Below are 72,089 nucleotides of genomic sequence, written 5' to 3' on the forward strand. Positions count from 1 at the left end.
CATTCCTATATTCAATATTACTAAACATTCCATTATTTCTTCACATTTCTTTAGAGGTATCTCATGAAATTTAATATTTTGAACAAAACGCTTAAGTAGCGATTCTATCTCAGCTTATCGCATTGTGGATCTGAATAAATTAAAGTAAATTGCATTGGAGACACTGTGAAAACTTTTTAAATATGTAAGATACAATAATAGTCAACTATTGAAAATCTATATTGAGTTTTAAATTAAAATAAATGACAGGTAATAATGTCGGTGTGAAATTAGTTATATGTATACATACGTTTCTACGGTAGAGTTACTTATGTGTACGTTATATTTTTTCTTTTATTCGTATGGCCATTGGTTACTCGATTTTCTAGGTTCATTTAACTGAATATATTTAAAAAAAAATAATGTAGCGTTTGGTTTATTTGTGGAATTTTCATACTAAGTAGCCCATAACAACAACAAGTAACAAGTTACGTAAAACTAATTGGATTTCTTATTTATTATGTTTATATAATATAGATATATTTACGTAAATTTTATATGTATCATTTTATATATATCATTGTACATTTCAAACTAATCCAAGCGTGGCGATTATAGTATATCCCAATAGATATTTTAAGGGGAGACCTATGCCTTGCAGTGGGCTTCTATGGACTGAAACAAATGAACATGTCATCATCATCATCATCATCATTTCATCCATAGGATATACACTGACAATCTTGGGCTTGGAAAATAATGATTACATATATTATGTATATTTCACTCGTATACACACGTATACACACTCATTTATTTCACCTACCTTCATTTTTTTCTTTTCACCATCGCACCGTGCAAATAGAATAAAAAAGAACTTCGGCATTAGGTTAATCGCTGTACTTTTGTATAAGAAATGTATATTAAATAAATAGAATAGGGGATGAGAAAACCCGTCTTTGGTTATAAAGGATCGAAGTAAAAGTGTGGGTATAATAACTTCATATTAAGTATGTAATCTATATACGTCTGCTATTCTTTATTACACATTTGGTTAACTGTCGATGTCAGCGTGGCCAGTGAATTCTAAACAAATTGTTTCAATACAAACACATGTCAATAACGTAACTAAAGGTTATGAATAATAATAAATAAAACACGTCAAGCTGTTTACAAAACATTGAAAATATTAGGCAAAAATAAGAATCTATATTAAAAAGTTTTTATAAGACTTTTTAAAAGAAATTATAAATGATAAAAAGTTTCGTTATATTATTGCGTAGTTGTTATATAATATTTAGGAAAAAAACATTCAATAGACATAAGCGTTAAAGATATTGAATATCGAATATATTTTATTAAAAATATACACTTTAATACTTACAATATACTATATGTTTAATAAATATGTGTTGACTGATTCAAGTAAATGTATAAAACGCTTAAAATTTAATGAATGATAATCGAATATATACTCAAAATTAGGCAGACCGTATTCATAACGAATCGTGGGACATAGTAAAGTTTTATATGATGCCTTTCCCTAACACCTGCTTCTTCAATGAGACCTTTCTTTCACAACACCATTCTTACTTAATTACCATTTACATAATGACATATTTCGTATTAAACAGCTCTTAGACGTGGGAAAGTATTCTTTAGATATTCTGTGGCAGATGCATAGAATTAACATATATTATAGGGAGCGATGTCTTGCCATGCGGTGTTAGGTGATAATTTTCATTTTAGTGTTATCGTGGTACCTTTGAAGTAGTAAAACGGATTCTTTAGTACCGTAATGCCAAGCGTACAATATCGTTCCCATAAATAAACTGAAAAATTGTACTTTAATATATTGTGGAAAAATATAAATTAATAAAAAGTTTTCTAACGTACACTTCACAGAGTAAAATATTTTTATAGTATTCACTTTTGACTTTAATGAAACGGTATTACCAATTTTCGTTGTAAAAATTGTAACAATATTTAATATATAACAAACTGTCTCGACATAATTTGAATTGTCTATCACATTCCCATAAAAAAAATAATAATAATCATAACATGCTTTAGTATGATCATATATTTATCCATTTAATTTCAATTAAATTAATTCTTTTTTGACCGATAAAAACTGACTGATGGCGCTGTTATTGCGCAACATAAATGTGGAGCGCGTGGACTGCCAAACGCGCTAGGTTCCTAGCGAATTGGCAAAAGCAAAAATTTTCATTAGTCACTAGTCAGTTTTCTGAAGTTCTGTGCAATTTTACATTTTTACCTATATAACGTTCTACATGGTACATGTCACTCGTGCAACCGATGGCTGTTTGGGCCAAAAAGTTCTTGAATTGCCATCACGAGCCGGTGGACTCAGCGTGGGCAGGCCTTCCACTAAGTGGACCGATGACATGGTTACGATCGCTGAAAGTTGTAGTGCAAGATCGTCGTGGCGATCTTCGAGCAAAGCAATTGTTCTGTGGTGGGTGTCTATCAGATGAAAAGAAGAACCTTCTATATAGCATTACTAAACATATTAAAATGACGAATTCAATCAGTAAAGTTCTTAAGTTATGGAGTGATCAAGGGATAAAATAAATATAAATGCAATAATATAAATATAAATACAAATGCAAAAGAATGTTATATGTAGTTCACAAAAATAGAAGCAATTGTGTGTAATTTAAAAATGGTTAATTTTTTTTATTGTTAACTCTAATTACGAAATGAGTAGGTACAAGTCTAATCAACCCAACATTTTCAAATCGGGAGAAAAATACTCACTAACGGCTAACGGGAAAGTAGCAAGTTATAATAGCTTATAGTTTATGACAAATAAATAAATTGGCGCCTTTGTTTTGGCTTCATTGTACGTATACAAGCATTATCTCGGAGTAAACAGGGATCGTAATAAAAAAATAAGGGACCTATGGAATTCGGTAGATGATTCTTATATTTTCAAATTCTAAAATATTTTTGATACGTATACAGAGATCTATTTAGTTCTAGTTTTAAAGAATATGTTTAAATTTACGTCAAAAACAGAAACGTTACATATTATACATCAAAGGTAATATACGGTAGAATACGGTGATATTTGAAAATCATATATAGTAAGTAATCGTGTCCGTTACGTCTTTCTATATATTGATTAAAATACTTTACGATAATGCAACCAAAACTTTTACTGAAAACGAATTTAGTAACATAGATAAAATTTTGTAGCATTGAAAATGCAAAATGTGCCAGTGATAATAAAACAGCTCTCCTGATCTTAGCCGGGAGATTCTCAATCTTGCCCAGTGATTGATGACCGAAACGTCAAATGGGCGAGCGAATGAAATCGATTTAGTGAGCAATAGCACACATTAGCATGTCTATGGAAAACGATATAAGTCAAAGCGATTGAGGGTACGCTCGATTATCCTAGTTTACATTCAGAATATACACTTAGAATTTACTTTTTAAATACATGATATATAAATATTGATAAATAATTTGTGTCTGGGTAATTTTACAAAAACTGCTAAAACCTAACTTAAGGAGACAATTACTATAAACTAACAAGAAAATACGGAATTCACTTTATTATTAATGATAGTTTATATTCAAGCAAAGTATAAATCAGACAAAATATAAAATAAAGTTTGTAAATGAATTCATTTATTTTATTTATTTATTATCATTATTAGCATAGGAACAGTGGCCACTCGTGTACGTTACGAAAGAATGCCAGAAGTGGTCTCATGTGACAGAAGCTGGAGTCCAATTGAGCTCTTTTATAATGTCATCCTTCAATTTGAAACTACGAGGCTTCCAAACAGGCTTTATTTGAGAAGAGCCCACAACATACTCAGGCGGTTTTTTTTTACAATATCCTCAATACTATAGTAGAAGGCTACATTTCCAAGTTGTATTAGCTTAATAAATCTGTCACAATATAATAAGATTTTTTTAACAAGTTTTTATGCAAAGTATTCTTTAATTTATTTCATGATAATTAAAAGACATTACTTGGTATACCGTACACAGTTGCCCACGAGAGAGTGTGTTAATTTTATTATTACAAGCTTCCATCGGTAAAAAGTATAATTTTGAAATAAATAACCCACTAAAGTATGTCGTCGTTGATCGTCAACTTGTCACATAAAGTATGCTTTGCTAGTCGATCACTCACAGTTCCCTTTGTACATCGACCGCCTCCTACGACGATTTTCTACAAATTAAAAAATTCACATTTTTTCTCTTGTGTTTTAGTAGTAGTCAGGTTCATTATTGTTCATTTTTATTACTATTGCGTAATGGATGAACTTACAATTGATCATTTAATTGTTTCATTTCTTCTGCTTTCTTGTTTGCTTGCTAGCTTAAAAATGAGACGTACTTTTTGTATGAAATTTTATAATTTACTTGTTATAAAAATATGTTTCTAATTAATTGAATAAATATAAAATTAACGTTTTCTGCTAAACGTTTTATAGTAAATACCATTAAATTATTAAGATTTTGTTTATTTTTGTGTGACGATATATCTGTGCGTAACTATACTTTTCTATAAACACACATGATTTTTGTGTTATTAATTTTTAACGGTTTTGCAGTCGAGATACTCTTATATTGAATATCATTTTAGTCCTTAACATACGATCTGCGGTCGTAAGCACAGTTATAATACACTTATTTACTATAAAGAGGTCAAGAGATTCGTATCATTATTATTAAATCATTATTATTTTGACTTTGAAAAAATAATATTTTTTTAATGTATCAGACATTGGATAAGGAAATCTTACATATATATTATTTATTCATTATGAATTATTACTATAAATTTGGAATTCGAAGTGATATATCTTTATCGAAATAAAAATTATCATTACACTATTGTATACAGTACAAAAAAAATTTCTTTAACTTACTTTTATTGCATTTCACTTACATAAATAATATGTTGGGTAATATTTACGTTTGTTGCAAATTTTCTCCTACACAAGAATTGACAAACAAGCTTTTCTAGTCACAATGCATTTCAATTATACTGCGATTGCAGAACCACATTGTATTCAATGTTTCAATTGAATAAAGCGTCGGTTTTGAAGCGAAACCTTTATCTAACAAAAGATCGTCTATACATAATAATAGAACCTGAATATATTAGGACAGGTAAAATAAACATTTTCATATTTAAATAAAAATTAAGTAAAATTATTAATTTAACAGGTACTGTATTATAGATTAATTTTAACTAATAACCCAAATAATACACAGAAGAGAGAAATTAATATTTAGTATTTATTTATTATTCAAGAACTAGCTGCATTGACACTCTTGGTACATTCAAAAGTTGGTCTCTAATGATTTAATGTCTTAATAATACAAGTATGTTTGATTAACAAAATTTGTTTTATTTATCCTAAATTGACTTTAGTGATCAAAATCATTTCTGCCGAAGGACGTCAAATGCTGGACATAAGCTCATAGATTTCCAATAGGGTTGATAGTAAGTTGTCTGCATTCAGCGTCTTCGGAAAACCTTAAAAATATCGTCTGACACTTTCGGGATGGGACCTCCGTCGCCACAATTGCCAGTTCGTGGTCCCACTCCATAACCTTGAGGCGCCAGCGGCCATTTGCTTTACGTGCTAAGTGATCTGCCTACTGCAAGTTCAACTTGACAATGCAACTTGATTAATGAATTCACTATTTTTTCTTCTTAATTTGTTTACGTATCGAATATATCATTTTCCTTTAATCTTCGTCCGTCAACCTTTTTAATCTGCGGTTTCTGCAGAAAACAATTGCCATTTATAATTTTCATAAATATTTTTTAATTTATATCTCTATACAAACCTTCCAAGTGCCTTCAGAAAAATATGAAAAAATAAATTAGTCGCATTGGACGACCTGTTGTCTAGTTTTTTTTTCAATAAATTTTCATTTATTGATTTAGTAATGTAGGTAAACCGGTCCGCCCTTTTTTTAATTTTTTCGTTGTAAATTATTTCGAACGTATAATTAAAATAAACATCAAAATCATCAAGTAAAACATCTTCTTCGTGTACCAACATCGATACGCCAAAAGTTTGTAACCCCTGTAAACAACGATTACTTGTGCAAACGTTCAATTTTCGAGCACCGTAACGTCGGGTGCGGTAGCCTCTATCACCGGTAATCAACTCAGGAAAGCAATAGTTTTGTAGATGACTAGCTTTTTGCTGGTTTGCCTTGGGTTATACATGGATCGACTCAGATTTAGGTTCATTATTGTTATAGCTTAATTAAATATTTCGATTGTTTTTATTAGTATTTTCCTAGCTTTTATATATCACGCATAACGTTATTGTTTTTTTTTCTTATTTATTTATTTACGTTAAATTAAATTCTAGCATAATTATTGCCAGAGCTGTGTACGTCTATAATAGGCAATTTTATTTAAATTTGTATTTTATTGTATACAATTTATGTAAAACTTTACTATGTTTTTCTGACGGTGTACCTAATAATTGAATAAATATATATTGAATTAATTAAAATTGATTTCGCTTACGCAAAAGGAGTAATAATATATTTTACTTTCTTAATCTACATAAAAATGTATACCACAAAATATCGAAACGCTGTTATATCCGATGAACTTTATAGAGCGGTTCATAGATTGAGATCACACCTCAATCATAAAACAATAATTCTTTCTTTCTTTCAATGAGTAGTGTAGATTTACTGATTTATTGCGCATTTATAACACCTACACAGTTGTTATTTAAACGTTGAATTGTAAAAATGCTCCAGTTGAAAATTGACACAAATAATCTAAACATTATCTGTGATATTCAGAACTCTTTGGAATAATATTTTATTTAATTTTTTTTCGATCATGTTTTATACTGTCGCTTTATTAGTATTTTCATATTTCACGGGTTTGAAAAGATGGAGCGTAAAAGCTTAAACCTCGTCTACGTAACTTAGCTCGAAGACTTCTTTCTTTTTTCTGCTCTGGCTGATACATGCAATATTATTTTATTTGCGTTCCATTGAGTGACCTAGCGCAAGGGCCCCTAAGAAAGCTCCTCGGCTTGGACTGTCACTCAATAAGCGACTAGCATTCCTAATCAAGTACATAAGAAGAATTCTATTTAATAATGTAATGTAATAAATATTATATATAAAATTAATGGTGTAATTTATTAACAGTTTCTAGTTACGTTGTTGCTTGAACTTTAGTTAAAATTTCCTAAAATAACTCGCTATAAAAGTTTTAAATTAACTTCGTAATTTTGTAGAAATCTCATACGTTGATCACGGTTAGGAAAACAGTGCTAGCGTGAAGAATGGGCCATCCGTTTTAAAATGCAGCAATGTATGGTCATTTAAGCAACTGTACTCGTACGTTGTTAGGGAAGATCCTATATCTTATATTTCCAGCTCAGAGGACGTTCATACAAATTTTAAGATAACGCAACATTGATAAGATAAAGTATGGGCCACATTGTTTTCCCCTCGAAAGGTAGATTAACCACGTTAAAAAATAGTCACTCGTCGTCTTTCATTCAGCTTAGCTATGTTCATTAACAATAGTAAATACGGGCATCATTGGTGTTGGCGCAGAGAGATATCCTCGAGATTGAGATATTTGAAGTTTTAAAACAATGCCGGCATATCCACAATTATCTTTCGCCGCTTATTCGATTCGTGCGTAATTCAGTCGCGTACACCTGAGTCCGGAGCAACCGTCCAATTTCCTCACAATGGCTGCACACGCACGTACAATGGCTGCTTACTGCGCTGTCAGGCACGTCCGGCCATCATCTTAAGCGTTATTGAGATTTACTACGGTTCCTGCATCCTGTGTGGCCTGCGGCACATGTACGTAACTTAATTTAGGATTAGCATTTCCAAATGAATCTTTTAAGAAGCAGAAACCAAGACAGAGCAAAAATTAATATGTATTTTTATTATTCACTTGGTCACTGGTCACTACTGATCCGTGTGACACAAGTGTTAATTTTTTAATGCCATGGATAATACAAAAGTAATTTTTATTGAAAAAAAATTCAAGTTAAAAATATAAGAATGATTACTCCTATACAGAATGTTTGATAGTTAATCACAGTGTAACAGTCTCGATTTTACTCTTTGTGCATGTAGTGTTCACTTTCAGAATGTCGTACATCTGGTTTATTTTTATCTACACTTTATTTCTAGATTGTATCATATGTCATCGACTAGTTTAACATTACCTAATAAAAATATCAAAGGTAATGTTTCCTTTATGAAATTTTTTTTCTTTATATTGACGTCCAAAACTTCACATTGAAGAAGTTTTAACAAAATTAATTTAAAAAGCCATTGTGATTTCCTTAAATTTTCGACGTATATGTATTATCGGTTTGTTTATTGGTTCATGATATATTCTTGAACGTACGTACATATTAGGAATTATTTAAAATACAGTCGCTGACAACTGTTCTTGGATTATAATATATGTTTGTTATCTATTTAATAGTCATCGTCTACAAAAGTCAACAGCATATTTATCGATAGTATATCCATTCATGTGCCTATAAAAGATAAATGATTATACGTACGTAGGTTATACGTACGTCATAAAGGCTTACAGTCAAGCGATTTACAGTAAAAATATATTACTCTGCCTAGGCTTTAAAAATTAATGTGTTTTGGTGTTAAAATGAAGACCTTCGACCAGTTACCAATAATACTTGCAAATAACAACGTAATGTTAGAGACAAAATCTAGTGCAGAATTGCGATGTAACTAAATATTTATAACCATAGAAAGTTCGTTTTGTTTATTTGGTTGAAGACTATGACCTACCATGAAGTAGAATGTATAGTACAAAGCTATTTTTATATTGTATAAATAACTATTTAAGCTTAATGATCGATTCGTAGAAAGTTTAACGGACGAGCGGTCTCCTAATACAAGAAAAATATTTTGTTAAAAAGGAGTCTTCACACATATAAGTTAAATGTAACGCAAACTGAAATCGAAAAGTATTTTTTTCATTTTCATTAATGTAAGACTTATAGCATATATTATCTACAGTTCATTTACATTGCAACATAATATTTTTTTAATTCCGCCTACCATTAATATTATATTGTACAATTTTTTTTGGTACAGTATCACGAAAATATGTTAACATTTTAGTAAAATAACCTCAAAAAAACCTGTATCTCAAATTTTAAGGACAAATATTATTATTGATTGACTTACAACACAAATATATCTAAGATGTATAAATTATTTTTAACAAATATCAGCACTGGTAGTACCGGCGCACAGAATACTGATGACCCTCTTCTCCCCTTGTTGCCGTAAGAGCTAAGAGAGAAATATTTTCTTACTACGAGCAGCATCTTCCAAATACATTTGAATGAAAAACTTCCCTTAAACCTACATGCATGAAAATTAACCCATACCTCATACAGGTGGTATATAGAAAAAAAGACGTGGTCTCCAGTTCAAGCAGGAACAGCTCCGCTATTCCTGAAAGAGGGCAGCGTCCATGATAATGACTAACGGGGTTGCTTTCCGAGGCCTTAAGATGCTGGAGCATTGACCCGCAGACGCAACGTAGAAGATCCACCTACAAGGCGGGCAGACGATCTTGTCAGTGTCAGTTCCATTGCCTAAAATTATAATAATGACTAGATTTGATGACAATTAAACTAAAACATCTGCGAATGTAGCATTAACGAAAAGATTCTTAAAGGTAATGTCAATGTACAAGGATCTTAACATGACGAATGTTTAAATATTTCTGCCATTATTCATTTAGATCTATTTTCCTTATGATGAAGTAAAAGCGTTATTCATCTTAGTTCAACGACCCGGTATACCGAAGAAAGTATAAATACTAGAAAACTCGTTGATAATTATTGGATACGTACCTATGGTTGTTTATTGCGGTAACCGGCTTTTCTAAACCACAGCATCGCAACGAACGAGTCCCCACGACACTTGTCCATTGACAATCTAATTGCAGTCACTTGTTTATTTCTACAGAGTTAACACTATAGACATATTAAACTTTATTAAATATTTATGCGATTTTATATTATGTTTCTGAAATTAGAAGTTACTTTTATTTATCAATGAAAGTAGAATAGCTCCAATGATGTGCCCAGTGTTTATTTTAATCAAAAGGGACTGGTATTTCTTCAATTTAATCTTATCTTAAATGGTATTGCAGTCTTTGTTGGAAAAAATGTTTAAAAGACCGTATATTATAATCCATATTTTCTAGTAATGACAAGCTTTTACTTTTAAATGCCACACTGAGTTCGTATAAAAGGAATATTTTTTTACGGAGCATCCACTAAACGCTTTAAGATTTTGGCGGCCTGCCAGTCTGGTAAAATTGCAACTGTCCGAGTCGAGGCTCCCCATGAAGCCCCCATGGTTCGTCTTAAAAGAGGTTTGAGTGTGTCTCCTGTGCCATACTCCCTTGCACCCGTGGGTTCCGTAAATGTCACTTGGACAGCAGTGTAAGCTGACTTAATAAAAAAATTTATTATTTTGTATAAGCTTCGCAAAGTTCATTATACTGAATTTTTTAATAGAAATTGTAAATGCATTATATTTCTTTCATATATGATAAATACAATTACAAAGCTCGTTAAACACTTCATCTTTTATTTTAGTATGTGTCTCTTTTGTGAGAATACTAGAAGTGAGATTGCAATGATCACGTTTACAACAATGGTAAGTATTAAAAAAAGAAATACGGGTACAAACATATTAACACCGTACTTTTTTAATGTATATTATTCTATTATTTTTATTATTATATCATCATATGCATAGAACACTGTAACTTCGGATTGCGCCGACAGATGGAGCTAGTAGTAGATAGTCTCACAATGACTTCATTGGTCGTGGATATTAGCACAGAACGGCGCCATTCGGTTGAGCCCACTACCAATTAGACCAAGACCATCAGGAGCTTTGCTTTCTAAAACGAGGTTTTGGCTAAGCGCTCTCCACAATCTTCGCCGCCGTAAATACTCTATTCGGCTATGGTCGCGACCTTTAAGAGCAAGAGAATCTGGAAGGTTTCCCTGATTCGTTCATCAAGCTTCAGCTTGGAATCATTTAAGCTTGGCCTGCCAAGACACAATCGACGAATGGAATATGAGGTACGTGGAAGATTGGACGGGCCTCGTAACGCGGATGATTTTTCCGGAGGCTGAGTCGGGCTATAGCGTGCTCAACAAATCTGTTCCAAATGTTTACGTAGCACGGAAGTACCTCGAAGTACTTAAATAGGTTAAAACTCAAGCGGAGTCCCTTATCATCTCAGGACAGTAAACGATTACGAGCACCACGGTCTGGTATACATGATCGCTTGCGGTCTCGAATTTTGCAATATCCGAGTCCATTGTGAGATGAATCTGAGCAAGAACATAGCGGCAGAATTGACTTTTTAATGAGGGTCGAAATTATGAAAAGGTTATAGTGGAGGTTATAGGCACCAATAAAACTTAAGTTTACTCCAAATTGTGATGTAATAAAAAGGAAATATGTTTCAAACAAGCTTTAATAAAGTTAAAAGTAAAAGCGACATATATCAATAAAATTTTAAAAATGAATCAATTGTAAAAAGGAAGAAATAAAATACTAGAATGTAAATGTGATATTGTAAGAAATGTGGCGAAGGAAGAGAAGCAATGCATGGATGGAATGTAAATGAATGCTATGAGAGTGAAACACAATTTTAAATATGAACGAAAAACAATGGTAGAAATTGAAAAGGAAGAAGAAGGAGTAAGCCAAGAAAATAAAAAAAGAAATCAAAAAATCCCTTTGTTAAAAATGATCATTGGAACAGGGGCCCGCAAAAAACACCGTGCAAATTAAACAAAGAATACATGCAGATATATCGAGCCGGTGGTAGCTTACTACATATAATTTTAAAATAATGGATTGTTTCAAAAGTGCGTGTTAATGCTCTAAAATATTTTGAATTTTAATTGATAATAATAAACGAAGTCCCGGCGTACATAAAAAATGCTCTGTTGTGTCAACTCTGTAGATATTCCCGGGGGCTATAGTCTCACGCAAGTAGCAGTTATTGTGCGGCTGGCAGTACAACTGACAAATAAACACAACCTGTTGTTACATCATCTCTTACGCGCCGCAGTTCCTTGATAACTTGCATTGCCCACTCAGTACAATGATATCCGTGGTTAATAACAAAACCTGCAGGTCACCATTATAGTTTTCTATTCTAAAAGCTGCACCAATTCTTATTGTTTTAATTTATTTATGTATATGTTTGTTTGCTGTAACCAATGCTACTAAAAAGTTTAAAAATAAAGTTTAACTTCAGCTTTAAAATCCTTCGTCCTTATTTGGTTGAGTTAGGGACTATATTTCATTACGATTTTCTTTTCAAACAGCCCAGTAATTAATTCATTAAATTATACCTTTTCTATACGCTATATCTATAATAATCCGCAATTATCTTAATGAAGTACATAAATTTGTTGCCCGTGAACGTATATAGTCATAAAACTCCGAGTAACAGTAAAATTATCAATAACGTTCATTTTATGTTTCAGAAGCTGACGTAATGAAAATAGAAGCAAAAAGGTCCGTGGGAATCCAATATCAATAACTATTAGTTCTGATAACATCGTTAATAAAAGAGCTTTCCATGGGTTATTTTAGTTGTAGTTTTATTGCAAATTAACTTAATATAGCATTAAGTCTGAGCAGGAGCTATTTATGGGTGCAAAACAAAAATTACAGTCATTAAATTGTAATAATGGTCCTGATATCAATAATTTGTATGTAAATTTTCTACACACTGTTTATTAGAATTCCGTGTCCAGGAAGCGGAGACGAACTAGGGTTGTCGCACAATATTTTTATATTTTTTTGCCTACGAAAGTATTTAGTTTACTTGCTATTATTTGATGACAGTTACATTTTTTTCAAATATATGTCTAAGTTAATAATACCAGTGACCTGCAGTTAATAAAATGTAAGATAAGGTCTATAAACGGAGGAAAGTAACGGACATAACCCAGCGGATTGGCTAGTTGAAATGCAATAGGCAGGCTACTTATACACACATTATTGCACATAATACGGATGCCTGCTTGGGCCTTAAGATTCTGGAGTGAAGACCATCGACCGGCAAGCGCAGTGCAGGACGTCAACCCACTAGATGGATAACCACCTTGACCTTGACTATCAGAAGAGGCTGTATGCGAGTTGCTACCAAACAGTTTTAAAGGCCAACGGGTTGCCAATATAAAATCAAGAAATAATAGGGTTCCAATAGCTTTCGACAGTTTAAAAATATTGATAACAGACACTGACAAATGAATATTATTTCGATTGTTATGTACTGTACATAACAAACTTTGTAAAGTGTTAATAAAATTAACTTTATTTTGTCGTATAACAGAGTATCGAAGTTGTTTTATTTAGTATTATAAAGCAAATAATTGTCGATGATTACTTTGTAAATTACTTGTGTACGTTAGGTTACACTGTCATGAGCAGGAAATCATGATGGGTTGGATAGGGTTGCCACACATCTAACATTTATATGTAATCTGACATTTTAGACCTGTATTTCCATTTCAGGATCGTTATCCCAAAATGGGTATTGTGTTGCGTCGATACTGTCGTTTGTTTGATGTACATCAGTCAATTATTAATTGAATTTATTACATCGTTAGTTGCATGATATATATTTTTGTGTGATTATACTTTGATTTAAAAATCTTTTTTTAGTTGAACTTCGAATAAAACTGGAATTTTTTCATAGTTTACCTCTAGAAAGTTTAAATAATTACGAGTTTCGTAAGCATTTTGGCGTATAATATATTGCAAGATGCCTAAATAGCTTATCAAAAAACAATACACGAGTATTTTGATCTACAGTCTGTAATTACTATGACTATAAAAGTGGTTCCTTCTGGACTATAGTTCATCCGCGTTAAAAAGTGAATCACTGTCCACCACTCTAGACACATCACGTTATTATTTTTAATTAAAAACAGTGATCAGGTGAAGGCATATTTTCAATGCAACGGCTAATTAGTAACAATTCGATTTGTTACGGGAATGGTTTAGAGGGCATAGAATGATGATCATTGCGATTTTAACACGAACGAGATAGGTAGGTAGTTAAAGGAATTGCAAACATTTTAGAATTTAAAACCTGACTTTCGAAATACTACCCAGGATGATCTCTTTGCTGGTTTATCCTCTATTCTCTATCTATACACAGTCTAGAAAACATTGACAAAATTTCCTCTGGACCGATAAGTTTTGGAAAAAGTGAATAAAAAAGTACATTATACATTATATAATAGATCATTGTATAAGATTGTCAGGACTTCCAACCGGTTCAATTGTAAATCTCTGGGTTGAAAAGATGATGATAAAGATTTGTTAAACCAAGACGTAATTGAAAAAAACATAACACATTTTATGAATTGTGAATGTTATCTTTTGAGTAATTTGTGCACCAGTGTATGTTACATTACACAAGACCTTAAAATAAATTAATAAATAAAATAACTAAACGCTCAACAATTTATACAATTCTGTCGTCAACAGACATATTACAAAATTACGAAAATAATACGAGATAACTTACTCCTATCGTATTTATTATCAAAAATATGATACATTGATCTACATTAACGGTACAGAGTAATCATCAATCGTGTACCTTCAGTTACATGATAGATATCTCATACAATATAAATACAAACAGTAACATTAGATCCGTGGTTGCAATTTATAAGTTCATTTCGCCGCTACAATCATTATTCTCGTATATTTTCTTATGATAGTATCAGAAAAGCTGGAACGCGGCTACTGGTCTGTCCATTGCAAATTGATTGTCTGTCTCCTGAGTTATATAATAACTTCTAATGTTCTATTGTTTTAGCGCTCTTTATATCACGCTGGTGTTTCATATTTAATAGAGCTTTTGAGATTTTTTTCTCTTGTGTGGCGACATCTTTTAACTTTAACCGGAAACGATTTTTTAGACTTAATATTGTTAAAAATCTTTTTTTTTTTATATTGTAACGGTCCAAGCCGGTGATCGGAGGTAGGTTTCAATATATGTGGCGTAAAGCAGGTGTAGCTTAAGCATCTACCGTGCTGTGCACCGTCATTTTCATATAATCCTCAACACTTTCACCGCCAGGCAAAGGTCCCTTCCGAAGGTCGTCACGATGATCAGTCTTGTCCACCTTATAATATCGATGGTCTGTCTAATGGAGGGCCTATATTCGCCGGGTCTACCGGCTCATCCACCCTCTTAAGCTTGTGGAACTTGTAAATATCAATAAAGCAACAGTATAAATGCATACTGAAAATAATTACATGATAGCATTCAAGGCCTTTTTAAAATGTTAAAAAGGTTTATTAAATTTATTTTATTTATTGTCATATGTTGTATGGTTACAAAATTATAAATACGGCTTCTAGTCATTAATAAATTAATTAACAAAACAAACCCTTTTCGTAGTTTCTTCTCGCCCTAAAAGGAATTGTAGTTTTTTGCCTCACACACAGAAACAAGTATTCATACTTAATAAAATATAGTTACAATACAATAATACTTTTGATAATAATCCATGGCTTCAAGTTAAAGTTCTCTATTGGTCATTTGGATTACATTTATTATTACAGATATAAATTAATTTTTTTTTATTAAATGATTATGTTAATATTTTCGAACAAAGGCTTAGGACATTTGTCAGAGCCATTATTTACAATCAATAATGTTGGTATTCGTGTTATCTATTGGAAAGAATTACACGAGTGAACCATAAAGATAAATTCCATTTTTAAAAAGCTTAAAGATAAATTTCAAATACCGAACGAAAGTTCCATTTACCGTTTGCCGTACAACGAGTATCATCAAGTGCATACTAGGCGCATTATCATCGCGGCTCTCCTGTAAGTTGTCGCTGCCGGTCCCACTGGTACTGGTAAACAGTAGCTGTTATTATTATTACCCACCACATACACACAGTCGAGTGCGTTGACTCCTTTTAATAGTATATTGCGTACACTCTGCAAATAAGGGTTGGTTTACATACAGCAAGGAAGATTTGGTTTTATTTTAGTAACTTGAGTTAGTTTTCATAATATTTATTACATTACATAATTGTTATTATTTCTTATAGTAATAATGATATACATGAAAATAGGTGCGGTTATTGGTACCTGTTTTTAGTATGAGTAGTTAGCATCGTGTCACAGTGGAACGTTCATCAGTGCTCAACTATTTATACATATAGAAGTGTACAATATTTATAAACACAGTGAAAATATTGTAGAGTAACAGAAAAATAATAATCTTAAAAAATGTTATACATTTTTAAGTTAATTATTTTTAATTATAAAATAAAATTAATACTAAAAAGAATTTTAATACTAACACAAAAATTATATAATGTTTATGATAAAATGTTAATATTTTTTAGTTATTTGCATTAAAATATAACAATTGACCGTTACTTTTTTAAGCCCATTTTAATACATGATACTCTGTAGTAATAAACACATGTAGTGTAAATATTTTTCAACCATAACCATATGTCAATAAAAACTATTGCTGAAACGTAACTTCATAAATATAGTTAGTTTTAAATGTATTTACGAATTTTAATATATGTTCAATGAATTTAATGATACGTGATCTAAAACATCAAAAAGATCAGAAAATTACCATAAAATAATTTTGAAATATTTTATGATTCTTCCTTCAAAAGTAATTTTTAAAGCTTGCTGCATGTTAGCCGGGCCTGAACGAGGAAAAGATTGGCACATCTCGGCTACCGTTGCTCCAGGCGCCCGTCTTAGCTAATCACACTTATTATGTATGTATTAACTTACGGCATACAAGGACTCGATTAGCACATAAGTGCCCTAACACATACCTCGTTATACCTTTAGTTTTTCTCAATTTTGTATCTATTATTATGAACGATATTTGTTTCATTTTATTTCACTTGATCATAAGAAAGATTTCAGGTATACAATAATTTTAATTAATTCTTTTGATTGATTTTTAACTAAGGTTTATTTACAAAAAAAACCTTTACTTAATTATTAAAAAATAAGAAATAAATAAACAGGTATTATAATACGGAATGTAAGTTTTTGTTAACTGGGTGTTCATATTGTCTAATACGTTATTCAATGTGGACTATTTTTAAAAATTTCATATCGACAAAATATGCATTTTTAAATGTTTAGAACATGAGAATGTGACTACGAGTGTGATGACCTAAAAGGGTTCTGTTTAAACTTGAAATTGTATGATTACGGTTTTGCAAATAATGATTTCTGCAGTACTTATTATTAAACCTAACATTATGCAAATACAGACCTTTGAAACACAATGTTAATGCAATCTGAAATACTGTTATATGGAATTTACATGACAGACTTAATTGGATATCGACGCTGTGGTTTAGCCTTCTGAACTTGACTGGCACTGCTAAGCGCATATTGGACGACAACCTAAGTCGAAGTCTTCTCTTGATGCCCTAAGGTCAGGTCACTTCGTGATACGCCCGTTTAAATGATATAAGAGCTTTGAGGCCTTTTATCCGGTGATATTGCATGTGATGTAAAAGGCCCGTGACGATGCTACCGAGATAGCCCACGAGCTAAGTTATCTAAACGAGGTTTAGACTAAATACTTTACCAGCTCTATCTTTGCGAGCACGAGAAATCTAGAATCTAAATGATAATAAGACAACTGAAAAAATACAGACCGAACAACCTTTTGGGTACTGTTTGCAACAAACAAATAGCATTGGAAAGATGGATGTTTAAATAAGTAGTGAAGCGATTTTAATATTAATTTTAAAGACTATTTGGACACAATAGCTTTACATAAAGATTAATCTTTTTACGAGAATTTTAATAGATTGTTGCTAAACTCGAAAAAAGTCTGTAAGATTGTGCACTGAAAAGCATCTTCGTACTTTCTTCGCATCTTATTTGATCGTACAAAGTGTCTTAGAATTGTAAAGAAAGAGCTTTACATTTCTTTCACTTCAGCAAGCTGCAGGTTTTCATATAAGAAACTGTGGTTTTATATGTACTTTCTACTTAACTACTTGTTTCTTTTTGCTTTCTTTACGTACGTTATACTTGTATAATATTAATTAACATTCTTGAAATACTTACATATTAAAGTTTTTGTTATCAAAAACGATGTTATAAACATGTATAATACATACGCAGACACGCGTATACTAACCTAATTATTCAATACTTAGATAATAAAATATACAGGTTATATTACTATTTTACAGATTGCAGAGCAGAGCGATAGCGGTAGAGGACTGAGACTAGCGTGCGTAGGTCGTGGGTGCGATTCCTGCGATCGCCAATCCACCTACCAAGCGTGGCGATTACGGTGTATGTCTATCGGCAATGGCTGTCTGTCGGCGGAAAAGAGACGAAGATAATGCTATGTTAAGAGACTTCATTTTCTTTTATTTAATACAGATCTAACTTTAATACAAAACGGAACTAGACAAATTTTGTATTACATAAATAAAAATAATAGAAAAATATATTATGTAAATTATTGTTATATGTAAATTATTATGAATATAAATAATTATAATTATGTAGTATAAAGAAAATTTTGAAACCAAAAGATATGGCGAATAGTTCTAAAAGATTCCATTTTATTTCGAAATAATACAAGTACAATAAAAATAGTAATAGAACATACTGTTACTACTAATTTATGATAAATTAACAGTCTGTTAATATCTTGTAAATGTGTTTAACTCCCAATACAGCCCACGGGTTTACTCTTTACAGATAAATAATAGAGTTTATGATTTATCGTTTCAAAGTGAACACGCAACGTTCTTTGGTCCACTTCTGAAGTCCAATAGAATTATCTCTCTCTTGAATTTCAAGTTACACCTTTGTATTTTGTTTGTCAATGTCTATTATACAATAGGGCTATTGCTGAGTTGTAGATGAAGAATAATTTGTAACGGTTATAAAGTCCGATTTCTGGTTGGAGTTGTCTGTTGTTTATTTTAATAAATCGTACCACAAGCTTAGCTATACTTGTATTTATTTTTAAATATTTACTACATAACTACTTCAAGTAATATAAAAATAGACAAAATATTAATTTTGTTTGTCTTTTTAACCAAGAACAGATAATATTACATGCATTTAATGTAGTCTCATCAAAGAATTGAAAAATTTATTTAGGAGTTAAATCTTCGACATACTGCAAATTGTGACGTAAAAGAAATTTACCCAAGATGTAGCAAAAGCCTCAAGGGTGAGGCTTATAAATCTTTGAGATTCATCTACGTACTATTAATTTGATATAATAAATTAAATTAACATTGTGATGAAAACTTTTGAATCAACATCAATTAATAACATATAGAAATTTAACGTTTACAGCTGTACGTAAAAATGGGAACGGAAATTACAAAAAATATATGCAATCAAAAATTGCCCAACGGAATAATTACGGTCAACAGCCTCGTCGTAAATTATAGTAAGTTGGTCACCACAATGCTGAATTGTCGCAATTTCCTCGTTAGACACTAAAATAAAATCTAATAAGCGCTCTGCTATGCAAATCAATCTGTTGCATAAACCTGCCGCTTTGTCAGCTCGCAGACACAATGCAGGAAACAACATTGGCACTTTGTAGGGTTGATAGTAAGGTAGGTTAACTAAGACATATCTTAAGGTAGTAAATATCTTTTTTTTATTTGATTGTAAATGTCATGTTTTAATTTTTTTAATCTCTGCCTTTGCAGATATTGTCTTGTCTTCGTCATCTTCCTTATTATAGCCGAAGTAAGTCCACTGTTGGACATTGGTGTCCCCCAAAGATTTCCATCAGGATCGGTTGAAAGCAGGATGTATTCAACTTTTGCTCACACGTATTATCTACGAATAATTAATTCGTCGTTATTTCAAAAACTTAAATTGATTGTAATACGTATTGATACATATCATTGTTAGTTATATTTTTTGGTGCATAAATAAAAACAGGATATATGTCATATTGGCTATATAAAAGAACCTGAATTTACAAGATTGGTGCCACAAACACACAACAAATGCATATGTGGCTTATTTATCGACATTTGCAAGCCGCACTCGGTAATAGGAAATTAATTAAAATAGTTATATCGTGACCAAGGGAAATTAGGATTCATTTTAATTTACATTCTCGAAGATAGAAACGGTCGAATTGATGATTTTAAGTTTTAGAAATACGCAGTGAATAAATAATTAAAAACGGTAATTATTTTGAAAAGATATATTACAGTTAATTTGTTTAGATATGTTGTCATTAATTAAACTGGTCTTTTAACGTGGTGAAACTATTAGACTTATAAGAAAATTCTGTAAAAAAATTAGTGAAGGTTGTTCACTTACTAAACCGGATCATGTATTATTTACAATTTAATCGAAGTTTTTTAATGATTACAAATATTTAACTATTAATAAAACAGTTAATGAAACAAGAAACATAAATATTTAATAAGCCTTGGGCAATTGGTTATAATTTTATCAAACAATAAGATAAGCCTGCACAGAAAATGTCACAGAAATCAGTTACGGTAACGAAATACGATACGCATAAACCAAAACTCATTAAAGAATCGATTTCTTGAATCAAAGAAGCAGCCCTGATTGTAAAGTATGTCAGAATCGAACCAGATGGAAAGATAGTGAGTGATTCTGAGCAAGTAACGCTACCAGGCAATAACTTAACCACTATTCTCCTCGGGGCCTAGAAACCATTTCGTGCTGATTCCATTGTAGGCATAAATTCTTAACTAACGTACCGTGTGAAGGCTGTCTTGGTAGCACTGAAACAAAAGGAAGGCCAACAGGCGATTGAGGAAATTTGAGCCTTATTTAACACTAACGCTGATAGAAATTTAATTGAGTTTAGCTTAAATAATAAAAGCGTAGATCAGGTCGTTGACGTGTTTAAAATTGACTCAAAAGAGGAAGCAACAAGTCTTAATTTACAATTTGAGAACGCATTCTTGGATGGCTACTGGACGGAGCATGTAAATGCTATATTGTGGCCTAAGGCTACGTCATTTAGTGCGGGTGAGTCTCAACAGATTTATGTTGCCTTTCGCTTCACACTTAAACATTACGCTTTGTTTTGACTTGGCATTTGCTTTAACGAGTTGTTGTTCTAGTTTGCAGGTACTCCAACAATTTGTGGATATTGAAATATATTATCCCAGTCTCTCTCTCACCCAATAATATCTATTACAATAATATGTATTATTTACGCGAGGTGTTGTGACAATTAACTATGATTTGAAATATATTTAATACATTTGTAGTGGTTAATATTTAATAAATTGTAATGATTTGATAATACATTATTCTAACGTCTAATGTAAATAGGATTATTCAAACTAATGACAGAACTATTTATTTTAAGGTAAATTATTTTGTTTTAAGCAATGAAATATTGTAACATTTATTAAGATCTCTGACACGAAATATTGCTTTCATAGTGTAGATAATTTTTATATTTTAATATAGATAATATGTAAAGTATGTTTTCAGAATTCAGTATGAATAAAAATATGCATATCATATTTGTAAAGTGATGCAATTTTATTCAATATTCGAAATAGCACGACTTGAAACGTTGGTTCTTTTTTATTAAAATGTAGTAAGATAAACGGACAACAAAATAACCTCAATTGGAACACGTAATTGTGTGATGACTCTTTTGTTCTCTGGTAACGAGTGATTGCCGAAAATCGAATTTAAAACGATGTTATTTTCGAAACGTTCACAAATAATTATTTAGTGGTTAAATTGGTTGCCTGGATTTTATTACTGTGGTAATTAGCGCTATTCGTAAATGATGATATATAAAGTTTTTTGTTGATATACGTAGTTGGGTAGTAAGGTGGGTTTGTAAGATTGAAATGTATATAAACGCAGTGCAAAAGTTTTTGTATCTTGTTTATATTCTTGTGATATTCGGTGTTGTGTTCAATAATCATCATAGTCGTCATTATAATCATCAACATCATCATATCAAGCGACAAACGCTTATTGCAATGCTATATCTATCCCAAAGATTGCCACAATGATCGCTCTTGCGCTGCCCAGTGATATCTCCCGAACTGTCTATATCGTATGTTGTTGTTTACGAGTGCAAAGCTCGTGGATCGGGAATCTTTAGTTTCAGAAGCGTTATAATTTAATATCAAGTTAATAGGGATCACTAGTCGTCAATTTAACAAAAATAAATGCTCCAATTTATTTTTAGAAAAACACTTAAGTAAAATAATATAACATTGATTTCGATGACAATATTTTTAAATGTCGTTACGTGGTAAATGCTTTAAATAAAGTTTCTTCCAACATAAGTATTTCTACACTGAAAAACTAAAACCAAAACCTGTAGATATTTATGATATATTTAATTGGTCAAATAAATATTTTTGAATTTAGAGTAATAAAAGCATTATTTATATATAAGTTGTTAAATAAAATAGGTCAAAAACTCTGCGGAGTTTGAATTAAAATTGTAAACTAGTTTACTGTAGTGAAACAAATTAAGTCAATTCCATGAACATAAAAAAATTATCACATAATAAAAATATGAAAGGTTATTTAATATTAATGAAAGTATGTTTATAACTTTAAATGAACATGAATTGCAATTACGCTAATTACCGTAATATCTTGATGTAAAACTGTAAATTTATGCATCATTAATTTCAGGATTCTCGTAATAAAATCAAAGTGTAATGGTCTATCTATAAGACAAATATGAATTGAGAGTGAAAAATATATACAATTTTTGGATCAGTAATAAAGCAATGGAAAATTACAAAATGTTTATTGTAGTATTTTTACGATAATAATAAAATTTTGACTAAGAAATATTCTCTGAATTTATATGTATGGACTATGGATGATCAATAGGGCTGCAGGGTTCTTGACTTGATGGATTGACGACATAATAAAGGTGGCGGAAAGTCGGTCGGACTACAGGGGGTACAAGATCGATCATTGTGGCAACATTGGAGGAAGCAGAACCGAATGATTTAATGAATTGGACTATAATATGAAGTAAAATGTTTATAAATAACTTTGAATTAGTCATTTTAAATACATAATTTAATAATGAGCACTAGTAGTTCAGCGGTAAAGGAGTGTGACTTTTGATGGTGCATCGCGGGCACGACTCCCGTGATACAATCTTATTTAATTCACACTTTTTGCGTTAAGTAAATAGGATAACTACTGCTCAGAAACAAGTTTACAGAGGATGGGCTCTAGCGTAATCTGCACACTATAATACTCACCAGTTGCCAACATGCCTGCCAAGCGTGACGATTATGGTACATCTTCTCATAGATATCTTTAGAGGAGGCCTTGCATTAACCGTCCATCGGCTGAAACCATGAATTTCATAGGAATAACAAATGCGATTCTTTCTGGGACATTATATTATATTGCTTTAGACAAAAGTTTTTTTAATGTTACATTATTGATTTGTGTTTGCAATGCGTTTTGTAATACGCATTTAATTTGTGTTTATTTAAATAATGATTTTAACTTATCATATAATATGTTACTTAAATTTAAAAAAAAACACAAAAAACACAAAAAAAATACAAGATTTGATAAATACTAATTTTGTTTAAGTAATTTTATTTCGTTATAAACTTTTTTTTATTACAGTCTCCAAGTTACCCATCACATCAAATCACGACGAAGGATTTGTGACGTAACATATTAATACAATGATAGAAAAATAATAACATCCCTGGTGGGGATCGAACCCACGACCTTTGGATTAGAAGTCCAACGCGCTATCCTCTGCGCCACAGGGACTTGTGAAGTGGTTGCAAAAGTAAGAGATTTTTGTAAAAGGGCAAAAGTAAACTTATCTCGCGTTATAAAAATATGGATTAAGAATGAGCGCAAAATTCTTAAAATTCCTTTTTCGATTGTCTTAAATATTATCAACATTTATTGCACTATTTTCGAACGTAATTTAATTTTTAACTTATTATCATAATCAACGCTAATTGTGTGTAAAATAATTAAAGAAGTGAATGATTTTGTTTTACCTCATAGTTCCATACATAAATATGTATATACAGGGTGGTCGGTTATAAATATGCTTTAGAGGGATGGTATGTACAGCTCATTAATTGTCAATTAATGTATGGTACACCCTCTGTAAAAATTAATGGTTTCAGCAATATCAAGTAACGTAATAATAGCATATTAAGACAAAACGTATTCAAAATTCGGGCATATAAAAATGAATTACCGTTAAGTGTCTGTTATTGCTATCTGACTTTATTCTGCTAGAAGCTATTGGCCAGTCAAATTCCAAAAGAAAAAAACAATTTATGTAACAAATGTTAATATATAATGAAATGTTAAAATGTTTAAAATATTTCAGCGTAATCACTTTATACACAGTAATTGAAAATAGACGTAAAAGCTTAAAAGATTTTTGCTGACAAATGAAGCACTTATATTTCTTTAAATATTTTACCTGTAACCATTCATCCCGTATATTGTAGTTAGTGTATGTATTAAATATTAAAAGTGGCGATATTCAAATCTAAAGAGACTAGGTGGTCGAAAGTTTTATATTAAAGTTAAAATTTCAAATTACAGCGAACGAATATAATCTATGTCGGTCATACACCACGTTACCCCGGGCCAAATTTGCTTGCACAGGCTCCATGAGCAGAATACAAATGTTTATTATGGCGCAGGAAAAAGTAGCGGCCATTGTGGAACGCCGCGGGCAACTCCACTGAAGGAGCCGTGCTTATAAAACGCTTTGTGACGTGTATGGAGACCTCCTTTGTTTTAGTATTGTACTTTTTTAGTTATTACAGACATCTTTTTCGTGTTGTTTTCAAATCTCTACAGATAATTAAATATTTATTAACTATGAGAAGAGACAAATTAAACTTCCAAATTGTAAAGTATTCTTATTTATTTATTTATTTTAATTTCTGTCGCTATTTCTTGCAATGTATTGTTTGTGTTTTTTGGTTCTTGAACTTACTGGCTACAGACGATTGGAAGAGATGTTGCTGCTATTTAATAGGGATATTTCTTCTTACAGCTGCGAGTCGCACGACAGCCTTTTGTTGCAAACAATTTTTTCATCGATATTCTTGCACATATATAAAAATAATAATATATCTTTAAATAATGTTTCTTATAAGTTGAAGTTACTTTCAAAGCGCTACAGTCTATTAAGTTCCGAATAAGGAACATGGTTTTTTTGGGACAAGATATATACTTTTAGGTACTTCTAGGTGGACGCATGACAAAGCCTAGGTCGCGGAAAGTCGCTGGATGGGGCTGGCTGGGGCGGACTTCGTGAGTCCGATCGTTGTGGCGATCTTAGCGGCAGGCCAATATTTTGTAGTGCATGTCTATCGCATAATATGAAAATGATGATGATATATGCTTCTATAACATAATCTGCGAAAAAAGTTGACTTTTGGTTAAGAAAAAATTGATTAATAAAGAGGAAAAATAAATAATAAAATAAAGGACAAAGGAAATAAATGATAAAGCATCAAAGATTAAATAAACGAGAAAAATGCCTGGAATTAGCACTATGCTGATTTTGACGTATGAAATGGAAGATTTATAACAAAAAATAAATGTATAAAGAGTAACTATCGAGCTTTTTGCCAAGTTTTCTACATATAATAAATTTTTCGAGGCTGACTGTAGTATATGCATAAAATTGAAATTAATAACACTATATTTAAATAGTAGTAGTAGTTTTTAAATATGATTTATGTCAAAGTTTACCTTAGCTTATTCGAATTAAGAAATAACAGTAGATTAAGATATGTAACGTTAGTTCACAGCTTTATACAACTTTATATTTGGTATAAGTAGGCAAAATTATAGTTAAATCGCTGATAGTCTGAGTATAAAGTCAAAGTCAAAGTCAAAGTCAAAATAGCTTTATTATATGAGATAATTACAATCATTTATAGTCGCAAGATTACGTTCGTTTGTAACATACCACCTAAGAACTAGCAAGGTACTTAGCAGGATATGTAATTTGTTTTTCGATGATTGTATTAATAGTATTATTAAAAAGAGTAGTAATATAAAAAAGTGTTTTTTTTTTATAAATTTAAATCAATTTATTTCTGAATATCTTTGTCGCAAACATGCTGTGAAATAAAATAATCTGTTTTGTGAGAGCCTTTGCTTAATAAATTCCTTAAATTTACAAAGATATAAATTAACCGTATCGCTTGGTAGTTTGTCATAAAATCATATGCATTGACCCACCAATAAGTTGGATACTTAATGAAACCTAATAGCAGGTACAGCAATTTTTTTTTCATTAAATTACGTTGATAGACTTTCATATTATATGTAGTAAGATTTTTATATAAATATGTCAAACACATAAAGTGGCACTCACAATAAATACAACAATATAAAGTAGAAATGTTTAAGTTAAGTTTAAGTAATAAGTGTGAGTTAATGTAAAAGTCCCTGAGAGATATCACCAGGGCATTATAGCGTGACATATTAAAAATATTCCTTCGAAACTAAAATAGTATCATATACGCGATTTAAAAAATATTTTTTTATAAACAATGCAAATCATTATCAATACATGTATAATAAATAATACTGATAAGAATTAATGAAGTCACAGAGGTCTTAAGTTTGATGAAATGTTGTGTAATAATTAATATCATTAATCAAACCGATTCAATAATAAACAGTAAGTAACTGTTAATCTCGAATTGTAAATGGAGAGATGTTTAGACACTTTTACAGATTCATATCTCATCGAGTTCTAAAAAAATTTTATCCCTGGTGGGGATCGAACCCACGACCTTTGGATTAGAAGTCCAACGCGCTATCCTCTGCGCCACAGGGATGCGCATTAACTTCACAAATGTAAATAGATTGATGAAATATGTTCTATTGAAATAGAATTAAAAAAATTTAAAGTACCCTCTCTGCTTTATAATACGCCTTAGTGTATTTCATAGCCTTTTTTTGGAATATATACAATCAAACTATTGCTATCCCTTTAACGGTAAATTACATAGCTTGTTTTTACATTAAGTTTAGTTATAAAAAATTATAAGTAGTTATTTGGTGTCGCAGTGTTGCAGAGTGCAAAATAAAAGACATATTAAAAAGTATCTTGAAGTGAAATTTTTTTAAATTACAGAACCTGAAATAGACCTGTCTATAATACTATTACCTAAGAAATAACACTCACTCTACAATTCTATATGTACACATAAACGTTGAAAGGAAAAAGGATCATCTGTTGGTATTAAGGCCATACCAATGCGGTAGGGCTGAACGCTGTAACTATTGAGCAGCGTTAGTCCTGTGGCAGGGGACTGAGACTTGCTATCTTAGTTCGCGAGTTCTATTCTTTATTATTAATAATATAGAATTGCGACTGCTCACAAACAAGATTCTAGAGGATGGACAGCAGCGTCCTCTGCGCACCATAATACCACACTGCCAACGCCCACTCGCCTGCCAAGGGTGGCGATCGTGGTACATAGCCCATAGATATTTTTGCGGAATATCTAATAGATTCAGGCGTTACCTCAAGGAAGTCCATCCTAACTAAGAAAGGCTATTTCCGCTATGCAGCAGTAGTCGCGCAATGAAGTGCACCGCCCGCCAGCCCGCTGATAAATGCGCGTGCGGTAAACAATTCGACTACCACTGTTAATCTACTCTACATGTGTTTTACCCCTCCACGGGGCATCCCCAGGATGATCTCTGGGGAAGCCTGTGCCTTACAGTGGGCGTCTATGTGGTGAAACAGTGAGACGAAACGCTGTGAATCGTCTTCATTGCAAGCACCTGCTTTTTAATTTTTTTTTTCTATGGCCCCGTTGTTGGGGCCTCTCGTTTAATACCTGTCATGGGTAAACAGGGCCTTTGTTTACATCATAATTTTTCCAATAATTTTAATTAATTTCCTTACTCATATTTCGTCCTACTCAATGTCTTTATTTTTTTCCTTTGATTTCTTTCACGATATATTTTATTCCTATATATATTTTCCATCCATACATTGCATCAATTTCTTTGTCTTCCCTCCAGAGTTCTACAATTTTTACAATTATAATTTTTATCATTTGTTTAACAATTTATTTATTATTAATTCTTGTTAATTTTCTATCGCAGTTAATTTACATTTCTAGTGTCATAGGTATTTTAACAATCTTGTTTAATATTTACATTATTCTAGTCTTTTTATTTATTGTTTTATTTGTTTTTCTGTTACCTTTGTTAACTCCGAAAATGTGTTGTGAGCCTAAGAGTTCGAACCTGTGAGCGAGAATACGAACTTCAAACATGAAAACCTTACTTACGGCACGGAACCGTGTTTTTTACTCTGAGCCTCAAAGTCGCTCAAAGAACATCGGAGAGGGCTATGAACGAGGATTCTCCGCGGGATCTAAAATGAGCACATCCGTTGATGAAGTGAAACAACCGCCATAGACAGCGGGCAGGTCGCAGGTTTTGGAGAAGAGACCATGGACCGGCAAGCCATGAATGAGGTCCACCCAGGGAGTGGACAGACAACCTTGTAAAGTTCCTTGGAAGATGTTGGATGCATGCCGCTTTAAACCTTTCCTATTGGAAATCTATGGTGGAAACCAATGCCCAACAGTGTACGTTACAGGTGAAATGATGTTGATGATGATAATTTCGACGATTTTTTTTATTTATATTGTTCAAACGTTGCAATAAATAACAATTTTACTCAATCGATTAACTAACGAGGAAAAACTTCATGTAGTTCCTAAAACACAATGAAAACAACATACATTTTTATATTAGTAAGGCAGTCTTTTTTTAATATATAGAAAAGTAAAAATTAAGTCGTTTGAAATACAGCTCCACTGCATTGCTCTGTCCAACTGTCGTCTTGCGCTTGAGGCCAGCATTGTCCGTGATACAAATGTGATCAAATTATAAAGAGTGGCGCATGCCCGAGGCGGTTGCTCCCGACTCGGTGCGTTGCGTGGCCTTCAGACCGATTGTCTGTGGGGTGTAAACGCAGCTTTACGCACGCAATATTGAGCTTTCAATTTCTTCTCTTTCTCATTGACGTATCTTTTTAATAAAAAAAGTCTGTTTAAGGTTTATTTTTTTATAAGGAGACTAGCTGATCCCGCAAACGTTGTTTTGCAAAAAAAAAATTGATATTTTAATTTACAAATAAAAAATAAGGGTTGATCGTAGAGGGGTGAAAATTTATGGTTGTATGTATTCATGTATGCTGTATCATAAAAAAATAAAAACAAAAGATTTCGTTAAAAAAATATTTTTTTTAAGTGTGACCAACCTTTATCACTTAGGGGTATAGAAAATAGATAGTAGCCGATTCTCAGACCTACTGAATACGCATATTAAATTTGGTAAAAATCAGTCGAGCCGTTTCAGAGGAGTTCAAGTTCGAACACCGTGACACGAGAATTTTATATATTAGATTATTAAATTATCTCATTAAATGAAACGATAATGAAAAGTAATGAGGTAAAGTTTCTTTAATGATCATTGTTATTTATGTATTTTAAGGTACACAAATAGCAGAACATTATTACATAAGTTTCGTACAAAATTGTACAAATTTATTTATGTTTTATATTGTAGGTTTAAACAGCCACGGTCATTATCCTGGCTTATAACTAATAATCATATTTTTATTGTGGTCGCGACTCCAGAATCTAAGGATCCAGCAATCAACGCGCGTTGTCCTTGCGACCCCTTCTATTCGCTGCCACTTCAACTTACCAATCCGCTGAGCTAAGTCGGTTGGTCATCTTTGTTTGTCTAAAGACTTCTTTACTACTGTTATTTATTCATTAACAAACACAGCTATGTATTCTTGCAAACGACTAACGCACAACGTTTAGTTTGCATGAAAATAAAGAACCTTTGATTTTCGAAAGCATGCAGTAGAATCGATATATTTTTTTCTTGTCGTCTAAGCCATAACTTTTACTTATTCTGCCATAGTAAATTCTTAAACTTAGTATTTTTTCGAAGTTTTTTTCTAAATTTTCTTTTATTGTTACGAGATTTTAAATTCAATAATGTTAATGAATTTAATATTAACAGTTATAGAAGTATTAACAATACTTTATTAACTTATCCAACGGTTAAATAAACATCACGTTGTAATTTATAAAAGAAATAATTTGGAAATATTTTTCCATTACTCGCCCAAAAAAGATGGTTATTAATATAAATAAATAAGGTACTAATTAAAGAGAAACGACCATAAAATATTGATTCCTAATCTGACTTAATGATAAAAACTTGATTTTTTTAATTACCGCCATTTCCGTCACCATAAGTTATGGCGACTTGTTTCAATGGGAAATAAGTAGATAGTTCAATGTTCTAATTACATGACAAAGTGAAGGGTCGAAAGTGGACCCAGCAAGTAGTGAAATGAATCTATTTGAGGAAGCGTGTTTTCAAACAATGACTTTAAATAAATAACGTCATTATGACTGCAAATTTGCGGTAATTAAAAAGTAAAAAGAAATATTAGTAATGTATGATAAATCAGAAATATCATACATATTACTGTGATTCTGATTTAATTTTACGACATTTAAATACTACTACTTACTACCCGAACTATATTATAAACATAAAAATAAATACATTAAAATTCAAATTACGTATGAAACTTATTTATTTCTAAGTATTTTCTAAGTTATTTTAAAAAATCTACTCACACAGCGACTAGCACTATTGCGTTGACTATAGGTTGGTCTTTTTTTAGTAATAGATACACTATTACCATAATTCTTTTCGTATATGATGTTAATTATATCTTTGTGTTCCTCCAAATAATATTAATACTTCTCTCATTGCTCTCACAGAGGTGAGGTAGCCAAAAGAGCTCTTCAGTTTAGTGCTACCGAAGCCACTGTACCGCTCCTTAGGTAATCTCTTGGACACTAGTCTGCCATCAACGCTCGCGGCGGCAGCGATCATTCTCGTTTTTTTCGGCCTCTTTTCTACGCGCGGTACTGGGTTTTCGGTAGCACATATAGTTATGAGTGGAAAATTTAAATGCAAACAGCGATTAATCATTACGATTTTTTTTTATTGTAGAACTACTTGGTATGCAAATAAATTTGATTTACAAACTGTTGTCGATAAGCCACTACAATATTTCCCAGCAATAATTTCCCCTGACATCTGTACAGAAGCGTTTATTATAATCGGATTAATCGGTTCCCATGCCGTTGGAACAGCCACTAACTTAAAACATTGTGATAAACGCCCAATTAGTCAAGGCGAGATATATTTTATAGGTAATCTTAACTGGCGTAATGAAGTAAAACATAAATAACAATAAATTTTACTTCGGCTGTCATTACAGAAGGCGATAGTAAGCAGTAACAAATGTTATATAGCAACTTTAAGTGCTGCGTAAAAATGTAATTTATTTATATTCACAACTTTCTTGTACATTTCAGAATTTATATTTTGATATTCATATTATTTGATATAAGCAACTCGTAGAAAGTTTCATGTAGAAAAAATTTTGACAGTGCATTGTAGGCAATCTAGCTTACCTGCATAAATATATGAGTAAATATAAAAAACACAGTAATATACTTGAAATTAATTCTAGAAACAAAGAAAAACTTTTTGTATAGTGTGTCCGGCGGCGTAATTCGGTTTTAAAATTCAAATAAAAAAAGACAACAAAAACTAAACTTTTATTTAAATAAAAATCGAAAAGTAAAGTTAAGAGGATTTGATTTATTATGGATTTGCGATGACATCATGTAAAAAGAGGGGATTAATTATGAAAAAAGTAGAACATATATGTGATAATAAAGCTTAGGAATAAAATGATCTACTACTGTATTATGGATATAGTGAAAGTAACCACAAAATAAACCCGTCTCTGGTTGTTGCGTGCTCATCTGAACACGTTTGGTTCTCAGCGTATTTGGAACTATCGTAGTTTTATCTTGAAAGATGGTATTATAGTGGAGCTCATTCTGATTCTAATTTCTATCAAATTGGACACTTTAGCCACTCTTCTCATGGCGAAAAAACATGTTATTCTTGTTATTTCCCCTAAAGGTATCTACGGGGGGATATATCATGATCGTCACGTTTGACAGGCAGGGCGGCGATTGCAATGTAGTATTATGCTACGCTTTTGCTTATTCTTTGGAATCTTGTTTGTGAGCAGTGGCAATCCTATATAATTAATGCGTGAATTATACAAGTTGTTTACTGGTAATTGAACCTGCTACTTACATTCGCAAGTCAGTCCTGTACTGTTGGGATACCACTGCTCTGTAAATGATCCTTAGTGGATGATAGCATTAATAATTCAATAAAACGTGCGTTATTATTTTAGAAATATATGAAATACGCAATAACTAACGTATTATATGGAAATGGAATCGCAAACAATGGCTATATATGAAAGTATTGAAAAAAATATCTGCTCTTAATTTGCATACAAGATTAATAAAAAGCGGTGGTTCTATTAGCTAGAGGCATCAGAGTTTCATACTTCTCGTGTGATGTCTCACTTTAATGTGGGAACTGAGCGATTGACTATCTCTAATAGAAAATTAATATTAAACGCACACTGAAACATTTAAAAAAAGGACTTTTCACACGAGTGATAGACGTAAGTTGGTGTTCATCTGATGAGCAAATGCATATATATAAGTGTGTGTATGTATATATATGTATATTATTATAATACAGCTCAATGTTCTGTTTAAGCCCATCATCATGAAACGCGTAATATTACTTTGAGAAAGGAGACAATCGTCTTCCAACTTGAGTGGGCAGCGTTTGGAAAACTACGAAACGTCAAAACGTTGTATAATAACCATCAGTGCCTAAATACAAAGGTCTCCGATCAATATGTGCAACTGGTGATGACTTACGGCAATGAAACGTAATCTCTCATTTATTGACACGCGCACAGTCGCTCAACTAGCTAGGGTCAGGGCCATGCTCGGCGATTTTCTATGAGCTCGAACCAGATATGAAAAGATGTATAAACGAACGAATGTTACCGACATGGCCCAGCAAATCGGCAAGTTGAAGTACCTGTGGACAGGCAACTTAGCGGCCGCTGGAAGCTTCAAGTTAAAAAGTGGAGACTTTGAGGTCCTATCAGCAAACAGCAAACGCAGCGAAGTATGTCCACTCGTAAGGTGAAAAAACTACCTTCTTAAGATCGTTGGATGATGCTAATTGAAAGCCTTTTCCCGGCGGTCTTATAGTGAATCTATAGAGATTACGTTCAGCAGTGGACGGCAGAAGTGATGATGATGATATGAACTTAACATAAAAGAGACTTATATGTTAGAAATAACTGACTGATCTTTTAACTTTATTTTATATTTTTCGAATGAAAGTTAATAAATTATTGTTTTTTTAAATGAAACAGTTCAGTATCCGTCGCTCCTAACCCGTCCGAAACCGGCCCCACTAACGGCCTGACAATGATGTATTGTACCTCCGAGTCAAAGGTTCGATTCTATTAACATTTTATAATTTGTTTATACGCTCACTATATGCAAGTTTCGTGACGGCCGCTATGTTGGCGTGAGCTGTCAAATATTTTAAAGCAGCATAAAGTTTCAACTAATAGTTCCGAGATTAATCACGCTTTCGAAATGAGTTAATGTAAAAACAGTAATACAATATTCATAATTGTAATTTTGACTAATTGTAAAATAAGACAAATATATTAACATCAGAATTCGTATCGGAATTCATAAAAAAATATTAATGTTTATTAAAAAAGTAATTAATGCAATAGGGAAATAAATTTAACTAAATAGAATTATACAGCCGTTTCTATTTGTCTAAATTAGTTTCACTTTAATAGTACCTCTACACTATATTTTAAGGCATATTCTTTCTTTTTCGATATGCACTGCAGTGATGGCCCAGCGGTAGAGGATAGACTTGCGATTTTTTGTCGCGGATTCGATTCCCAAGATACAAAGATATATATTCATACTTTGTGCATTAATTGTCGCTGCTCACAAACAGGTTTCCAAAGGAGTAGCTTAGCTCTGTATAAAAATTAAGTAAAAAGTAGTATACATGACGTTGGTATGTAAAATATGCTTGTGATTGTTTGTGTTTGTGATCTAATATTTTTGGATTTATTAGCATCATCAAGTCAGCTGATCGACGCGACTATAGGTCGTAGGTTTCCGCCAAAGTTAGCCATGTTGTTCAGTCTCACGCTGTCCACTTAAATATAATTTGTTATTGGATTAAAAGAAAGTTTTTAGCAACTTTGTTATTCATTAAAAATGATACTCGATGTTACTAACATTGATTTTATTATTTTATTATATTGTACTTGTGCAATTTATATACAAATTATATTCTATATTTAAGCATTGTCCTATTTAAATAGTCTTTTTTACTAATCAGATAACAGATGTAAAAATTGTATATAGTATCAGAACTATTTTATATTATTATAGTTTTTTTATCTCTGCGATGAAATGTAATGAAAATAAGATTAAATTAGAAAAAAACAAGAAATGTAAATAATAATTTCAATTTAGTTTATGATACATTTTCATTCTTTGCACTAAAGTATTTTTAATTTCAAACTTGATACTATTTAAAAATTAATTTTTATATATTTCTACCTTATTTTATCTATGGACATAAGTGCAAGAGATGTATGTCTTTTATATTCATTTAAATGCATTAGGTATGGTCTTGTATCTATGAAATTGGTTCACTGAAACGATTAATATGTCGATCGCGTATCGATTATAGTTTGATTATTTTTTATTCGGCATCGTTCTTTCTCGTTCGCCGACTCTGAATATCTTTATTATCTATTTGCATTGACGTGTTACGGCTTGCGCTTTGTTTATCGTATAATTCCGATATCCGTAGAGACTTCAGTATGAAATTTAAATGAAGATAATCATACAAAATATTTTTAATCAAGTTTGATCCGATTATAATCAGAAGAAGACGTATAAAATCGATTCAAAAGATCTTTTTCGTCGCAGCCAATGCGAATCTGGTGTATAATACATTGGTATACATGTGATAACTATAGCTTTTTCAAGTGTGTATTTTTTATTATTATTATCATAATTACAGCTGTAGAACATCCAATGTATCCAGAATAGGAAAAGCCTCCTCCATGAATTTCAAAAAGACCGATGAATCGACCTTCATTCGGCGTCTTCCTTAAAAAGTTGTGGACAGAGGTCCCACACTTTGTTTGCCGATCCTTGATTACTCTTATATACATAAATATAAATATATTGTAAATATTAGCTTCATATATAATTCATGTACATATATGTATATATGACTGAAAGTAGTTTGTGTTTTGTGTTATTTTTGTATTACGACGTTTACCCTTATGCCTGATAAAGCTCTGGTAGAGAATGCTTAAATTGTTAAAAGTATAAATAAACATATAAACATAAATTAAAAAGGTTTTTTTTTAACTTTCACTCAGGTATATAAAATGGTATATTTATATTCTTATACTTAATTACAGTGTCCTATAAGGCCATGTGTCATAAGCTTTCCACTACCGTCTGCTACCGTGGCCCCGGTGGCTTTAATTGGCCACCGATATTTATTGTTAAGATGAACATATCACGGGCAATGGGACCGGGACATAAGTCAGCCACTTCTGTTGATCGTGATTCTCCATTTTGTATGGGTGTATACGATAAGTGGGAACAGCAAAGTCGTAGAGTAGCTCGACCACTTTTTTAAAATTGAAGAGTTTTTAGCTTCATTTTGAAATATTACCTTACTTTTACATTAGATTCTTAAATACATAAATCAAAAACCTATTTCGATTTACATTAATTTCTTTCAAGTATTTAAATATTCAACTAATCTTATTTATAGGTTTTACTTATTAAATTTCATTGGGTAAATCAACATTCCTACTTTTTATCATAAGATACATTAATAACGCTGATACTAACATCAAACAAAAGCAGTTTATTTAAATACATAATTAAACTTGTAAAAAATAGAATACGAATCAAATAATTACTAAACAAAGCGACTCCACCGCATTTGTAGTTCAGGAGATGGCAATTTAACGAAGCCGCATCACGGCAACGTCTTCATTTATTCAATGAGAAACAAAAACAAAAAGCAATCGAAACGGATTACAATATCAATTTAGGAAAGTGAACCGGGTGATTTATTGTTATGTTGCATGTAAATATTGCTCCCGGGCCGAGACCGCGCTCCACGCTAATTACTTTGACTTGGACGCATGAGGGGGAGGTAAGAGGAGATAACTCTGATATGACTAATGGCTACGGTAAACACCTGATATTAGTAATAGGGTAAAATAGTGAACCCTGTGTAGCATTACATTGATATCGGCCCTTCATATCACTGTTTAGAGGCTCTTGAAGCCGCGAAAATATATGAAATTATATAGTAGTATTTTTATTTCCGAAAACAGATTATAATATACTAACCACTCCGAAGTCTTATAAGAAGTCTCAGAGCCACACAGAGAGCAATGGAGAGTACGCTTGTTGGAATTTTTCTGCGAGATCGAGTTAGAAGTGACAGTGTATGAGGTACATCGTTCGTGCGATCGATGATCATGGAGGCCGAAAGGTTCTCGAGTGGTGACTGCGAGCCTGTAGACGCAGTGGAGGTAGGCGCCACACTAGGTGACCGACGTCATGGTTTGAACACAGGAAGTTACTGAATGCGGGCAGCTTAAGACGGTCATTGAGGTGATGCCTATAGGGGAGGGACTATGCATTGCAGTGGGTGCCTATCAGATGAAAAGAAAGAGAAAAAAAACACTGCAAAAAAAATCGAAGTGCATCAATAATCTTATTTAGTTTTTGTTTTAAGTTTAAATAGCGGACGCAAAAAAAATTAATCGTTTTATTTTTGTCATAATAAAAAGCCGACTGTCAATCTAATATAAACATTATTCAATTAATCACATCATAATTGCCGTGAAATAATGTCAACAAATTAAAGTATGTTATAGTCTCAAATTTTATAAAATAAGTACTTAAATCGCACGCGGACAAATACAGCTAGTTACGGAATTTGGAAATAATAGGACGATTTCGCAATTCTTATCAGGAAACGAACGGTAAAATACTTTTAAAACAAAGAAATAACCTTAGAAGTTTATGACTAATATTTTCAAAACATATTTTAAATTTCTGCCGTTTTATGTTAATTAAACAGTTTAGGAATCACGTGAGCCGCCATTACTGTGTCGTAATTAATAATAGTAGTAACTTTTATTATTCTACTTTTTTATTTTTTTCTTTTATTTTCTGTTTAATAGATATTGTTACATATTATCATAGGAATAATAAAGCTTTATAAGAAACGTCCAAGGAGGACTGCAGAAGGGTCTAAACAGACCCAAACCAAATGGATAAGCGCTAGTGTTGGAAGATGATTTTGTATTATGAAGTGTATTAAAAAGACATGATGTAAAATATCCTATAGTCAGTCGTGGCAGGCTGGTTGGCAGTCGCAGTGTGGTAATATGGCACGCAGAGGACGTCGCTGTACATCCTATGGAAACTTGTTTGTGTGCAGTGGCAATCCTATATAATTTTTGCGCAATGTGTGAATTATATAAGATTGTACCCCTGGAATTAAACGCAATGTTGATTTCTTACTATCGTCTCATACCTCTAGCTTTGAGCTATAACCACTCTAGCAAACTTTTTGATGAAAAATAATAACAAACTATTAAGAATCAAGAAAAAGCAACTATTTATGTTATTAAAGAGATAACTATTGATTTATTCGACTTTTGACGTTGATTGATTCTCGATTAACATGATTATTGGGTAATAACTTAGTACACGCCTTTGCAGAACCTTGGCAGCAAATAACAATAACAATTTACCGCCGGTGCATTTATATTTTAAGACTAAATAATATTATGCAGTAATTCTATTGTCGATACACACACTACAAATTATACATAAAATAATAATATAATTGTAACATTATATACATGCATAGAAAGTATAAAAAATTACATTCACAGTTGTTCATTTTTCTGTTTAACACAGAAGACGACGAAATCATTTTTTTTTTGTTATAATATCATCTGGAAACAGGCATGAAACTGTATTTGGATATGTTACGTGAATGCCGATTTCAACACATTAGGGGACATATGCCTCGCTAAGTAAAACACCTGGTTTCTATTCAATCTTTTAATCATATTCGCTAAGAATATAAAAGCAAGAGGATTGGGATGATAAACGAGTCGTGTGATATGTTTTGGCTTATAGCTCGATGTCCTCGATCACTGTTGTGGTATTCACCTATTTCGTTGTTCATTGCAAAAAAATATTTAAAAATATAATATTGTTTTGAGGTACAGAAACTTGACTACAAAATTGATTCAAATAGCCGTAACGTTTTACATGATATAAAACCAAATTTTTTTACTACATCAATGATACCAGCGAATTGATGAATTGATGCGATTTTAAAAATTATAGAAAGCTGTGTAAGAGTAAGCATATAAAAATGAAGGAAAAGGTCGATTTAAAAAGGGCTGTGCAGTCACTGTAACAATGTAGTAATTGCGACTAATTTTGAACGGGTTGTGTTAGTTTGATCTACTAGCACGTTCTATTTGCTTTACTGATTTAATTAATTCCTTAAACATAGAACCAATTTGTATTTTGTAGTTTCGAAGTAGTAATCTAGCATTTTGTCTTTTATTGAACCGTTGAGTATGTCTGTGAACTGTTAGATTGATTTACTGCTATCATAATGTATGAATAAATATGCTTAAAGATATTTTGTAAATTACGCTTGAAAATACAATATTAAACCAAAATATATGTCAACAAATTCGAGTAATGTTATGTATTTAGAAATAAACGACTCAAACTTCTGCATTATTCTATAGTAGGTGAAAAGTTGATAGACATGAGTGGTGTACGACGAAATCACCTGGTCATCATCATTATATCAGCCGATAGACGTCCACTATAAGGCAAGACCTCCACCAAAAATCGCCACGATGGCCGGTCTTCCGTTGCCCAAATTTTCGCGACCTTAATTACGTCATCGGTCTTCTCAGCGTGAGGACTGCCCACGCTAAATCTACCAACTCGTGGTCGCTACTTCAAAAGCTTCAACCTTCTTCTTTCAGCTCTTTTTATATAGGTGATCTGAGAAGAAAAGAAAAGACATTTTTTTGTAAAGATACTAGGAGATTTGCCACATTTAGGATCTATTATATTAGATATTAGAATACATTAAAACTATTAAGTAAGATGCATAACAGATCATCATGAGGAAATACAAAAATAAATATATTGTATGTGGTGCAACCGCTGTATCAATTTTTGATTTATTAATACGCTGACTGTTTTATGCACTCAAAAGAATCTGTTGATTCGATGAACTCGTTTCGTATTTGAAGTGGCCGATATTGTAAATGTTACGAGCTGGTGACGTATGACGAAACACATTTTATAGCTTTTATCCGTCTTAAAAATGAACGGACTGTATGTTTATACGTCGGTGGTGCAAGTATCAAGAGAGCGTAGTGCTTCATCAAAATTATTTGGAAGTTTAAACGAGGATCACTTATAAAAGTATATGAATAGGTAATTTTTTCTCTACCCGTACGTAATACATAGAAGAAACTTAATGATGCTGATTTAAATGTAACGATAAATGTGTTCTAAACGTTTAAGCAGACTGTAAGGTTATTTTAAAACTACATTAGGACGGAAATATATTTATAACATGAAAAAAAAATGTAAATAATGTATATTACGTTATATTACTGATTAGTAGCAGACTGAGTGATATTTGAATATTTATTTATCTAATGATATAGTATTTGCATGACTTATCGCTTTGATATTAAATATGTTAGAACGATAACTATCCTTAACTCTTTATACAAAAAAAATAGCAGGAGGTGATTATGTACGCGAGTTCCCGTTCTTTGCTTATGAATTGAGTCCCGGACACAACTGCTAACAACTACTCTGTCATCACATAGATCAGGTTGTCGGTATGCGGGTCGTTGCACCGCCGCACGCGTTTGGCAATATGCGACATTTCGCTTTAACGGTAGGTGGTTCGGATTTACGCATTTTAATTGGAGAAGACCTAGAATCTAGATTATAGTCACTTCTGTTACACAACGCTCGCACAGTCCAGTCTTTGCGACAGTTAAGTGATGATTTACGCTTTCCTTGATACGTATTATTTTTTTTGTTGCTTAAATATAATCGTTAAATAGGTACTTATTTCTTAAATCTGTAACGGTTCTAGAGTGGCAAATAATGAAGGCTTAAACGTCTGCAGGAACTAAATTTGACGTCTTTTCGCAGTACTTTCACTGCTAAACATGAGCCTTCACATATTTCCAAAAAGTCCAAATGAAGCGGCCTTCGTCCAGCATTTTTTAACAACCTTCATAATGTCGTCTGTCCAGCTAGTGGGCGGACGTCCTGTGCTGCATTTGCCGGTGCATCGACTGTTACCTTACCTTAAATATTTTACTGAACAGAAAAATAGCCAAACTATTAAGTCAGTTAGGCGAATGCTTCTTAAAGTGACTGGATTCTAGGGCATAATGGATCAAATCACGGCTAGATCGGCTAAAATATAATTGCAAAGAAGAGGTTGGTAATATTTTAGTCGTGTGGGACATTATAATATTTTATGTTGAAATTTCTGGCAAACTTAAGTGTAAGATTACAAAATTATCTAATAACTTAAGTAGACCACTGTGTACATCAAAAAATTCAATTTGGTACGAAATAGAAACCGATTGAGTTCACTAAAAACTTAGACGATTTCTTTTCATAGTCATTTTAACTATATCCAAACTACAATAGTTATTTATTCTTAAGTTTCAGTATCAAAACTTCAAATCTTTGGGTAGCAGCAGATTATTATCAGGCAGGTCGATTTTATAATCACCTAATTAGTTTACATCTCTTTAAAAATACATATTATTTAAAAACAGCGTTTTTAATTTTAAGTAAGCAATGATTTTATCAAACTCAATATAATATGTTATATTTATTCCAATGGAAACATTAAATTTTAATTATCAGCCATTGTCTGATTTTTTAACAAACAGCGTCTGTTGCCAGCGCGCGCATCTTCTCGGGCATCTTTATCTTATAAAAAAAGGTTTTATATGTTGAAAACTTTACGCTTTCAAATAAAGGATTGAGTACACCGTATACAATTTATACGTATTAAATACTTTTTATCGCCTTCGCAATATGGTTCTTAATATCTCAGCTTACCGCAACGAGGACAATAGTTACCACTCACAATGCATTCGCGTACTACTTAACGTTACTTTTAAAAGCTTTCAATCAAGCGGCTTCTTTTAAAAGAACAATATATCGCGCTACTCACGAACGCAATCAACCGGCACGACATCGGGATGGGACCTTAAAGATAAATAAAGGCTGACTTAAAAGAATAAAGACATAAAAAACAAAATTGCAACAGAGGGCGCTGGCATGAATTCCAATTTGCATTTTTGGCTACTGGCACGGTGTAAATGCATTTGTAAATTAAAAATAAAAGAAGTTATATTTATCAATTCGTTAGCAAAGCGATATAAATGCTTTCTAAAGGGAAGATAGTGTCAGGTTTCAGATAGGATTATGGCCGAGTAATATTCAAACTATATGATATATATTTTCGTTGTTTTAGTACACGGAATGTCCGTATGATTCATACTGTATTAAGTGGCTTTATCGACCTGCCTTCTACACGTCACACTATTATTAAAAATTTGCATGTGTCTGGTGCATAAGATATCACGTTTTTACTTGCCACCTTCGTATTACTACTGAATGTACAATAGGTTAGCCCCCAAGCCTTTATATTGAATTTATTATGATTTATATTATTGGATTCGATATTGATCAGCTGATATATTTTATGGAGTATGAAATTTTATAATAATTGGTAATAAGTTTTAGTAATTTTGAGTAGTTAAACAAAAAGTTTTTTTGTTTTGTTGTGTACCTCGGGATGTCCATTTACAAGGTGTGTAGACGACCTGGTGAAGGACAAAGAAGATGCTAGATCCATGTTTCTTCCAACCAGCCTTGTTGGAAACCTAAGATGAAGGCCCATGTCCAGTAATAAGCGTCCTGCGGCTGAAACGATGATGGTTATGATGAAAGTGCTAACGAAGTCAATGTACCGTGCCTTATACCTACGGCAAGATTGTGGGGATTGACCGATTGGTTCTGTTAGTCCGCCGGGTGGGGCAGCGTGACTATCGCTCTTTTAACCTCAGTCCCCACATCCCCGCGCTTACTTAAGGCGCGGAACAGTGGTTTCGGTAGCACTATAATAACATTGTTTTAATGACATAAAAGTGTTAAAACAATTTTATATCAATACTCACTGTGTTAAAATTCTAATAAAGTCTGGTTTTCATATTTGAAATAGGAATATCAAATATGAAAGCCATACTTCATAAGAATTTTAGTCCATCGATAGGAATCGGTGCACGTGAATACAAAGTATGATAGTGGTGGGAATGCATGATTTGTAATATCAGCCTGTATTTCAATTTCAAGTTCTTTAAATATTTATGGCGTCGTAATTCATACAGTCGTACATTTTTAAGTCAGTAAAGTCATGTAAGTGCCTTTATTAATAAGTATTAATAAAGCCAGGTTCTAGCAATTAATTAGGATTATTCGGTTATTAAATTGATGAGTTATTATCTTAAATTATTCTTTAAAACTAATTAAAAAAAATAGTGTAATACTCTGTACAATGAGTACTTACATGTTTTCCGAAATATTGCTTAATTATTTGTGACATCATATAAATGATTAAAACGGTTAATATCCTATTATCTGTCTATTGTTAATGCCAATAAATTAAAAATAAAAATATTACTTGTCACTTAAGCGTAAGGCTTATTATTACAGGAAGGAAATGTGAATGGAAAACTCATTGAAGTTCATAAATTTTTAATGAGTTTTCATACAAAATACCCCCCGTACACCACCCGTTTCTCGAACTCAACCTACTTTGTGGGTAGAATTTAGTAAAATACGTTTTTCGCTGACCTTAAATCAAGTCAAGTAAGAAAAATTTCTACTAAATTTCATGTTTGAAAACCTTATAATTCTAGATATATCGCGATGAGTCAGTACTTAGGTAGAATTCTCTTATACACTGTATAGGTATTTAGATTATCGGCTGAATGGTATGATAATCACATACTTCAATGGGTGCAATTATAAGGACTAAAAAAAGCGGCAACAGCAAACGACAACTTTTTCGAGTACATATAAAAGTGTAAATGGATTCCAATGTAATATAATAAAATGTGGTAAAGTTGTTCGATATTATAAAGTGTTACAACATAAAAACGTTCTGATAACTTTCCTAAGTGTTTATGCAAGCGAAGTTCCTACTTTGTAATCCCTTTTTAACCGTAACAAGTCGAGTTATCGCGTATCTTGAGGTAGGAAAGTGTTGAATCGCCGCGATTATTTTGATTGCCTCCGGTGGCCGTCCCCTGAGGAATCTCGTATGCTTTAATTGCTCTCGGGCTGAGATCTGTCCTCGCGATTGCCGACTCGCTACTCCATTAGTAACTGACTTACACAGTGAAATCCTCTTTTGTCTTAAACTTTTTGAATGCAGCCGACTCTTTGTCCGCATTAAGAGGCGTCGCGTGTATAGATTTGTTATTGTCACTTTGTAAACTTAAGAAGTATTTTAATCAGAAAACCGAAGCTATATTTAGACTAGACTTAAACCTGTTTACGTGTTGGTGATTGTGATGTGCAACGCTAGTTTTCATTTTATTCGTAGTCTAACGCGTTTGTTGTAGTGTGGCGTGTGTTAAAGCTATTAACTATTTCTTGATTATGATAAGATAGTGAAAATGAAATGTACACGCCTTTCTAACATAATGTTTGTGGTAGAAAACAAGTTTTGATTAATAGATTATTTGTTGTGTAATTTATAAAGATATGTATAAAGTGGCTTCTAATGTGTAAACACTTAAAGCCAAAAAACAATTAACGCACGCCTGGTTATTTATAATCAAATCTGCATAATTAATTCTGTTCACTACAGATTTTTACAAAACTGTTTTTACTAGATTGCAAACCTTTCGTTAATATTATATTATGATATTTCATACTACTAGATATCTCTTCATCACTCTGGATTGACTGGTAGAGAATGTCTCTTACGTTATGCTCCTAGAGTTTGTAAACGTTGTTTAGCAAGCCAAACATTTAGAATCTGGTTGGAAGCGGCCTGTATCCATCCTTTTCAGTCCTTGACAAGGTTGCAGGTACTGTAGGTGTACATCCTATGCTGCGCTTGCTGGACCGTAGTTTCTCTCCCTTTGTTCTGCGCTCTATGTGTTCTGTTCGGTGTTTCTTTAAATTGCCAAACCGGACCTAGACTCGGGACCGGACCTATCAGTTCTTTACGTGCATTAATGGATTTTTTCCGAATTACATTTTCGCGACCACTGTCCTCTCCAGCGCTCGTTGAGCGACTGTGAAGTCTAAAAGAATTTTTGAATGTTTTTTTATTAGACAGCATATTTTTTTCAAAATTGATCCATCATAAACTTCTCTTGTGACAACTTTTACCTGCCGCCTGAATAGAATGTTTATTGCAATAACAAGTAAGACGAATGCCCAGAGACTTCTTTTAAACAAGTCCCATCAATTTAGCGACAATAATCGCCGTTTCTTTTCGTACTCGTAAATATGTTGGTACAAAGGACGTAACGACGTCCCCCATTTCTGGGGGAGCTCGGGAACGACGGATGGGAGCGGGGGATAAATAGAGACAATGGGACGAAATTACAACCGGCCAATTGAGCCGCTTATAAACTTGATCTCCCCTATTGTTTCCGCACGCGATACGCCTGCAGGACTAATAAATTTTGATACTTGATTGCGATTTTTACACCTTTTTCTTCTAAGATTAAACCAAATTTCTAAAATTATAGTGACTTTTTTTTCTAATATATTACAAAATTAGAGGACGGCCAATTATTTTAATCATTACTCAATAATGTTGTATTGTTAGCTTTATAACTCTTTCACTGCTGGAACAAAGTTCTTTCTTTAGCTCCAAAGTATTGATACAAATCACGGTGTTTTTGGACCATATTTCTTAAATATGTCAATCATTACAATAAGTATTACACATGTTCAATCTTTTCATCGTCATCTTCTGTAAATACACAGTGACTCTACGGTTGCAACCTACGGCTCTACGGTTACTTAATAAATAAGTAAAGTCCCTCAAGTTTTTGTCCTGTGCTATTACGGTAAATAATATAATCTCTCTCTAGCATGAGACACTAGCTACATTTAAGGCGATAATAACTGCTAACATATATGACTAAAAAGTACATGAATAATTTTAATCGCAAAAAGTTTTATTGTGCATCAGCAATATATTAGAAAATAATGTTTAAAAATAAATTTCACGTTAACATTTATATTCGAAATCTTAAAGTCTGAATTTGAACATAGTTAATATTGATTTGGCATCATCATGTAAGAGTTGTTCTATCAATAATTCGGATACTAATCTTATTTTGCTTGAAAGACATTGTAGGTAATAAAATAACTGGACATAGAAACAATGACTAGCAATTGTCAATGATTATAATTATTATATTAACATGTATAAAGCATATAGTTTTTTATATTATTATGTGTCATTACGACGAGTTATAATTACACTGTTCATACATGTATGTATTACAGCGATGTTTTACGTTCTCTTTACACCGTTCTCCTCAATTTAATGCTGGATGGTCATTCTCTGGAGACGGAATCAATTTTGTCTTGGATATACTATGCCTCATGTTTCTATTATTGTGGATGCATGAAGTTTAATATTAAGTTTGTAGAGCGGATTTGGTGAAATCAATTCCTCTTATAACAACCTTTCGGATGTTTGCCTTTAACTTTTCTAGTCACCATCAGACGTTCAAAATTATGTTCGTCATTTTTGGCTTTGATACAAACTTCAGTACTCGGCGCAGGTAGATGGTAGAATGTTTGATTTCTATTTTTTATATCGCATAAAATGGATTCATTTGTAATATGATTTTCGAGTTCAAACTAGATTTTTTTTCGCTGTATTTTACGTTATTGATTATTGGAATGAATTAATTCCGCGGTCTTGAGAGAGCAGAACTTGGAAAGTGCTTAGCTTAAACTTCGTTTATGTAACTTAGATCGAAGGCTCCTTAGAAACCTTGGCTCTTAAATTGCTTAGGAGTACGTTGCCTCGGCCTGGGCTGTCACTTAGGAAAGTGTTAGTGCTGAAAAGGTATCGAGGAAGAATATACTGTAACGCCTTTATCCAGTATGATTGAATCTATCCCCCTTACATCCTCGTTTTTTTATTTTGGTTTTTATTGCTATGTCTTTTTCACCTATGATGTCATCATCATCTCCGCTGCAGGATATCTACAGCTGGACTCCTACATAGATTTAAAATAGGACCGGTAAGAAGTGGCCTGCATTCGACTACCATAAAAGGTATATGAATTTAGATTCGCACAAAATTAATTTTTAAAACCAGTAGAACCAGTTTTTATCACATATCATCAAAGGATCGTTCCGATTTCCCTGTCTTAAAGTTTTTTTAAAAAAATATAAAAGAAAAGTACATCGCAGATAATATTTTTATTGTAATTATGAAATGAGCGCGTTTTATTATAGCGTAAAATGACTGATAATTTTTACAGCTCACTTGCGCATCCACTTTGCTCTTTATCTAATAATCATTTACGTAACTAATTTACAAGCAATCCGCCTTCCGTTTCTCTCAAATCGTATCTTAATGCACTGGAAGACCGCTATACGTGTCTAAATTAAGTAACACATCCTGTTGCACCGGTCTTTATGTTATGCAACTCATATGGTAACTTCCAATATTATAATAACTTCATACGCCGGTAAAGGTACTTATCAAGCAGTTATAATCGCAACGCTTTCTACGCGGAAATTCTTTGACAAGGATATTATAGCATATAGGGGGTTAGAGAATTTTTTGTTTACACCAGAAACACATAAACTAGTTGGAGATCTATAAATTGAACTAGCGAGTGCTTTATATATACTATTAGGCAGTCAATAAAACATACAAGGTTTTGTAATTAAGAAAATGACTCAGAAGTAATATATTGTACTTTTTTGACGTTTACGAACATCACTGCATTTTGAGGAAGTCATGAAGCGTAAACACTTTTGTTTAGAAGAAATCCTAAGATGCTAATGGGTAAGTGAGAGGCATAACCATACCTGTTTTTGCAAGAAGATAGCAAGCGATATGGGCGTAAGATGCGTCACTGAAACTATATAATTATTAGGGACAGTACTGTCTTAAAAAAAGTTTTTGCTTTTAAATTTAATAACTCGTGTGACTGAAAAATTATACTCCTGAAATGTATCAAGATAACAATGCATAGTACAGAGGTGCGACACTCCTCATCAATTTGCCCGTGTCAACGCGTTTCTATTGAGGGCGACATTTGTTCTACGTTATATTTATTTTCAAAGAAAACATTGATTCAAAATAAACCTATTGTCTAACAATAAAAAGTAAAGAAACTTTTTATTGTTAGACAATAGAAAATCTTTTATTATCTACCTTATACCAAAAAAAAAAACTATGTTATATTAAATTCAATACATTACATTTTGATGAAATCATCAATTGAATCAAAAGATCTATCCACGAGGGAATCCTACAGTTTAATTTTAAATAAATTAATTTAAATCACTTCTTTGTCGTTGTACTCAGTCTATTATATTTTAGATTATTACGAAACCAGTTAGCCTTTTATCGACTATTATGTATTATTGTTATAAAAAATTATATAAAACATTTATCGCGAATACAGTACAGCTAATTACTTTTAAAAGAACACTTGCATTTGAAGTAAACTTTACCAAATTCGATTTGTTAAAGCGCAAGTCCGTAACAGATGGATTGGGTAAAGCCAACTATACACGCATTCTTGAATCAGTAATAAAATTTATTCACGACCTAATCGAGTTATCCGTTACAAGACAACTGCAAATACCGAGTCGAGTCGTTCACTTTTCCAGTTAAGTACACCAATTAAAATCAAAGGATATAAAGTAGTTATCTCTCGTCTTTATAATCGGGGATTATGTCTGGTTCCAGTTCTTACTCCATACACCCGGATGCTAAGTTTTAATATATCTAAATCAATGTGTTCGCAATGGTCTCCAAGATATCCTGAACGACATTAACTTTCGAATACCGTTATTTAGACGAACGAAACTCGAAATGCTCACAAAATTGATATCAGAATACAGATTTTATATATCCCATCAAGCGGGGCACCATTAAACATTTTCAATTTCCAAATCCAATTATAAATCTTAGTTTTCCTTTTACATTTTTGATCTACAATACGTTATGAAATGTAATAAAATGTACGCATTTGAAGGGGAATCAATAAGTTTTGAAACAAAATATTTTGCCGCGAAGTAATTACGATTTCTAAAATTTCGTTTTATGAAAACGTTTTCATAATTTTATTATATAACAAGAATGAAGTAGTGAAAAAATATTATTCGGGTGTTAAAGGGTTAAAGTGGCCTATGTAATCTCTATCAATTATTGTATGGTATACCATATTCAAAATGCAATGGTTTCTGAAATAATAAACCACGTAGCGTATATAGTAAAAAAGCTTTCTCAAAAAATTGATTACTACATATTAAAATTAATTATTATCTACTATCTGTCCCAATATACTTCTTGCTGCCAAAATTTATTAGTCTCTCGCGCTCCGATCACTTTATATATGGTGATTGGAAATAGCTATAAAGCTTTGAATTTTTTTGCTAACATGACACCGCCTTAAAGCTTTTAGGGTACCCCCGTATAACTAATCATCCTGTATTAACAATATGACTATTCACTTCCTATTTTCAGATCAAATGCATTTCATGCAAGGTATAGGCCTCCCCAAAGTTATCAATGGGGAGATATACCAAAATCGTAACACTTGGCGGATTAAAGATCGCAGAAGACACTGGTGCCTACCTTCCGGTAACTTGTTCGTGATCAGTGGCGATCCTGTGTAATGAATGCACATCATTTGAATTATATAAGATTGCATACCGGGAATTCAAATCCGCGACTTAAGATCTCAAGTCTCTATCCGTTATGGGCTACCACTGTAAAAAAATGTTTACATTAGATTAAACATCAACTATTTATTAAGAAAAAAATAAAATGATTACATTTTATTTCCATTATAACTGTTAACCTTAAATAAAAAGCTCTTGTGTGGGTTTTTTCCGGATCTAGTACAGAGGTCAATGCTAACTTTTACAACATATGTGTAGTTAGTTCTGTATGTTACTGTTGTTTTTAGAAGTATACCCTGACAAATGCAAGTACTTTTGGTACCAAACGGCCGCTATACTTAGTACCGATTGTACAACCAATTTATAATCTCTTTACAAAGAAAGTACTTAGCATATTTGATCTTTTTTACGCCCATTTTATTCAAGTGTTATCATTATTTATGCTCTTCAACAATGTTTAGGAATTTATGTTCAAATAAAACTTTGTTCTATTACATTAATACGATGAATGAATTGGGTTCAATAAAATAAACTGTATGCATGATCTTCATTGCAAATGTTAGAATCTAAAAGTACCTACACTGTCCTGCCTAAAAGTAGGCACTGTCGCTTTTAATAGCATTAACATCTAAACGACAAAAAATATTTTTTTCGAATGTTTTAAGTACGAGATTTTGAAACTATCAATAATCTATTCTTGGTTGTATAATATTTCATTATACGACATATTCACGAAAAGAATATTAATAGTGAAATAAGATAGGAACTTGATTTTAAACAAGATTAAATTTAAAATGTTTTCAAATATAAATCACTACTAAAAGCACCTTCCAAAAGTATTTGTACAATTGTTACAAAAATCAGTTATAATTAAAGGTGTTATATATTTTAATTAGTTATTAATAGCACCGTCAAAATATTCGCACAACTTCAATCTCGATAATTCATAGTCGGTAGTCAGCACGTGTGCAAATGTTCATCTGATTGATTTGTATGAAATGTGTTCCATCGGAATCGCAGGCTACTCATTAGCACCTAAAAAATGAAAGCAAACAATCGCAGGTACAAACACGTCGTACATCGCAATCAGCGCCACATCACAAGTTAAAAGAAACATCTCGACAACAAATCAGTGACAGCCCTGTATTTGACTGACACACAGCTCAAAAGAATGAAAAGCACATTTGTACTGAACTATAAAGATATGTTTATACTAAAAATACTAATGATATTTCTTAGTAATATAGACGTCTTTTTAGTTAAAAGGGATTTAATACATTATTTATATAATTGTATTCAAGTTTGAAAAAAGAAAACTTTGTAACATAAGTCATTAACCACAAAGCGCGGCAATGTTAAAAGGTTAAAGACAAAAACTAAAAAAAACAACATTTATCTAATGTATTCTCTAAATAAATTTAACAATTTTAGTATTTAGGGAATATAAATGACAAGAGTATTAAAATTATTTTAGCAAAGTCGAATGTAAATAATGGTTGTAATTAAAAAAAGGATTTTAAAAATTTGTCATTTCTTTAATATTTAGGTAGAATTTATTCATTTTTGAACGTGTTAAAATATATGTAAAACTATAATATTTTTTTTGTTGAAATATCTCCACAGCTGGGCATTGTTGAAAGCGCTTTGAATTCAGTGTTTTTAGCTGACCTCAGACTGTTCTTCTTGTAGGTGAACATTCTACACTGAATTTATGGTTTATAGTAGCATTCTAGAATTTAAAGGCCTGCCTACTGGCACGTCAACTTGTCAATCTTTTAGGCTATTTTGGTTACATTCTACGCATCTCCTTTTTCATTAATCGCCTTCGTAGAGAAACCTGTAGCATATCTCACACCATTGCACGTTGAGTAATTGTAAACTCTGGAGTGAAATATATTAACAAAGGAAAATTTACTTTAAGAAAAAAAATTCAATCATAATCAATTCATACAGTGTTTTTGCTGCACGAACTACTTATTTCACTGTAGCATGCAAAACAACACGACACCCAATTAAGGAAGGTTGAAGAGCAAATTTTTCACTACACAACCAACCCTATTTGGTTAACGCGCATTCGTCAAAGAGATACTCTTAAGCTACACTCATACAAACGCCGATCAAGTGTGGATTCTTAACACTCCAGTCACTTTATAAGGCACCGCGTTTTAAATTAGTGGTGGCAATTGTACTACACAGCCCTCGGCGTCGTTAAAGCGTTGTTCCTGCTATATAGATTGTCAATCGAATCCATTTATCAGGTAAACGAATGTTTGGCGGTGTACATAATGTTTACATCGGCACTGGACACAGAAGTCTAAATTTTTACTCAATATTATGTCTATCCTTCAGTACAATTATTATAACTAATATTAACATTACATTAACTATGGCGTTATAAGAACAATACTGTAATAATAATGGATCAAGATGAATTGGACGAATAACTTTGAAAGGAATAGAAGGAGAAAAGGCGATGAATGAGGCGGTGAATGATACAAAAACGTTAAAGGAATGAAAGAAATTATGAAGGACGAACTATAAGACAAGAACGAATGATAATATGAAGAATGGAAGAAGACATATCTGTAAATAAAAGTTAATCTGAAAAAATGATTAACCCCGTAATGTAATGTCCCTGTCCTCACTGAGATAGGGGTGAATGAGAGGACCCCATATGGGGGCCATAAAAAGATGAATAGGTCGATAGTATCGCTGGCTCGGTTTAAAAAAAATATTCTGGCATATGGATGTTTCTGCACGCCACCTTGAAGCTGGGATTGGGCGATGTAAACGTTTATAAGAATTTTTCCTAATATTTAAATTAATATAATTTACAAGCAAACAAAACAAATTGAAGAGCCCTAGACCAATATACAGTGGAACCAAAGACCCGAGAACTAAACTAATCTTCAATTTTTTTTCAATTCTTTTATGTTATGAAAAAAAATTGTAATACGGCTCTATCGGAATCGGATATTTTGATATGATTTAATAGAGTTTTAAATTGAAGCCAGTATAAGGGTTCAGTTTGGGATGGGATTGACTTATGCTTGGAATGGATTCCTCTCTACTTTTCCAACCACGGCTGCGCTGTTCTACGATTGTCGACAGTATTAAAAATATTTGCATGAAAATTCTTAACAAAATACGTATGTATCGCATGCGTTCAATAGTTACAAACGTGAAGTATTCTTTAAAATGAACGTCCACTACTGTATATAGTTCTTCTTTACTGGAACAGCTGTAATTCCTGCATCGATATTTCCCTATATCTCTTTGTGGATGGACTTTCAATGCTTCGCTGGTCCGTGGTCTCCGCTCAAAATCTTATGATACACTACTAAAATTAATATAATAAAATATATGCGGTAGTGCTCGGCGCTTCGACTGTACGTAGAAGAGCACTTGAAAAATATATCTGCAGCTATTATTTACGGCGAAAACTAATAACTTTAATAAAATATGAATCCTGGCATACCATTACTAAACATATCTGTTTTATAAATGAGAAACACTATTACGTAAAGTGGTAACAAAAAATCAAATGAGTACATTTGTATTATCAAAGAATTATAAGACAAGCAAAGTTATTTACTTTCACATAAAGTTAACTTAAGATTTGATAAAACGAAAAACTAATATCAAGTAACAACCTCCTAGACATTCCGAATGCAAGTTCTGTGTTATAAACACGAAACTAGAAAGCGAAAACAAGTAAAGCGTATAATTCACTGGGCGCCGTTTGCTGATTCTCGTACATAACTTGATCATTATAGCTTTTGTGTTCAGAAACAGGGATACGGTTAAACACGGATAGTTGCTATTGAAATATCGAACACAATCGAAAATAATAGCTACACCGCATCGTTAGCGAGTTGAGACTTGTTTCAGTAGAAAGTTGGACTATTTTACACATAGTAGAAATTACCGTTGACATGTATGAACGACGTATCCTTTTAAACGCTTGTTACGGTTAATGATAGAAGCGATATTGCTGGGTGTGCTGGAGAGAAATCTTAAGCAGATCGATTATTTCCTACGGGCGATATAAATAAAGTATATTATTATGATAAATGAAACATATTAATTTTAATAAATGTAAAAGAATATTACTTACACTTTGCGTAGATATTTTTTTCAACTATCAATATTACTTGTAAAGTGTAGTTACAAAAAAGTAAGGTTATTTAAGTTTGCAACCGAATAACCTAAATTTAAATGAAGATATATTATGTTTGTCAAAACTGAATAGAACGTTGGACTATTTTTATATTAGCTTTTACTTTTATTAAAAATAAGTTTATTTTTATAACAGTTGGAATATGAGAATTGAAATTCAAAATATATATATTTTTTATCATCTTTATTGCAAATCTTCTGGACTCGGATTATTAATCATCATTTTGATGATGTTGATGATGAAATCCTGTACTTTCTCGCCAGGGCTACAAAGTAGATTTTATCGCTTCGCACATTCCTATGCTGCATTCTCCAGAACTTACTCTCCGCCATCATACGAGGCAGCTTTCTTCTTAGTGTGTTTCCTCCGAGTAGTTGCCTATTTAGGCTTTGTTTCCATAGGTGAGAGTCCAACAAAGCCCACCACTTCAAATTGTAACATTCGTAAATAAGAATTATTGGCTTTGAATCTGTTGTTGTCTAGAAATTTATTTTTGTAATTGTTATATAAACTAATATTTATCTTGGCTATCAATGAATTGAGTTCTTTTAGTTTTTATACAATACGAGTATTACACGGTCTCAAAGGTTGACTGGAAGAAAATTACAAACAGGATTTAATCTCCTCTTTTTATATACGAAATAATTTATTGTATAAATAAACATGAGCACACTATAATTATGTCTAGATCCGAGCTCTACGCTTTCGTAACACTGTATAAATCGACACATGAACATCATAATTTAATCCGTAATCACTTAAGTAATCAGGTTGAATGTGTAGGAACGTATTGGCTCATATATTCAATATACACGCACTGCAGAGGAAAACGCAGGCCGACATGAGTGATAGGGTGATAATATACTAGATATAACTTCCTTCGACTTAGATGTGCGGACCGACTTCTGGTATAAGCTTTCATACTGCTTCTCAATATGTTTATACAACTGCAGCCATATATATGACAATATTAAATGTAAAAAATTGTTATTTTATTTTATGTTTCTGTAATGTGCTCTCGTTAAAATAATAAGAGCTCATCATTGTTACTTCGTATAGTCATGTTTCATAAAAATACGCATTCGTTTTTAAAATTAACGTGAGATAAGTCTCTTCTTACTTTAACTAATCATGTGTATGCGGCTTTCTATTATCGAGGCTAAGCGTGTATCTTATCTCTAATATCTTTGTTTATTGAGCATACATTGTTGGCCGTTGTTTTTTATAATTAGCGTAATAATAATTTAGATGAAGTTGTTCAAAAATATACTACACAAAATTAAACAGTTGAGAGCTTTAATAATTGTTCTTTTTCAAAATAATTTACGATAATTCATTTTGAATGCAAGAAGCCTTTACAGATCGTGTAGCAAGTAACAATAGACATGCACTATGCACGCTAAATTCTTGAAATAATAGACGTGACATATGTAAATAGTGAAGTAAATCTACATACATACATAGATTTCTAAAGAGGTAAGGGACCACGACAACGCCGTTTACCACTGTCTTCGACACATTCTTTAATCAATATTAACAAGTATATTTTTAAATGAAAACGTATTGTGGAAACGCTTTAGCTATTATAAAACAAAATAAAAATAATTATTTATTTTGAACGCAAGGAAAGAAACTATTTTGCTACCGAAACCGCTATACCGCGCCTTGGGAATACGCGTGGCGAGAAGGGGAGAGGTACCGGCCGTCTTGTTCCGTCAGTCCACCGGCTAGTTTTGCTGTGCTGGTGCTAGTGTTCTTTTCCTCGCCGCGTTTGCCTTGGTGGCCTAGGCAGTACAACGATTTTGGTAACATGATAGTTCTTATACTTAATAAAGCACTATTTCCTTTAGATATAAGACCAATATCAGACTAGCCGTATCTGAAACGTAGTATGATATTAAATTAGTGGTAATTTAGTCTTAAACAATTAAAATATAGCTTTTATTTTAGTTAAAATAGGTTTCAATTTGAATAATTATAGAGAAGAGTAGAATTGTGTGTCGACAATATTGGTAAATAGCCCTACGATGGCTAGATGTGGGAATGTCCCCCGTACGTTCTTCTCAACTTGTTTGGAATACTGCACGTCGGTGGTCGGGCGTCCAGTTTTTGCCTCGACCTGGTTAATTCGAGATGTGCCTTTGTTATCTAGACTCCTTACTCGTTATCTATTAAATGGAGTAAGGTAGAAGAATTTATAGTTAAAAATAAAATATCTTTTATTTCACAATTTAGGCAGCAAAAGATATATCCAGATTAAATTCAGTTTGAACCTCGAGATCGTAACACAAGATGTTTTCTGGTATAAATCGAAAAAAAATTCTTTCCGATGCCGATTCGATAACGGGTGATTAATTGTTTCATTAATAAATTGCTCCTTTAATAAAGGTAAAAAGTGAAGTGGAAATGTATTATAAATAAATACCGCGGAGTTCCGAGATGCGATCGGCTTGAAAAAATGATCTCTGACGACACGGTATTCGTACCGCTTTACAGAAAACAATATTCTTTATGTATGTTTATTTTACTAGAGTTGCTACTACAGTTTTATTGACATCATATATTTAAAAAATTATTCCAATAATACTATGTTTACGCATATATTTATATTATATTAATGTATATTAAATAATAATAATAATGTATATTATATTAATGTCTTGACCTTTCGAAAGGTGCCTAGGAAAGCTTAATAATCGAAAAATAAATGCCTGTTGCATTGTTTGATTATCTTTATATTATATTAGGATAGCAGAATATTATAATTTGAACCAATAGATATTTTTATAAATTATTTACTTATTTAGGGGTAAGTATTAATTTATTGTTTTACATCAAACAAATATAAGCCCTGTAACTCTTTCTGGTATACTAAATGTGGTATTCTTATATTTTATTTCAAAATTCTTTTGATAATACTCGGTTTCATTTTATCATTTTAGTTATCCATCATCATCATCATCATGTCAGTCCACAGATGCCCCACTGCAACCAATGATCACCATAATCGGTCGGGGTGGCGCTTCCCGTATCCAGCGACTTCCCGCGATCTTGTCTATGTCGTTGATCGACCTAGTCAAAGACTTACCTTCACCGCATCCACCTAACGGCGGTCGGTTATTATATCACCATTTTATATTCTCTAATAGTTACTCAATACAGTTTCATAATGTAATTAACTTAAAAATATTTTTTTATTTGTCAAATATTTTAGTCAGCTCTATATTATTTCCATAGAGCACTCTGTCGAAACTCGCGAATGCTCCGAATTTTTAAATTGGATTTTTAAGAAAATTAATTATGGCCCTTAACTCTACATGCGATGATTTTCTTAAGATACTTAGATACGCGTTTTTAATGACCCTCATAAAACTCGTAGCCGACAAAATGCCTATAGAAAACACATTTTTGTTTCTTTTATAACATAATTAAGAATTTATAAAATTAGATGCTTTATGAAGGTGTATCATTTCTTTCTTCACAAGTTACAAATAACTTTATAAATATGTATAAGAATTAAAAATTGTGATACACAATACAGTCATAACTACCTAAATGAAATATGTATTTATGCATTAAACAAGAAGGGATACATAAACCAAATGAAACACAAATTTTATGTATGATCTTCAATATTCTACAGTGATATTATTTCGTTAACAGTTCAAATGTTTTTAAATTAAATGAGGGAAACTTGAATGAAAAGATTATTTTACTTTTCACTTGCCGTTTTTTTTTTGCTTTTTCATGGGACACGTTTAAAAAGGCAATGATAATTTAACATTTGCCAACGAGTTTGTTTAAATCAAGTTTTAATTAGTGTTTTAAAAGTAAACAAGGCTGAAAATTGTAACGGTTTGAATATTTTACACACGTATTTGGTTTAATTGAGAAGTATACTCGGTGATTTTAATATATCAGTTCGCAGTGTTCTCATTTGTAACCCTTACATTAAAAAATCAGTTTTCTTTTTTTATTTCAACGTTATACGCAGGTGACGCGTGGTAATTTATGCTGAAATTTTACATATAACAATCAGAAACAAATTTTATTACGTAATAATTCATTCTAAAGATTTAATGTAAACAACTCCAAACAATTTATGTAGACGACGAATTTAGTAAATGTCTGTGTATTATATATATATATATATATATATATATATATATATATATATATATATATATATATATATAAAATCGGCAAGCGCAGCATAGGACGACCGCCCACGAGCTAAAGAGACATTCATGTTAAGGATAGATGCAGGCCTCATCTAAATGATTTTATTGGAAATTTATGGTGCTATGACTAAAATTATGGTGGTGATGATAAATAAATATAAATATAATAACCATGAGCGATGCAAATTAATGATTTAATGTCATAGCACTTAACGTACTTGTCATTAAAAAAAAGTATTACATTTTATTTATAGTAACTGTAAGAGCTCATGCGCAAAATTAACTTGAAATAAATGGTTTACTTCGTTATGGTTTAGTTCAAGTGTTATCAGTATCATAACGACCCGTGTCGAGTCACTCGAAAACCCTACCTCTTTAGTAAAAAGGTTTAGGCTAAATACCTTTAAAACTTTACCAACTCGATGCTATAAATAGTAACCATTAAATAGCATTTGTCAATAAAAAAAACTCATTTGATTACATAGAAGCTGTATTAACCGCTTCAAGTTAAAGTTAATTATTATCTAATACAGTAGCCAGTAATTTCTATCATACTCGTTCAGAGGACCTCACAATAAATAATCCTAGTTATATAACAGGTTTCATTAAAACAGCACTAAATCAAGCCTCACGGAGGCGCCGGTTTAGCCCCCTGACATGATGGTAGAGTTTGCAAAAAAAAAAAAGGTAAAACAAGTAAATTATTTGTGGTAGCTGTTGCCTTTTATAGAATTATTAGCTGTCCCCTGCCCCCCTGCGTGACCCGCACTGGTTTTTATGAATGTAATTTAAAAAAATGCTCTTGGTAAAGTTCTTAGCTGATATTTTCTCGGTCTAAGCTTAATGTTTCCGAACCTGTTATGGTGACTCAATACATAATTGGATATTTCTAATAAATCCGTAAAATAAATTTGGAGGTACTTTTATTATATGTACTACATTAAATACTTAACGATATAATTTTAAGCCTTAACTATATCTAAGATCTGGGTGAGATTTCTTGGACGGTCATTGAATAGCAAGTAAATTCATCGTTAACACTTCAGCAAACCTTTAAAAAGCTGCCTGTATTCAGTGTTCTCACCTTTACCAAGTCGTCGGCTGGACTGTTTCGTAGTCTCCTCACAAGTATCGCTAGTATGACTGTAATCAATTTATTTTAAAATAAAACGTTAAAGGGGATATTTTAAAATACATTTAAACCCCTTTGGTATTCCTCGAGTACTTCGTTAAATTGTTCGTCTCTTGTAGACTAACTTTCTTTATCAGCGTAATTAATGACTGTAAAATATTCTGTCTGTGGTACATGCGACTAAGTGAACGTTCATCCTTTCGGCTTTTAAGGCGCCATTTTTTACTTAAAAATCTACGTCCTCACAAAGACGTGGAAGGTTTTAATGAAAGCATTAAAAACTTTTTTTTTTAATTATTATTATTAACGAATTTAAAATAGCAACATCATACAGGTAATGTGTTATAGATGTAAAAGCTTTATACGTGTGAAAGTTTAGGTCATTCGTCATTTGATGCACAGAATGTCCTTTCTATAAATAATAAATAACTGATAATTTAGCAAGAAAATGCGTATTCGAAATTAAGTTTCTAAATTAATGTTTAGTAATTTTACTAAGTCAATTATTGTTTACTATCTGTCCCCGCCGAGTTCATACCGGCAGAAGTTATTGACCTGTAGCATTCCAATAGAATAAATAAATTAGTTGTACATGATTCAGAGTTATCACGTTCAAAATGTATGAGAATGTAATTAGATAGACAAATAAGAGGTATATAACTAAATATAAGAATTGAATTTTACTGTAACATAAAAGGAAACCTACTGTGATATTTTAGGAGCGAAAGAAAAGTAAAAAAGGTGACGTGTAGAAGAAGACCCGTAAGCCAAAAAATATAATGCAAGACATTGTGAAGAAAAATAGAGTAATGTATGACTGAGATTGTAATGGAAAAAGTAGGGTAAAAAAAATTAAAAATAGAAGTAAAAATTAATTGCATTGCAAAAAACACTGTCTTTTCCAAGGTAGGAATAAACGAGAGGGATATAAAAAAGAAAAAAAATTCACATATAAGGGATTAGAAATATATGTAAGAGCTTTAATTTTTTTGCTGTCATATAAGTTGATACATCGTTTTAAAGTTTTTACACCTTTTTGCAACACGTATAAAGTATAATTATCTACTTTTTTCAGATATCGAATGGTGTATATATATAGTTCTATTACAAAAAAAAATGTTTTTCAGTACTTATTTTTTAATTTGTTATTTTAAAGAAAAAAAAAGTTAATTAATATAGTTTGGATGATAAAATTTTCACGTACAGAATATCTGTATGTGTAAATGCATTAATTGAATATATAGGAACAGTACACTATAAGAAATATAAATAAAAAGTACATATATAGACTACTTTTGTGAACTGTACAGGGTTTGTAATCTCAATGCTATTTGTGTAGCACAGTGGAAGGAAATAGTTATTAAACGAACACATCTTCACAATTTGATCGCAGGCATCGCGTGGAATGTTATAATCAATGTGTGGCATGTCCTTCTTTATCTTGTCCCCTACAAGTTAGCAGCTATTCATCATTTAAATCTTCATTAAAACAACATGCCTGATGCTAAACGAGGTATTACATCAAAGTAATCGGTTATGATAACTTTTAAAGGAGTAAACGTTTGTTGGCATCTGAGACTGCCTTTTTTAATAAACAGGGATATTGGTTACAAGTGAAGAAACCTTAAAGCGGTGAATGTATACCTTATTTGCTTTCAATTTATGTATGGTACACCCTGTCAAAAATCAATTTAAAAAAAACTTAGTACTGGCAAAAGTTACTGGCTTGTCGTATATTAAAAGAAAAAATAAACATTAAACAGAATGATTGGAAATAGGTGTAAGACGATTAAAGCTTTTTGCTGATAAATAAGCTATACATTCATCCCCTTACAGTTTTTTAAATCTATAACCAAACTAAATTATTCTCTATTTATTTTAGTCACACCATTTCTTGAGAACGACTTTACCGATACAAAATAATAAAGATGTTATTATGTTTCCTAATACTTTTTAGGTAGTTATTATGGAACATTATTATTTCATATTTTGATAATGTTTATTATATAATATTGAAAGTAAAAATAAAATAAAATAATAACCTTTTTTATAACGAATATGATACTTTTAATTCTACAGGGACTTTTAAGTACTTTATACCGTAAAGAAATACAATAAATTATTAAATTGAATTGAAGTGTCCTGGGCGTGTGTGACCCCGCGCGCCTTGTGTCACGTGACCCGCGATAAAGGGTTAATCTCGCCAAAGGGTTGGCCTATAAATCATGTTACGTTTTAGGCTAACAGGGTTGGCAAAAAGAAATTTAAAATTATTGTTAAAACATTTCGCTGTACCACGTTGAGCGTTCGTGTAAAAACGCTCCGTGTCACTGGCCAATACAGCCACAAGACAATTATATTGTTAAATTATTTTTATAGATAGCCGCCGCAGAAGATAGTCTCTACCTGGTTGGATCAAATTTACGATTAGATGCGGTACATATTGCATATTACACACACATATATAGACACATAACAAAAATTATTTCATGATTTTACAGCCTAATCAATATTAACGTTTTATAAATAAAAACAGATTTTTTGCATCAAATCTATCGTTCGGAATAAAATTATATTGTATTTCCATGTATAGTCAAACAAAAACATCCTTGCAACAACCCTAAACCTTTAAGATAATAACTCATCCAGTTGACACAGATGGCGCTGTTGTACATCAAAATGGCCGCAGATTACTGTACCGCATGATTTATTTGTACAAAGAATGCGTATGTAAACGATTGCTACTTAATTTATTTGCTATTTTAAATATTACATCGGATGATTTTAAACTGTTTATTAAGAAATATCAAAAATAATTTACAAAACAAATAAAATAAATCGAGCCTTTATTATTATTTAAACAAGTTTATCTTAATTCACAAAATTTATAACAATGTTTACCTATCTAATACGTTACAATTTACATATTATTAATTTATCGAAAGCCATCGTTTTGACTGCCGTCCCGTGCTTCTTTCTTCGTTCCTGGGTTACCACTCTGTTATTTGTCTAACCCATTTCCTTTCTTTTAAGATATGTCCATCTTCATTTTATGACAGTAACAATTTCATTTCAACTATCTCTACGTCTACAAAATTCTCAAGATGAGAAAACAAACAAGCTAGCGGTGAAAAAATATCTCATAAACGTCGCATCGGTTCAGTTTTTGTCAATAATATGGACCTTTTTTATGTCCTGTATGAATATTCGCCATTGTATGACTCCTCAGTGTCAAGCTGATGTTTAGCAGAAATTCTTAAGGATATCATTCTATATCCTTTTAGACAAACAATTCCTTGGATCTATTTTCAATAACGTACATGTAATATCTATCATAGAGTTTCCTAGCTTCTGATTTATTCTTAATGTTGTTAACATGTTGGAATATAGTTCAAAAAATCATACTCGTATATCAACTTTTTAGTCAGTGACAGGAGACTAACGACTTGTTCAAAGCTGACAGAATCATGAAAATGAACTCTCCATTATCTCCCATTATCATCATTTCAGCGGTAGGACGTCAACAGTTGGACATTGTGCTCTCTAAAAAAATTCGTATCGGAATACATGGAGGCGGCTTGCTTAGAGCCTTTTTTGACATTTTACTTAGAAATAGTAAACTTATCATCTTATTTGAGCTATTAAATTCACTATGCCAACTTAAATTCTAAGTAACAATAAAATGCTCTAGGACCATATATAATCTCCTTTTATAAGTCTCATGTTAATTTTCTAATCTTTTCTTCTTTAATAGAAAAAAAACCATCAAAAAGTTCTAAAAGTTAAAAATTTGCTAGCTTTAAGAATGTTGGGTTAATTATTTAATTAAAAAATATTTTTTGTAAACTATATTATGTCACTTATAAATATTTTTGTAAAACTTAGTTGCTAATATAAATTATATTTCATATCAATATACTCTTATCGGTACAGCTTGATGTGCGGATGAGCGTGAGTTTCACAAATTCCATTACACAACGTAATGCACCCAACTGCTTGTTTATTCCGTGTTACGCTAGGGTCGCTTGCGAGCAATAATTCATAAATTGCGCCGATTAATTGATATCGCAGCGCAAGGGTTAACCCCGCGGAGATCCGGGCGACGTTTGTTTTGACAACCACTCGATCTCCTATGACATTTATGTTTGGGTAATTTGAAAACCTCCTTATTGCTTAAGTTTGTACATATACAAAATTCAATGCGGAATTATATTATATCATTCTATCTATTCTATCTAATTTTGCAAATTAAAGCAAATATATAACGTAACGTAACGTAAAAATACAAATATATACGAAATAATATTAGAATAAATCTTAAAACTAATGCATACATTAATAATAATTGCACAAATGTGAATTGTGTGTTTAATTTTTTTTTAACTTATTTTATTTGTTACAGAAGAAACCGTTTTTTCCTGATTGAATTTACAAGAAAACAACAAGAAAGAAAGTCATTTAAACAATAGAAATTTACATAGTCCGGATTTTTTTTCTAACATTATTTACAGATCTCGACGACGCTTCTTGCAGTTTCTTTTGGAACTTTATCACCTAGATTAAATTCTTTTCGATATAGTAATGTTAGCCAGTCAATAGCAAACTATGAAGTTGCGGTTCGACACAGGCGATGACAGACTAAATAATGGAATTGTCTAACTCAATTAAAATATCATAAATTCCGGTTTTTAAACTGGAAATTTCCTGAAAATTCGGCATATGGAATGTCACATGATTTAAATATAGATTTCCTGTGTTAGATACATAGGCGATGTTGCTGCAGACTCATTACGATATCTGTGGAACCATAAGGTTGAAAGATTTGAAAGTTTGCATTTGAAAATCTTATTACAAAAAAGAATGCATACATTAAAGTTGTTTCTCCTATATGTAAAAAATTGGTCGGATTTTTTGGCTTCTTAAAAATTACCACGAATGATTTATTGAAATTACTCCCACAAAGGGCAATGCGTAACGTATATAAGTATACTTATGTATGTACGCGAAGGCGTTTTTTTATACGTAATTTATTAACTATATTCCAAACTATCTTGTGTAATATGCAAGTCGATTACAACCAACTTTGTCATTCTATTTCCATATTAATGTTGTCTTTAAGAAATCGCCTCGAGTCATAAGATCGCTAATTGCATTTTTTACGTTATATTCTATGTTTTTCTTTCTGATATTACAGGAGCAATAAAAGACATGAAGTTAAAAAAGGTACAGTAAAATATAAAACAAAGATCTTGGCGCCTGTAAAGACATAAAATAATAACGTCAAAGTACATCAGAAATTCAATCTCAATCATAATTACTTATCGTTTCCTCCGGGACCATTCCAGTTCTTTATTGAATAATTAAACAGCAAAGTTTGTTATAATGAAAACCGAATTAAAACAAGCAAATTAGACATAATACCCTATCTAATGCTTTTCGAATGGGGTCACAGAATCACTGTTTAATAATGCACATAATTATGCGAGGGTGGAAAACCTTTCAGTCAATTTTAAACTTTATTCCTATAAATTTAAAATAAAATTTAAATTTAACGGTTTTATTAATGGCAAATCCCATGATGAATGATTGGTAGGAAGCCATGTGCTGTTACAAAGTGATTCAAAATTTTTGGATTGACGATATGTTAAATAATCTAATTTTTAAAGTATTTTTTACTTAAAATAGCTTGGGTATTGATAAAAAAATATTCGCATATCATTTCACATAAAAAGAGCTTTACGTTTCCATTACATTGATACTATGGAGAACGCCTTGAGAATGTTGTAACCTCTTTAGTGTGGTTTTATAGGTGTATAGGACTAATGTCTGTTAACGTCATAACAGCTGGAGTATTCACTAGCTTGTGTGAATTTAAAAATGAAATTATCGCACATATCAACTTAAGAAAAACTAAGCTTACCAACGATAACGGTCTCTACCAAAGAAAACCTACGACTATTATATTAGAACAGTATTTTTTTTACTTCTTACGTTTTTTTTCTGATTTATTGTTATACTTCCTTCAGAAACGATATAAATAAATCTCACGTACCCAAATAATGTATAGTCAAGCCTTAAACGTTTTAACACGAGTTCTAATTAAAAAGTAGAATATTTATGACTGCTCGTGAACCTTACTTGCTTTTTAATTCAGTTTCAATGCACTTTATGTCTATTTACTTTATTATTATTGCTATAGATTCCGCTTGAGCTTTACTTGTTAAACCTAACCAAGTTTTATATCTATTTAATTACAGTAAATGAATGTACGGCAGTTTTTTTTTGTATAATAAAAAAACCGATCAACTCTAACTAGCTATCCTAGTTAAAATTGTTTCTTTAATGTCCTTGCCTTATGTTACGATCGTGCGTATTGACAGAAAAATTATTAAATACATTTAATGTTATATCCATAATAAAAAGAGACTTGAACGCATGTTTTGCAAACAGATTCCGGGTCCGCTAGTCAAATGAAGCTGTTAAAACCGGAAAGCGACAGCGAGTGGCGACTTACTTTTATCGAATATGGAGAATAAGGAATTAATCAATTCAAGCCAAGTTTTCAGTACTTGTATACAGGTTTTCCCATAAATCACTGTCAAGCTGAAATCTGAGTGATAGAGGTAATGGCAAAATCCACAACAGAGCCATACTATGCCCTCCTCCAACCTACACAACAGGAATTTGGAGTTATCCACCGCACGTATAATCTGGCTCCGTGTTGATAAGTGTTGATTCTGCTCACGTTTTTATAATAACGGGTACGGGACTGTGACTCTGCCCTAATACGACAAAGCAACGATCAATTACCGCTTAAACTATAGTAGTATGCGTAAGTGTAATTTAAACCTGCAATAGTGATGATAATATTATAATATAAACCAAATAATGTTAAATTAAGTTCTTTGCTTCTTTGTTTGGGTAATGTTTTAATAATACTTTATTATATATCACATTAATTTTTCCCTCCTTAAGACTTGTACTTCATAACGGAGGTATGGTTCAGACCTCACACGATCCGATGATTAATGACGAAACGACTTTCGGATATTTTTCTAGATTACGTCAATTTTTTCAGTAGCATTTCCTTCGGCGGAAGTGAAGTAATTTAAAATGAATATACTCATTGTTAATATATATATATATATACACACATATTATATATATAGTTGGATATCAAAACCGCGTAAAACGAACATAAGATAATTTATAAGCAATGTGCAAAGGAAGTAATAATTAGGACAAAAATAAATGTGTGTAAAATATAAATGTTCTTTTAAAAATAAATTATTTTTTTCTATGCTCCTCTTTCTCGCATGTTCAATCTGTTGGGATCCTCTGGACATGGAGATATCTTCATCATTGTCCCTTGTTTTCAGCCATAATAATTCAAGACGTATTTATTAATCAATTTTTAAGATTTATTTTACAAAAAAATAACCTTCATGCTTAAAAAGCTACCTATGAAAAAATAGTATATAACAATTATTTATAGGTAGTATAAGCTTAAAGTTTACGCACCTCACTTGTTGTTGTAATCTGATGCCTATAGACAGTTGTGACTAAGTAATTTCCTTTGAATTTTATGAAAGTAAAATCTGTTTAACACGCCCCACTCGTACATACTTGATACCACTTAGCAGGTATTACTTTGCCAACTTCAGATGCTAATCTTGTTTATAACTAGGCTAAGTTTCCTTCAGTCTCGGTTATATTATGACGGTGTTAGTTGCTCAACAAAATAACATCGCCAAAGACGAGCGTAATAATAAATCGAAGATTATTAATAACTTGCGTTTATATAGAATTAATATCGTTAATTAATTATGGATAATAAATCTTATGTAAAGTTATCAAGCAGGGATAGGATTTTGAATACATGTAACTTAAAGAACAGGTATTAGCTCACAAAATAAAACATTTATGTAACGGAAACAATCTGGGAACCTCTACTAGTTTGTGCTTAGACGGCAAACTAAATTTTTTTTCAGAAATATTTTCACAATAGTTCTTTTTGTTATGACAATAGCATAAAAGCCTAATTATATTCAGCAAACACCTCCTGACTGTACACGTATGAGAAATCCTGGAGGATATGGCAGTGAGGAGTGTACGGGTTTATTCGTATTTTGAAAAACATTAAATCGCGGAGAATTAAGAAGATGCAAGGTCACCGGTGTAGCTTGAAAATTTTCTCTTCTGAAATAGTAGTGGGCGAGACACATCGCTCTTGCAAATGATAGCGATTAGAGCCTAGGAGATTGGAATGCTTCGTACTCGGACCCTTTTCCTTAAAAAAGTAAACAATAATGTTAGTAATGTTTACCGTTTCCTTAGTGATAATTGTTAGTATTTTTTTTCTTTGACCTCCTTTTGGGTGTAGATCTTCTCCTGTGTATTCCACGCGTCCCTAACGTTTACTTTTTTCGCCCAGTCCCTTTCTTCAGGATTATGACAAGTAAGTAATTATTTATGGTATTATAAAAAATACAAATTCGTAACAAATAACGTTGTCCATGTATTATAAATTACCGCACATGAACGCTGCAAATATTAAAAATATTAAACTTTGTTGAAGGAATGCAGATACCATTCAGAGTAAAATATTTTGTATGATTGCGACATCTAGAAATAACTTGTCCATTTGTGAAAGCTGTCTTTTCCATTAAAACTATTTGTCCGTTATTAAAATAGAAGAGCAATGAAGATGTAAGCATCTTGAGGCTAATGCCCTTATCTCTTTATAGTAACTGCCGAGTTCTATGGTCTTTGGATTTAAGGTACAAGAGTCCCAAAGAGAGAACCTAAGCTTGGATATTAGGAAAGCATCACCGTTGTTGGCGTTGATAAATTTCGCCCATATTCCTATGATTTTGCAGAGCAATAATACCAAATGCTATTAATAGTAACAAGACTTAGTTACAACAGGGCAAGGTCGGGTAAGTCTCCACTTTCTATGATGTTTAACTTAAGCCTGAATAAATTGTAAAGAAACGATAAATATTATTTTAAAATCTTAGAAAAGAGAAAATAAGATAATTGACGTAAGCCAAAATTTATTAACTAAGTCTGTAATAACAATGTACTGTGATGACAAAAATCAAAGCATGTGATAATTTTAGAATAAAAGTTAACGATGTAAGGTGATATCTAAGGGGAAAAAAGAAAGATATCAAAGATAAAACGTGGAACATAAATGAAGAAAATAAAATAATTATTATATGTGAAAAAAATTTTAAACCCTTGTAAAACAAGTCCCTGTCCCACAAGTAGGGGTGAAAGAGAGGTCTTCAAAAACAGGGACATAAAAAAGAGTTTGGGCTTTTATAAGATGCTTTTAGCATTCAGAATCAAATTCGAAAGGATCTAGCCTCTTCTTCGATCTTTCCTGTTTTAAACAAATAACGTAACAAGTTTTCAATGTAAAATTTTTAGCACAATTTTCTGTTTTAGAAACCAATAATTAAAGAAATATTTAACAGAAACTAACCGCCTCATCCATCAGTCTATTCCAATTACAAACGCATTCGTTCTACTTGGCAACCCTTTTTCTGTGTAAGTCGTTTATTTTTCTATTAACGTATAGCAATAACTTCTGCGTGGTTAATATGGTCTGCAATAGACACATTTAAGTCTAAACACAAACAGATCTACTAACCCCATTCTGCTATAATTTAATTCATATCAATAATATTAATAATCAATGTTTATAAACGTACAAATGTGTAAAAATTGCGGCTAGATATGCATAAAAAATAATTAAATAGTTATTTAGACGCTTCGTAAACAAATATATAAATAAATAATAATGAATTATTCCACATGGTGTTAAACGACTGTGAATTTTAAGAAATATCATTTATCTATTTAAATCTATTGTACATCAAGACATAGGAAGAAAAAATATCCTATAATTAAGCATTAGAAGATGTATAAATGGCGAATACTTCCATATAACCATTAAGATAATAATAGTATCTACACATTTTTTTAAAAACTAGTTGCGTACAAAGCAACACATTTTTAAGGCTTCTAAATTTTTGAATTTAAATTGTTCTTGTGTAGTATACCTTATAATTTATATATACCTTATAATTTAATGTTACATTTGTCATAATTATTCAGTTACATTGGCCGATGGAGGTCTACTGCAAGGTATAGACTTCCCCCAAAGATCGTTACTACGACCCGTTTCGTTAAAAAAGTGTTTAATACTTTTCACAATAACGATAAAGATAACTCAAAGTTTTGTTATATATTATAAAATTATCGATCTCGTCTGATTTTAATTAATGACAACATTTTATAATAAGTTTTTTTTTTAATTTTTTTTATCGTAAAATACACAAAATACATTCATCTGCCTGGCCTATGTCTTAAACGCCAGCTCTCCCACAAAGATGTATCACATACTACATAACACAAGTTGCTTTTTTATCTTATCTATAGAATTAATGTTGTTTAGGAGTTATTAAGAGAATGGTATTTCTGCAGTACGGTATAATAATAAATATTTCGTGCACTTGATCAAAGGTAAAAATAATCAAGTAAATTAAACGCTAGAACTATCACATAAAACATGCGCAAAAGTACATGTATATATATTTTATACGATATTTTTTTAAAATATACATAATGAAAATTTAGTATAATGTCAATTAGATTATTATTCACCATTCCAATCTGCTCGCTACTCGATGCCGTCGAACTCTATGACGCCGTCGCTGTAATTAACTCTTAATAAGGTAGAGATAAAAATTATTGATAGACTAAGTTGTATACTGTTATTTAAGTGTATATTTTCACGAAATATGTTAAGAAGGGCCCTACCTTCTTAACATATTTCGTGAAAATATGAAAATATATATTCAGAACATCGCGAAAATGTGGTTGTAATTACTTTACCATTCCCCGTTTAAGGTAGGTATTCAGAAACCGCCTCTTAGGTCTATGGTAAGAATTATAAGTTGTTAAGCAAACGATCTCTGCCCTATTAAGGGTTAAGATTTAGGAGAAATTACGTGCCGTGCTTAAACAGGAGAGTAAAACTTAATTGTTTTCCCGCTCTTTTAAATCTACTGTCAGTTAACAAAAGTGATGATAACATTTTTAAGACTTGTTATCGTTAAAAATAAAGTGTTATTTGTTTTAAAAATAGTGATAGTTTTTCTGTGTTATTTCCTTTTAAACTGAGTGAAAATTGATTTTTATTACAATTTATCACGCAAAGTTTACAAATAGTTTTACTTAATTTACAAATTACCGCTAAGAATGTTGCGACGAAAGGCTAGTTCCAAGTAGGAATCGACGCTTAATATGACTTCCCAATTCGTCCACGTAATCTAGACTAGTTTTAGAATATTCGCAACAGAACGAAGTTGTAAGATGTTTCCAATATAGTTCATTGATTAGGTGCCGTTTTTCCGGAAGCTGTGTACTGACTTTGCGAGATTTGCGTTTTCAAACATGGTCACAGAACGTGACTAATGCATGAGACTCGATGATTTTAATCAGCATGTTTCTCCTATTAAATCAATACCATATATACGAAGCAATGAATCATTAGTGGTTTCATTTATACATGTTGGTTCATTGACCGCAATATGAAAATGTATAATAAGCTGCGTGTATCCAATATAATAAATCAAAAATAAACTTTGTGTATTTTTAGATATTAGCTACACTGATCATCGTACTAACAAAAGTAAGGTCTGTCGCAGTTACGCATAAAAATACATGTATCGAAGTGATTATTATGTACAGATAAAAAATATCAGACCCTCTAAATTTAATAAAAAAAAAAACTTGTTTTGGATTGACTTTATCGACTGAAAATCTTAATAATAAACAACGACCAACGAACAAAGTTTTCTATTTAGTAAATATTATATATAATCAAATATCTACAGTGATGTTTTATGGTTTACAAAAATTATAAATTTATTATATAATGAAAATACTTTTTGGTTTAAATTGATATCAAGTGGTTGACAGTTAGATATAGGTGTTTTAACTTTGTAGTTTGGATAGGAAAAGAAAAACGATGTTTTCATTATTCATTGATTTTCAAGTTTCCTTATAAAAATATGAAAAATAAGCAGAGAATTAGTAGATTGTAGAAGTAGTTCATTAGTTTTGCGCAAAGCAAAACATTTGGCGTTAAATTTATATTTGGCTTGTTTCACTAAGAGTTTATTTCAAGCTACAAGGTTTAGTTAAAAGACAATGTTATCTTGTTTTTGGTTTCTGCTGTCATCACTTTCGGTTATTTCAAGATTTTATGGGTAAACAACACGGTGGTTTTATTGAGAAAAAAAATCTTTAATTACGAGTTAAATTTAAATTTATTCAAACACGTTGCGTAAAGCTTTCTCAGAATTACAACAAACGAAAGCCTATTACGTTATCGATTCGTATAATCAATGTTTATTCAAAACGCAATAATGAATTTCAATGAAATAGAGGGAACATTTACCTTCGTAACTGTTAGTGGTTTAAACGTAGACGCATACTAAATAACTCGTAACGTATTGGAAATTATATCAATAGCGCCGTATATCTTGTGAAGCGTTCAAGCAGTCACTTAACAAGATTACAATTGAGATAAAATTCGAGTGGGACTGTACGGACTGTGGCTTCTAACCCCATGGCTATCGCATAGTGGTAATAGAAGCGGGAAGCGTGTTTCGTAGCGGAAAATAAGAAAAAATCAAGAATGATTTCTTTATATTAATCAGATTAACAACATAAACACAAACGTTTGCGAAAAACATTACAGTGTATCTTAAAATTGGTACATACCTCACTAACACATGCGCACAATGTTTTTTTTTAAATTAGTAAAAAACGGTTTATATAAAAAAATAATAAACGCCTAAGATATAGTAAATTAACTATTTTCCTATTAAATAAATTACCAATTAAAATTTTAAAAATGAAAAGGATATTTTGAGGTTGACTTGAAAGTTTATTTTAAACATACAAATTACACTACGAATTTTTTCTGTCTTTTGTTTAATTTTAAAATAAGAACAAATGTATTATACTGCAGTATATTATTTCAGATTGAAACTATTGATTCCCAGAATATTTAATTTTGCTAAATTTGTTTACGTACGAACGTTCATTTTTTATCTGAGGTAAGCGTAAATTAATTCAATACATTCGACGTATAATTTATCCCAATGTATTTATCGCTGCGCTTAATATATAGCTCAATATTACACTGGACGGTAAAACACTGGTGAAGAGTTATGGTGAACCAGGGTCGGCACTTACGAACATGGGTTTTGTGATATATTGCTCGCTAGATTTTATTATTTGTACAGCAAGCATCATTTATATCT

At 31.8% G+C, this 72,089-nt stretch overlaps 2 non-coding genes across 2 annotated transcripts; both read right to left on the reverse strand.

The window, feature by feature from the left end:
- Positions 1 to 23,819: 23,819 nt before the first annotated feature.
- On the reverse strand, positions 23,820 to 23,892 carry TRNAR-UCU (transfer RNA arginine (anticodon UCU)). Its single transcript has one exon. It is a non-coding gene; the product is annotated as a tRNA-Arg (tRNA).
- Positions 23,893 to 26,884: 2,992 nt separating this feature from the next.
- Positions 26,885 to 26,957, reverse strand: TRNAR-UCU (transfer RNA arginine (anticodon UCU)). The gene has a single exon. It is a non-coding gene; the product is annotated as a tRNA-Arg (tRNA).
- Between the last annotated feature and the right edge of the window lie 45,132 nt (positions 26,958 to 72,089).

This window comes from Battus philenor, unplaced genomic scaffold (genome assembly GCF_028537555.1).
Source record: "Battus philenor isolate CCGP_79_NKW_IND1 unplaced genomic scaffold, ilBatPhil1.0.hap1 SCAF_22, whole genome shotgun sequence".
Taxonomy (NCBI): Eukaryota; Metazoa; Arthropoda; class Insecta; order Lepidoptera; family Papilionidae; genus Battus; species Battus philenor.